The sequence below is a fragment of the Dipodomys spectabilis genome, unplaced genomic scaffold, assembly GCF_019054845.1.
Source record: "Dipodomys spectabilis isolate Male_0828 unplaced genomic scaffold, ASM1905484v1 ptg000043l, whole genome shotgun sequence".
In the NCBI taxonomy this organism is placed as follows: Eukaryota; Metazoa; Chordata; class Mammalia; order Rodentia; family Heteromyidae; genus Dipodomys; species Dipodomys spectabilis.
In genome coordinates this window covers 28,597,512-28,669,600 of record NW_024870720.1, presented here as the reverse complement: position 1 = coordinate 28,669,600, position 72,089 = coordinate 28,597,512, and the positions used below count along the sequence as shown (strand labels likewise).

Here is a 72,089-nt window from a genome sequence, read left to right as displayed (position 1 = left end):
TCGAATGCTGCTTAGGGAAGTGTTTCCCTTGGTTGGCCATTCAGGCAGCCAGGAACAGCTTAAAGCCATGATCCTAGAGGGCCTAGCTACTGCTTGAGCTGCAGCAGATCTTGGCATTGAGCTCACATTGCTGACCATGCAGGAATTGACAGTGTAAGAGTTAGAAGAATGCCAGGGCCTCCATCAAGATTTCAAAAGAAGATACAAGGTTGAAGCTGAATCCAGGATGTTAATGAATGGTATGAGCTGAAGGAAAAGAGCAAGCTCATAGGCTGCAGCTGGCAAGGTCTTGGAACAGAGCTGCCCCGAACCTTTGCACTTTGCAACTTACATGGCTCTACCACAGACTCTGGATTGTAGACAGGCTGCTATGGTATTTAATGCTTGCATAATGCTGCTATGTTTTCAGTTTTGTTGTCATCCCATTCTTCCTATAACATAACTCTCCACTATGGGGAAGGTAATTTTTTTTATTATGAGCATTTGTATATTGTAGTATATAATTTACTTTTGGTTCTATGGAACATCACAACTAGGAATCTGCCTTGAATCTCAGAAGACATATATATTGGACTTGAACTTTTGTGGAATATGGATCTGTGAAACTGTATGGACTCTTGGTTATGAACAGAATACACTCTGCATTGCAATAACCATGAGCTTTTGGGGAACCAGGTGTCAAATGTCTCCTCGGGTTAAATGACATGTGTTTGGATGCACAACTGCCAAGAGGAGGGTTGTTGTGGTAAAGCTAGCTAAATTGATTAGATTGAGAAGCAGCTAGGTTAGGGAAAGCATACCTCTCCGGGTTGTCTAAGAGGTCATTTCCAATGAGGATTAACACAGTGAGGAAAACCTGTCCCAGTGAGGCTGGCACTATCCCATGGGCCAGGGCCCAACTGAAATAAAAGGGGGAAAGGAAGAGTTTTCCCTGTGTCTGCCTTCCTCTTGCCTCCTTCCCTCTTTTTCCCTTCTTTTTCTCTGTCTCTCTCCCTTCTTCCCTCTCCTTTTCTCTTCTTTGTCATCCCCTCTTTGACTTACGAATACATAGGACTGGGGAACCCTATCCTGGCAGTATGAACCAAGGTTTCATGAATACTTCTGGTATGGGAAAGTATAATCAACTTCATGGCTCCCAGAAATTGTGAGGAAAAACTTCAAATAATATTTCCTGAAGTTTTTATTTGGTAAGATGTTAAGCACAGTCTAGTAAGATTCTGGACACTTCAGCTAGAGTCGATGTTAAATAGCTGAAGTTATCATAATGAAAAACTTCAAAGTGATGATCTGTGACATAAATTTTCCATTATCTGCAAATCCAAAGGCTTCCTTATAGAGGGATTTTTGCATGTGTCTCTTCTAGTTCTTAGTTCTTGCTGTCTTTCAAATGGTTCTGTGCGGTGGCTTAGAGCATTTTCTTTTGGGTATTGATTGTTATGCTAATATCAGTTTTTCAGGTTTCTCCCTTTTTTTTGTTGTTGTTATAATTTTGTTTATCCTTCAATTTCTACTAGGGGTGTTCTATTCAGCTTTTGGGTAGAAAAACCGGCTTGTGTGTCTTCTGTTGTTTTTCCTTATCTGTTATTACATGGAAGTCTTTATAAGGATCTGCCTTGACAAACCCAAGTGGTTTCTGTTTCTTAGGTCTTAGTTGGTTGTCTCTCAGGTGCATTGTGTCTAGTTCATTCACTTTTTTTTGTAAAATCTTTCTCTGTTGAATAAATTCACTAGACACATTCCACATTTTAGCAGCTTTGTGTTTATTGGGTTTCTTCTTCTCAGACTCCTGTATGTCTATAGCTGGTAGGTCTGTTAGCTGAAAAGTATGAGGAGGTTTTGATAACTTATTTCTTACATCTAGTTCTAACTTTTTATAATTTTTTAAGTGTTGTTCTTTAAAATCTGTACTTAGCTTCCTGTGGCCAGATGTAGAGTCCTTTCTCTTTTTTTCGATCATTTCATATTCTTCAAAAACATCTTTTGGTGGTTCTGCAGATTTCTTTCTATATGGCTCATTACTTGTGACGGAATGTTCCAGAAAAGATGTGTTATGGCCCTTAACAAACAAAGGTTCTTCATGTAGCTGCTTCCTGTTTTGTTGGATTCTATTTCTTTTCCCTTGCGTAGATATCCTTGGTGACTCCCTCATTTTCCCTTTTAAGTAATCATTCAATTTGTTCAGTTTCTTTTGTTCAAACACTTTCATGTTTGGTGATAGTGTACAGCTTCTGGGAAACTCATTAATTATGTCCTTATAATCCTCATGTTCACTACCTGGGCTGACTGCTAAGGCATGTGAACTGGAGTGAGGGGTTGGACATGGACCCTCACTGCGTCCAGATCTAGTTAGCTGTTGTAGTTTATCCATTTGGAGATGAGTACGACTGAGATTGATGCCTGTAATTCCAAGATCACGCATGACCACGTTCTCACTGGTGGCAGCCTTTTGCTGTGTTAATTCTTCTGGATTAACCGTGGTAGGCAGAAGTGTAACACGACCAAGGTGCAGGGTTTGGCACACTAATTTTGTTGTTGAGTCATCCTCAAATGGTTTAGCTTCTTTGGTTTTCAAATTACTCCTGGCATCCAAATCTCCAGTGTCTGGGTCCTGGAGGTTTATAGTGAGATATACATTTTTAGTGGCTATTAAGGGCCTGGCATACTTAGCCTCTGGGGAGGAATTAGGCCTAGTATGTAGGACTCCAATGGGTTGGCCCACTACTTTGGGGGGACTAACAGCTTGATCTGTGATCTTGATGCTCTCAGTGGCCTCATCCACTGTAGTGACCTCTGCTGTTGATGTAGTTCCAGCAGCCTGCATGTCAACGGCTGTGGCCTCCACAGATTGGGGTCTCTCAATGGCTTCATCCACTTTAACTTCCTCAGCTGTTGAATTTGTTCTAACAGCCTGGATGTCAACTGCTGTGAGCTTAGCTGCTTGAGGACCCTTAGCGTTGGCAGTCTGGGGGCTAGTGGTTTTTCCCTTTTCTCTTTGGAGGTTTGAGGTTTTGTTTACAAGATCCATGGGAGAGTCAGCCTTGTACCATTGAAGGTCCTTGATTGCCTCTGTAACAGCCAGATGTTTTGTGGTCAGGTCCTCTACTCTTTTGAGACTCATGCTCAACTTTGGCCCCTTAGTGATCTTTGAGGAGGACCTGCCTAATTTGACATCATCTATTGAAGAACTCCCTCTTGTAGTGATGCTTCTAGCAAATCTGCCATTAACTGTTTGAGAGCTTTTTGCTTTTCTGGTCAGTAAGATATGTAAAAGTTTAAAACCTTGTGCCTCCAGTAGTTGTGTATCCAAAGTTGAGGACGCCTTGTGCTGTTTGGTCTGGTTGTCATTACCGTTCATCCTAGCTCTGAATTCATCATAGTTGTCCATGAATGGGCAGCTCTTTGCTTTCTTCCCCTTCTTGATATTTGTGGTGGCCTGGAATGGTTGTGTGTCCTCTGCTGTCGGCTTATCCCTGGCAGCTGGAAGTACCGTATCTTTTGTGAGCCTCAAGTCAAATCGCACGTTCTTGCTGAGCCCCGATGGGGCCTTGCCCCTGCCTGGTATAGTCTCGCTGTCTGCCGACCATTTCCAGGCAGCCCAGTTTGTCATGGATCTGTCCCGAATAAATTGGCCACAGAAGGTGTTTGAGCCACTCTTGGAAATGGAGGAAGGCCAGTGTAATTTAACTTTGTGGCCACCAGATTTGGCCCTGGTAGACTGGAATCCAACAGTTGGGCCCTCTAGTAAGGACTTCATGGCTGTTTCAGAGATCCCAGGGCTTTTGGCATCTCTTGGGGTGCTCACAGTAACCTGTTTGCTTTTCGTTGAGGCGGCTCTTCGGGGTTTACCCTGCTCGGTGGTGGTTGTAGTCTCCACACCCTGGAGAGCATCTGCTTGGCCCTGAAGGACTTCACATTTTACGGTCAGAAGGGGGAGGTTGGTCATTGCCAGGGCTCGGTGCACATCTCTCTCCTTTAACAAAGAGGTAAGAGTCCCAGAACTTGTCTGTGTGGGGGCTGCTGCATCAACGGCTTGAAGGTTTGCGGTGGTCAGCGTATTGCTGTTAGAAATCATATCGGAGAGTCTGCTCAGATTGTCAGCAATAGGAGCCCCAAGTGGTGACAGGCGCGGAGACACCCCCGCGGCTGGACCCTCCTCTTCTTTGATCATTGCTGGAGGTGTGTGCCGACTGTGCCCCTCTTCAAAGGGGGGGTGGGTGTTGGGTCTGACCTCTACTATAAAGGGGTGCACTAAATTCTGAGTTTTACGGTGGTCAGAAACCCAGGAGGATCTTTTCTGATTTCCATCTTCTGGGGCCAGCACAGAAACTGCGGCAGATGATTTCCGGCGGGCTCTTTCCTCCACTATCTGGGGGCTGATGGTGACCGGGTATTTGTCTGTGTTGGTAAGCCAGGAGGGTCTGTGCATATTCCCATCCTTTGTGGCAAAAACAAGTGCCCCGGTGGATGTTCTTCTGGGCGTTCCATTCTCCCCTGTATGGGAGCCCATGCTGGTTGAATACCTGCCGATGGTGGTAAACCAGGAGGCTCTGCGCAGATTTTGCTCTTCTAAGGCAAAAATGGGAGCCCCGGTCGATGATTTTCTGTGGGCTCCATAATGTACTATATGGGGACATTTCCCAGAGTCCATCTGCCAAGAGGATCTGCGCACAGTACGATCTTCCGTGGCAAAAATAGGAGCCCCGGTAGATGTTCTTCTGGGAACTCCATCCTCCCCTACATGGGGACACAAGGACATTGGGTATTTGCCAATGTCATAAAGCCACGAGGGTCTGCTTAAATAGTCCTCCCTCATGAGGGACATGGGATCATTGACAGTGGATGGTCTTTGGAGCCTTTCCTCCACTTGGGGGCCCCTAGTATTCGAGGACTTGCCATAGCTGGCTACCGAAGAGGCCCTGCGTTGGTTCACTTCCTGAATGTCGATTGAAGTCGCCCCTCCAGATGGCTGGCTGGTGGTGAATTGATCTTCTGTTCTCTGTCCTTTGGTCTCCATTGCCCTCGCACCCCTTTGGGTATTAGCATTTTACTAAGAACTACACAAAAGAGTTCAAAATAAGCAGCATCGAGAAATGCTAGGACTGAGCTGGGGCACGGGCCAGGGGGTTCTCACTCTTGAATCTGAAACCATGTGAATTGTGTCAACAATCTGAGTCTAGATTGTGACCACCAAGCCATGACTCTCTAGCTCTGCAGCAGCTCTATGATGCGATAGGCCGGGGCTGGCTGAAAGATGATGTCACAAGTGAGTGGGGGCTGAGCCATGTGTTCCTGGGTCCATGTGTTCTGTTGGTCCCCTGTGTGTCAGAATAACAACACTGGAGGAAACAAATGACTTACAAGACGTAAGTCTTATCCTATAAAGGTCATGAGGTTGTCTGGCAGAAGGGCCCACAGAAACTGAAGTGTGGTCAGTCTTTGGGCATTTAGAGGGTTCAGTCTTTGGGAGACTTGTCATCAACTCGATTTTCATCCTTCAGATCCTAGCCTGGGTCAGCTGGGCTATGTTCTGTGCCTCAGTGCCAGAGACAGCTGAGCATCCTCTTGGACTAAAGGGGATCAGGAGAATGAAGAGCTGTAGATGAGATGGTGGGGTAAGCATGTGGGTTTTCCAAAGAAAACCTTTCTTATATGCTTATCATGTTCAAAGAACTGGAAGTTGAAAAGTTCCTATTTTCTTTAAGTTGATGTTTTAGTACACATATCAAGCCAACGTGTGTAAAGAGGCTCCGAGGAGCAGCAGAGAAGAGGTATGTGTGTGAATTCTGTCACAGTTCTGCCAACCTGACATAAATAAGGAAGCAAAGTGTCATTCAGACACAGTTTCTGGTGTTTCTGTCCATGTCCCTAGAGAGTATGTGACAGGACAGTAGGTCACAGTGTAGCAGCAAGGATGCCGAGAGAGAAAATGCCTGTGCTCTTAGCACATTTTTTGTAATCTTAGCATCTACATATTTGTTGGCATTCACTGACACAAACTCTTAAGCTATACTAATTGGTTTCACCATCTTTATCTTCATTCAGTATCTTTTAAGACAGCTTTACTTCTACTAGCAATAACTTGAGCAAGCAGATTCGTCCTTAAGCTAAACTTTTTCAGTTTCTAATTTATACTTTACATTCAATATACCCTTGTTCCCCTTTTTGATTCTTAATACATTCCTTAACTTTAATTACTGATTATAATATCTTTTCATGTTAGAGTTTTGCCGATGCTCTTTTTTTAAAATCAGTGACTTGCTCTTGCAGAACTAGATGTACCATAAACTTGTTTGATCTTTTCCCTTTGCATTCAAAGTTCAGTTTCTCTAAATGTTATTCTGTACTCTTGCAGAAATCGTGCTTCTTGTTTCTTCTGATCTTCGTGCTGGGACCTCTACAATTTCTTCCATGTACAGAGACCATGATAATATCCATATAAATGGGCCTTCAAATCACATGTTAGGAGTTGTAAAGGGGAAAAGTTTATCTACCAGCTCCCATCCTGTGACACCAGGAGTCAAACTACCTCTCATTTCTGGATGTCACTATGTCAGAGGGGCTCCAGAACATAAGGCAAGAATCACCTAGATGGGCACAGTGGCTCAGGCCTGCAACTCAAGCAGATTAGGAAGATCACAGTTTAGGACTAGCCCAGGCAAAAGTTTAGCAAGATCCTGTTTCAACCAATTAGCTGGTCTGGTGGTTCACATCTGTACTCTCAGCTACCTGGGGAGTATGAATAAGAGGATCATGGCCCAGGCTAACCTGAGCAAAATAATGTGAGATTTCATCTGAAAAAGTTAAAGCAAATAGCATAAGAGATATTGTTCAAGTGACAGAGTGCCATCTTAACACAGTAAGATCTTGAGTTCAAACCTTAGTTCTACGGAAAAAAAAAAATCATGGAGTATAGATAGCTAAACCTATGTGCTGTCTGGTCATAAAAACACAGGGCTGGGTAGCAGGTATGCCCAGGGGATAATTCAAAGCCCTGTAAAATAAAATAATTAGAGCTATTTTAAGTGATATACAACCTACAACCCATTTGGGATGCTTTCCTTGTAAAGAAAAAGAAAGTGAGTATCTGCCGGAATTTTTCTGAAGCAAATGCAATGTGTTTGTTTCACTATAGAACATATGCAGGGAAATAGGGTAAACAGAGAGATGGCTGATTTCCTTCAGCCTCATGTCTTCTCTGGCTTTCCTCATATCCACTTCTGGATATCTTTGCACAGTGACATTTGGTCTTAGTTTGTTAATCCCTAAAATATGACCACATGAAGCAGAATGTGGTTTATTATAAGATTCCTTAGGCTTCTAATTTGATAGCTCTCATTGAGTCAATAGATGGTCATTGTGGGGTCTTAGGTCATACATTTGCTGTTGCAATAGATCACAGCTGCATGATCCTTGGTTGGTTTTGTTCAGTGCCTGGATTGCTTCATGGCTGACAGCAAAGGGAAGGGCAACTAAGTTATACCATAAAGCACTGGATAACATTTCTAATGGCAGGAAGGTATAAAAATCCATTGTACATGGACATGGACATGTTGAATCAAAATACCTTTGTGCAACTATTTAAGGATAAGAATAAAAATAAATTTTAAAAGCAGATGGAAAGGAATGGTAGGGAAAAAATAAAGGAGGGTATAACAATGCTCCATAGGAAATGGACTCACTACCTTGCTCATATAACTGTAACTCTTCTGTACAGTATCTTTACAATAAAAATATATATTAAAAACAGAGAAGGAAGATTTTTCTCTGCCCCCTTGGAAGCTAAGAAGTAAACACAGAGAGGTTGGCTGGAGTTGTGATCATACTGTGTTAAGCAGGGAGAAAGAAGGCAGAATACGTGGTAAATTGAATATCCAATGGAAGCCTGAATAGATTATGTTTATCATAGCTTTGGATTTGAATACAATGACAGGTATGCTGATTATTCTTTTTAGGTAGCCTACAAGTCATGCCTTTTAGTCCTTGGGGTTTTAACAGTACTGATATTGGGCAAAAGTGAATTACACGAGAGAGCATGTGTTATCTTCAGTGATGATAATGATACCAGAGACTGTGATTTGTGTCTGAGAGTGGGTGAACTGAAGAATAAGGCAGAATAACTGCAAAATAAGGCAGACTTACCTACCCAGTACCCAGCAGGGTTGGAAAAATGGAGTCATCTCCTGTGGATTAGGCTAGTTTCATTCTCAACAGAGGAGAATAGATGGTTTGCTACTAGTGGATGATGGTTCTATGAGCAAGGTAAAAGGGAGATGTGTCTCATGAGCAAACACATTATGAAGAGATATAAGTGAGTTTATAAAGGAAAACACCTGTCTTCTGGAGTAGTCCACAGTTCAACCTGCACGACCTGAATGGGTTACTATGCCTGGTTCTAGGTCTTCAACATCCCTGTTCCCAGTTGTTCTGTTACATTCATTCTGTTCTAGCACATTTTGGATCCCATCAGTTAGTATTGAGATTGGTAAAAGAAGAATGATAAACTAACAAAAATTATTTTTGTTACCTTGTGTTATTATTTTTATCTTGTGTTTTCAAGGTATAAAATTGGAGCTTTGACTTAAAGAGAAGCTTCTCTGAAGAAGAAAGAAGGATGGCCAATAGACACATGAAGAAATGTTCAACATCCCTAGCCATAAAAGAAATGCAAATCAAAACAACATTGAGATATCACCTCACTCCAGTTAGAACAGCAAAAATCAAGAACTCTAACAACAACAGATGCTGGAGGGGATGTGGACAGAAAGGAACCTTACTTCATTGTTGGTGGGAATGTAAACTTGTTCAACCACTTTGGAAAGCAGTATGGAGGTTCCTCAAAAGACTCCACATAGAGCTCCCCAACGACCCAGCAATCCCACTTTTGGGCATTTACCCAAATGATCACAAACAAGGCCACACTAAAGCTACCAGCACAACTATGTTTATTGCAGCATTATTTACCATAGCTAAGACATGGAACCAACCCAGATGCCCCTCAGTAGATGAATGGATCAAGAAGATGTGGTATATATACACAATGGAATTCTATGCCTCCATCAGAAAGAATGACATTTCCCCATTTGTTAGGAAATGGAAAGGCTTGGAAAAAATTATATTAAGTGAAGTAAGCCAGGCCCAAAGAAACATAGGTCCCATGGTTTCCCTTATTTGCAATATCTAGTATAGGTATGAGTCAAGCGGAAAAAGTCAGATAATGTGATGTTAGGAAAACGAACCCTCAAATATGTATTTTAATGTTTTTGTTTCTTTCATGCATGTGTTTCTAACGCATTTATAAGATTATTTCTTTGTTGCTTTGTATGTCCCTCCCCCACAGTGTAACCCCCGCTTTCACTATATTTGATGTCAGTATAACATGTGGAGGAGATGGGGACAAACAAGTCGTTTAAGGATTCAGGTGGACCTGTTGCAACAATGAGAAGTACAAAATGTCATGTCAAAACCAGCTTTACAATGTCGGTGGGGGGGGCGAGGGGGGGTATGATTGGGTGGGAGGGAGGGGGGAGGCTGGGAAGGGAGGTGAAGGGTAAACAAAGGAGGAGGCTGCAATGCTTGGCAAGAAATGTATGCATTATCCTGCCCATGTAATTGTAACCCCTCTGTACAGTATGTTCTCAAATAAAATAAAATTAAAAAAAATGAAAAAAAAAAAATTGGAGCTTTGAAGATGTAAAGACAAACAATTATATTTCAGTGATTCTAAATAAACATGATATCTTTTGCAAAAATCCTGAAGTCATGATGATATGATTCATAGCTGATGAGTAGCATGGAGCATATGGCTAATTTTTTTGTTTTATCATTTTGTTAAACTATTTTTTTTCTTTTTCTTAATGGTATATGAAGTAATGATGGTATTTTATAATCTGTGCTTTTTTAGCCTCAAGAAGTGGTTCATAAAAAACAAGACTATATTTATGCATGTATAGTTCCAACCTTTCCATTATTTTGTAGCAAGAATAATTTTGACTTGAAATATCCAAGCAATTAAAGCAACATAAGTTTTGCATATTATGAAAATTATTTCCTTCTTTCCTCACATGATTTCATTTTTTGGTCTGTTGTTTGGAGTTTTGTATCTTTGCTTGACCACATCTGTATAGAACTATGCTCTTTGGGAGAAAATTCCTTCTTTTCCTGTAAATTGTTGATATTTAATGTGTTTGATGAGGTGGGCTGAGGACACATGTTTATAATCCTAATTTGAACAAGTAGTCATGGGATGGTCCAACAGCTGGGCTTTGTTGGAAAAAGAACAAATTGAGGCCACTCACATTTCTTTATACAAACTCCACTTAAGAAGATGCAAGAGAAAAAGGCTTGGCAACTTTCTTATTGCTCAAGACTATTCCTTGTTAGCAATTGAGAAATATGGGAAATAACTGAACTATTTTTCTTAATAGGTTCTCAAGTTACGTTTTTCTGGAGTTTTTAAAAATTTTGTTCAAAGTAAGAACTAGATGCTTCAAAGAAGTCACCTGCCACTGGGAGTCCAGCTTAATCAGGAGATCACTGTATCACCTTAGGACATTTGCACAGGAAGCCAGCCAAGGTCAAAAGGCAACATATAATTTTGAAGGAGAGCTTAAGTATATCTATGGCAATCATATATTTTGTGGAAGCAATAGCAGAACTAAATTTTGGAAAACTTTTCTTTTTGAAATATTATCTTTAAGTAGTTGAACAAAGAGTCATCATTTGATCAAGAAAATGTGGTATATTACATGCAATGGAATGCTAATGCCTCCATCAGAAAGAATGACATTGGCCCATTTGTTAGGAAATGGAAAAACTTGGGAAAAAAATTTACAAATGAAGTAAACCAGGCCCAAAGAAACATAGGTCCCATCGTTTTCCTTATTTACAATAACTAGTATATGTCTAGGACAAGCAGAAAAGGTCAAAAGCTATGTACCTATGACCATATAAGATGACGCTAAGCAAAATGAACCCCAAGATATGGACACAAGAGGTGTTATCTTCGTTGCTGTTGTTTTTAATGTACGTATAACGTACTATGTGATTTTTTTTGTTTCTTTTGTATGTTCTTCCCCCATGGTATAACCCCTGCTTTCACTGTATTTGATTTCAGTGCCCTGCATCTTCTATATATTTTTCTAATTTGGGGAGAAGTAGGGAAATAACAAATGTGAAATAATGAGATGTACAAGACACTATGTTGAAAATGAACTTTACAACTTCGGGGGGGGCGGGGTAAAGAGAAGGGAGGAGTTGGAGAGGTAGGGAGGGAAGGGATGGTAGGGGAAAAACAAAGAGGGGGTAAAAATGCTTGATAGGAAATGTACTCATTACTTTACTCATGTAACTGTAACCCCTCTGTACAGTATCTTTACAATAAAATTTATATTAAAAAAGGAGTCACCATTTAACAAGGCAGTTTATGAATACAGTGCATCTTGATAGATGTCACCCCTTTCAACATTCTCATTCATCCTTCCCAACCCATTCCTTTCCTCGTTTTTCTTAATTTGTAGGACATGTATTAAAATGTTGATTTTATTCTTTCTCCTTTCTCTTCATTGGTGTAACCCCACCCCCATCCCTTATCCCTATGCCAGCCTGTCCAAGTATCAGTTTCCTGGAGTTTATTTTGTTGAACTTTGACTTTGCCTTTCTAAGGAATTACACTGAGTTCTTCCTTGAATCTACTATATTTAAGTTAATACATTTGTATACACTTTCATATCACCCCATGTGTTTACCTACAGATTTATAAACTATTTATCCATTCCACATATGAGAGAAAAATGGGAAACTTTTGTCTTTATGGGCCTCACATATTTCACTTACCATACTTTTTTCAAGGTCCTTCCTTTTCTTTGCAAATGATACAAAATCATTATTTCTAATGGATGAATAAAATTTCATTGTGTTATATATACCAAATTTTCTTGATCCATTTGTGCATCGAAGAGTATCTGGACTGATTCCATATTTCAGCTATGGTACATAGTGCTACAATGATATAAAATTGTTCATAATTAAAGACAATTGATATTTTGAGTTATATTCTCACTCTCAAAAAATTAAAAATAATAGATACCATTTCTTTAAAAATTTGTCAATAAGTTGAGTAGCTGAAAAGTATTGGCTAAACAATGATTTAAAGACCAGAAATTCAGATTTTAAAAAATGAGATACTCATCCCCCAAATTTGACTTTAATTTTGATCACACACATCTCCAGTGTAACAGAAGATGATCTTCAGTAAACTGATAATCCAGGATGCTACAGTTTATATCTGCAAGCCCAACAAAAAGTAACCCCCTTACCATGTTTCATATAAAATAGTCTAGGTAATGCTGGACTTGAAATGTTAAGGTTTAGCATGCTCTTTCATAGGTATCAGTCTGAAGTACAAATTAACTTGGAGAAAGACAATAAGCAGCATATAAACACTAGTCCTTGTTGGTTTCAATATACTTTATTTGTAGTCATTAGGTACAAGATATTCCTGCTAGAACAGGAATAAAGATAAAAGGATATGCCCCCCCACAATGATCTGTGTGAATTTGTCATTTTCTCAAAGTAATGAAACATGCATATTTAAAATAAAAAGTTGTAGTTCAAGATTTTACTAGTTCATCCATGTTTTGGGTCATGAAATAATTTCTAATATGTTCTATATTAAGCCATTCTAAAGAATTTCTGCCTTCAAAATACACTAATCATGGCACATCCATTCAGAACTTCTTAGAAAGGCAACAAATTTTTCAGAAAGCATCGGGGAAGTTTTCCACAATTATTTGAACAATTGTGAAGTGCCACCTATCTGATGCATTTATTAAATCATATGAAACACAATATAAAATCCTAAGTTTTTGTTTTTCTTTATGGATCATTTTGAACTTCGACCTTCAAATGCTGGGATGTGCTTATCTTTATTTTATTTTTGTCTTTTTGTCTATCGTGGGGCTTGAACTCTGGGCTTGGGCACTGTCCCTGCGCTCTTTAACTCAAGGCGAACGCTCTACCGCTTGAGCCGCAACGCCACTTCCAGTTTTTTTTCTAGTAGTTTATTGGAGATAAGAGTCTCACAGACTTTCCTGCCCTGGCTGGCTTTGAACTGCGATCCTCAGATCTCATCCTCCTGAGTAGCTAGGATTACAGGCGTGAGCCACCGGTGCCCGGCTGTGACTTCTCAACCTTGACTACAACCAAGACCTAGCTAACTACTGAAAGACCTATGGTTTGAATTGCTAGCTATATACTAATGATGTTTCTATTGATAGCTCTCATTTTTCCCCTGAACATCAGTTTCAAATATGAAGTTCTTCAACATGTGCATTTAGATGTGCAACAGGCATTTCAAATATTGCCTACCTTAAAAAAGAAAAAAAAGAACTTATTCATCCCTCAACACCAATCTACGATTCTTAGTCTTTATGTAGTAACCCTCACCATTCATTCAGTTGCTAAGTCCAAAACCATGATATCTCTCTGGACCCTTCACCATTGTTCCCACCCCAAACCCATTCACGAATGGGTTTCCCATTGGCTCTATCTTCAGCATACATCTTTTGGATCCTTCTCATTTCCCCCATCATTGCCCTCCTCATCCCAAGCTGCCACTTTATCTGACATGAACACTGTAAGCCACACACCTGTCTCCCCACCCTCATTGTCTACTTTATTCTCGGCACAATGGCCAAAATAGTATTTTTAGATGAAGCAAAAATGTTTCATTGCCCTGTTCTCAGTTCATATATGGCTTCCTATCTCATCCGAATGAAGTCCCAAATCCCTCCCATGGCTGCAGTGACGGTTAGCATCGAGGTCCTAGCTCTCCAGCTCCCTTGTAGACTTCCTCCTATTTGCGTTATTTCAAGTTAGAACTTTCTCCACACAGCCTTATTTGGTGACGCCCGGAATGTGCATCTGCCAAATGTTTACATGACTTTTTTCCTCACATTTTTGTTTGGCTTTCTGCTTAAGTTTCCCCAGGGGGAGAAACAATATCTTCATGGGAGACATCCTCACAATTTCATCAACCAGCTATTTTGTTTATCACTTTATATAAGTAGCAACATTATTCAAATAGAATCTGATATTATGTGATATATTTATTTGCTCACTTGTTATTGTCTTCCCAATGTGATATATCTGCTCTTTCACCATGAACATAAAATTTTGTTCTTTCTAGAAAGAGGTTCAAAAGGTATGTACTTAACATATATTGGATTGTTAAATGAGTGAATGAGTGAGAATGGGTGTATGAATCCCTAGGGTTCCAATGAATGGCCTCAAGCTGACTTCAACTCAAAAAGCAAAATATTTTATCTCCTTTTACATTTTCTTGCCTGGGAAACTAGTTAAACTTGAATAGTAACATTTTTATTCTATATATGAATCTAGATATCTATTGTACTATTGCTTATGGATATAATAGTATCAGCTTTGTAAGACTGTTGTAAATTGAATAAGTTCCTATAAATAAAAATAACTTCAGATGATACCCAAGGTTGGGCATAGTGGTACATATCCGTAATTCCAGCTATTCAGGAGTCAGAGGAAGGAGGATTCTCAAGTTTTAGGCCAGCCTAGTGAAGGTAGGAAGACTTTATCTCAAAAGCAAAACAAAAACAAGAGGCTGGGGTTGATTCAAGTTTATAGCACTTTCCTATCCTGTGCAAACCTAAGGTTCAATCTCCAGTTTATAAATATGGCAAGCAGAAAGTAATCAATAAGTATTATTAAATACTATTAATATCATTGTAAAATTAATTTAAATTTAGAAATTATATAAATTTTTAGCTAGAAATAAGTTATTCCCACTCAATAGCTGAATTTTAAATTTTTCATCAGGACATGAAATGATCTCTTAGCCATGAATGCATAGGGAATGTAAGTTGTAAAACTAAAGTTTGTTTTAGACACTTTAGATTTAAACAGAATAAATGCTGAAAACAAAGACCTTTTATTTTTGGGAAAAAATGATCGAGAATAGTTTGAATAGCATTTTCTTTGACCCTTTAAATTTCTTTCTGTCTGTCTTTCCTTTCTTTCCTTCCTTCCTTCCTTTTCTTTTTTTCTTTCTTTCTTTCTTCCTCTTTTCTTTCCTTCCTTTTTCCTTCCTTTCTTCCTTTCTTTACCTGGAGTTGCTCCACTATGTAATCTTCACTCTTCTTGTTACAATTACTGCCATCATTGATCAACCATATGTTTGTCTTTCCCTAAGTCCCTCTGGCTGCATAAATAGGGTCTGTCCAGTGGCGGCAGCATAATCACTCCCGTGGCCAGCCCCTTCCTCTATATTTATATTTTGTGTAAAGATCTATTACTTTCAGTAGCTGTCTGAACTTCTCAGTCAATTCTCAACATTGGATGACCCTGATTTCTCAACTTACCATATTGGTTTATCACTGGGAGAATAGCTAAGTACCACAATTGTAATCCTTGTTGTCTGGCTATGAACCAAGTAATGGCTATAAAATGGCTATACAATAACACATCACATAAAGAAATGTCATTATTTGTCACTGTATTATTTGTTATTTTATGAGTTATTTAAAAGCTGAAAATCTAGAGGCCATTGGTTCTTTAATTACTCACATGACAATCACTTTGATAGCTGAAATCGGACCTATGTTGGGGGATTGACATTAGTTACTGAACAAGACTAACTGGAGGTTTTTAGTGGGACCAGAATATGAAACTAGAATCATGCAAATCAAGAACTGCTACATATGAGACTAGTATTCATTATTTCCTACTTTGCTAGGATTGTGGGCTAAAACATATTTCTATGCTATATTCACAACCTTCTTTATCATCTAGCTATCAAGATTGTTTTTGTAACTGCACAATAGTTCTTCTGTAGTGGTTTCTCTTTTGCTTTTAATGCAATTAAAACAGAACAATCTTCCATTGGAGTTTTTACAAGGTAAGAATTTATGCTTTTATTCTCTCTGAAACCTCTCTAGCACTCCATGAACACAGGGTAACAACTTCCAGAATGCCCAGCACTGGGATTTTGTGGAATGGTTAACAATTGTTGGAGAGTGGATATTGGGTATTGAATGCTTATGCTTTCAAGCAGTGTTTATCAATGCAGTTTTTTTGTTGGTAGTGATGGGATTTAGTTTTGTTGTTGTTGTTTGTTTTTGCTGATGCTGGAGCTTGAACTCAGAGCAGGAATGCTGTCTCTAAGTTTCTTTGCTCAAGGTTAGCACTCTACCATTTGAGCCATAGCTCCACTCCCATCTTTTTTCGTAGTTAGAGATAAGAGTCTCATGAATCTTTCTGCCTGAGCTTGCTTTAAGCCACAATCCTCTGAACTCAGCCTCCTGAGTAGCTAGGATTATAGGCGTGTGCTACTCATGCCGGCATATATTTTTTAAAATTATTATTATCCCATATACCTTCATAAAGAAATTAATTAAGCATATTTTCCTAGACAATCTTTACTTCCTCCTCTTATAGATATGCTGTATAGCTGCCTAAGTATTATGGCCCTGTAGCAGGCCACAGACCATTACAATATGTAGGATTATTTTACTTTGCAAGAATCAGTTGTCATTTGCCTCCATCTGTTATTTTTGAAAATGGATATCACAATGTAACACCAGGCTGCATATATGTTCTCATTAAATCTATGAATAAACTTTAGCAGAAAAAAATTCAGATGATTAAAGAGAGTTGCACAAAGACCATCCATATGGTCATATCATAAGTGATATGAAAGGCTTGTGCTTGTTCTTAGATTTAGCAGCATATTTTTGGTATGTATTCACTAAAAAATATAAAGTTCTTCCCATCTATCAGGCGATGTGTTGGATTAAGAACAGAATCTGCAGCATCAGATATTGAGATCTTCCCTAAAGAGAATTCAAAAAAAAAAATGCTAAGGCTTTTGGCCTAAGTAATTAGAAGGATGGGGGGTAAGGCCGGGTGTTTGATTTGATGCATGTTTACTTTGTGATGTCTGTTATATATCCAAATGGAAATGTTCTTAAGAACAAGTCTTGAATTCTAAGTGTGGAATTCAGGTGGTAGTTAAGATTTGAGTTACAGTGTGGGAATCATTGGCACATGGCTGAACCTACAGAGCCATAAGCCTAGATGAAATCTCCAAGATCTGTTCTTATTCTCTTTCTCTACTTTGAATCCTTCTTGTTCTTCCTGTTTATTTTCTAGAGAGATATAGAGAAAGAAGAAAAATTCTGTTTTACTCAGTTAATACTGCTTATGGTTCTTTCTTGGCTAACACTAGTTGGCCATGAGTTATTTTATAGAAGGCTATATGTTAGCTTTTGTGGACTTCTTGATTACTTCTCTAAATGCCCTTACACAGAACACTCTGTACCATTCTGTCTTTCTGATATGGGTAGGATGGATGCAGATACATGCTTCTTCAAAGTTTTGTCCTTCCAGATTTTTCCTGTGAGCTCTTCAGTTCCTTTCTGTTGGAAGGAAAGATACAACAAAGGTTTTCTTTATATAACATCTCTTTAAGATAACTGATGGGCATTGAACTTATAACATGAATAGTCAGGAAAAAATAGACTCAAAGATAACCCAAAATGATGACAGCAATTATGTTAATGTAGCCAGAACTGTATCATTACTTTGTTATCTGTTTTACAAATTATGATGGGATCTGGTTAGATTTATTTTTCAATGAAAAATTATATGTATGGATAAAAATACAAAGTATGTATCATGTGCAAGTATGTATTATACAGCAGTTTTTGTATAAAATAAAATATTTGGCACATACTTAAATATATGCTTGGTTTTAATTAATTATATTTGTATATTATATTTGCATGTATGCATACACCTACACACATCTGTTTTAAGTTTAAAGTTACCTTTATTGATAATGAGGGGTGAATATAATCAAAGTGAAATCTATACATTCATAGAAATGTCATAGTGAAACCTACAACTTTTTACAAGTAATGAATGTTAAATTAAAGTATCTAAAAAGTATTATCTTTATTATTCCTAGAAAATGACACTACCAAAATAAAATGGTTTCTAACTTACAATGGTTCAAGTTATGATATTTCAACTTAACATGAGATGGAAGTAATGTATATTTAATAGCTAGTGTTATAAGAGCACAATAGTCTTTGCAATGCTTGGTGGCAGCGGAAAGCAAGAGTTAATGTTAACCACAGGCTCACCTTTTGTACCTCTTCTGTGAGCTCTCTATTAGGCTGACTTGGCTCACTGTCTGCGGCTGACTTATTGTCACATAATGAAGGAAGTGCTTTTATAAGAATAGAGGCAATTATGTTTTACTTAGAAGTAGAGAAGTATGCCTAAATTATAATCTTGTTTTGATTTAACTTGTTTAGCTGGCTTGATTTCAACCAAAGCTAGCATCACACCTAATGGCAAAATATTCACATCCTATTAAAGGGATGAGTAAGAACAAGCATGCTTCCACTTACTTTAGAAGTTTTGTTGAAAAGCAGAGCATTCATTTTGTATTCATGAGTACATGAGTGAACATATGAAACAAGGGTACCTAAAGTGAATCTGAGTTATGGAAGACAGTCTCTGTTCTCTTACAACAAACACAGATGGGTTCTATATAATTAGATGATTGATCTAGGCTATGAACTTTGAAAGTTAAGAGTTATCAAGGCTGGCTGCAGGGCTGGGAAGTTGGCTCAGTGGTAGAGTGCTTGCCTTGTATGTCTGAGGCCCTGGGTTCGATTCCTCAGCACCACATAAGCAAAAAGAAAAAAGCCGGAAGTGGCGCTGTGGCTCAAGTGGTAGAGCGCTAGCCTTGAGCTGAAGAGCTGAGGGACAGCGCCCAGGCCCAGAGTTTAGGCCCCATGACCGGACCCAAAAAAAAAAAGGCTGGCTGCTGTCAATTAAATAGGGTGGCAAAAATGGTTAAAATATCTGAAGTTCAAAGATATGGACCAGGTATTATTGTGTTTTTCAATGAGAATACAAAGTCGAATGAAACACTTATGTGTTTCATATGTGTTTCATACTAATACAATGTGACATCATTATGGAATGCTACCAATTCAATCTAAGAAACAAACTGAAATCATAGAAAAGGCAAAATAATTGTTATGAGTTGCAGATGCCACAATTACATAGCCAGATAACTCGAAACAATGAGCCAAGTTAATCTCAATTTGACATGATTTATAAATGTAGTTAGTTATGGATATTAAATTAATACATAGTTTTTCCATAGCAAAGCAACTGCATACCAGAAATATAGCAGATTCCATTATCAGTCATAATAATTATAACAAAAGTTGCTTAGGAACTGAACAAGCAAGAAGTGCAGAAGTTTTAATAAGGAAAAATCTAAACTTCCATTAAGGCACATAGATACGGCCTTCCATACACAGGCAGGCACATGCACATGCACATTCATGAACAAAGAAAAAGATGCATCTTAATTTTAGACTCCATATTATAAAGATATCAGATGGTCATAAATTAACCCATAAGTATATAATTCCAAAGAAATTCAAGTAGGTTTAATTTCTTTGGAATGAGACAAGTGGATTCTTAAGTTCACACAGCAAAATAACATTTGAAATATAATGAATTTTTTTGTAAATAAATTTTTTTGTAAAGCTCCAAGAGGAGGGTTAGCACCGGGTCTTGAAGCACCTACAAGCAGAGTCATTTTTAACTTCTGATGTTGGCTGGTGAATACAGAACTGAGCAGGATAGGATGGAGAACTGGGAAGTCAATTCAGGTAGAAAGCGAATACATGCGGACAGAAGTGTATAGACCCCATGGAGTGACAGAGGAGGGCTAATGGAAAGTTGATAAAGGAAAGGAAATGACTGAGTTTATAGCCTCCTTTGATATAGACCCAAGGAGAGGAATGGTTTGTGACATAATAATGGCTGCGCTTCTTCCTCCTTTCCCATGGGCTTTCTGTCTCATGAGATTGAAACACTTGTTGTCAAATATGTGTATGTCCAGAGGGTACGGAGCAAGAAGTAGAAGAACAGTTCTTTTAATTATTTTTGTGTTTTTGTTTTTGTTTTTGTTTTTGGGTCTGGTCATGGAGCCTGAACTCTGGGCCTGGGCGCTGTCCCTGAGCTCTTCAGCTCAAGGCTAGCAAATCGAACCCAGGTCCTCTGGCATTGAACAAGGGTGGAGGAAAGAAACCAGTCCTGGTATAAACAATGAGTTCTGGAAGGATTTGGCTAAAAATTAAAAGAAGACAGAACAAGTCCAGACCCGAAGGACAGCACCTGATGATCTTGTGGCAGAGGCTGGCACAGCTGACAAGAAGCAGCTGTCAGAGTGGCTCACTTGGCCTGGGGAACTAATTGTTATGCCACAAGGGAAGAAATATTTCTCACCCAGCAATGCAAAGCAGGTCCCCTTTGATAAACCTTATCTCTTAGCATCCCACAGTGATTAGGTGTACCCAAGATGGAATTAAGGGATGTTCTTGGGCATAAAAATCAAAATTCCAGCAGTCTTGTTTTGGCTTTCTACTAACATGTTTTATAGTCTTTTGCAAGCCATTTACATATGTGTTGATTCAAAAGCTTTCTCCATGAAATGAGGTTTGATATGAAGCAACTGTAATTTCTGCAGTTTATGTAAATGAGGAACAGATACGCTGGACTTAACTTGAAGAGTGTGGGAAGACATCCCAGAGTTGCTAGTATACAAACTAATGTCATTCGTCAGAATTATAAATTTTAGGTCAGGATACAGGACAAAGGGAGCTCCTCTGAGCAGAGGAGATAGTAGGTTTAGAGAAACAAGAAATTTGGTTGACATCTAGGGTATACGTAGGTGAAAGACATTTGCTTCTTTATGTTTTTCCAGCCAACTTCAAATAAAGTAGATAGCTGTGGACGTTATTCAGAACAAGTCTGAAACTTGGAAGTTAGTTGCCCGGTTTTAACAATTAATTTTTACTTTTTAGTTATAAAATTACAAATTCATTCATTTCTTCCCCATTGGTAAATTGGTGGATGGATGAAATGCTATAAAAGACACAGATTTTTCCAATATACTCGGGTCATATTTGGAAAAAAAACCCTCTAAATATGGAAATAAAAATCACATGAAAACACAAAACATCTGTGAGCAGTTAAGTGTGTATTTTTTTTAACCACAGACATAAGAACTCAAGAAAAAATAGTAGTAAAATTAGTCAATAAACCAACACATTGCTAACATCATTGTCTTCTGTTTCCCTTAGAAACTATCTCATCTTTAGGTATAACTAACAAAACCAAATTTAATGACCTTAGTTCTTCATTATGGTCCTGATTTTTAAAATATTCTAGCAAAGTATGATTCTTCAACAAGTAATTTATTCAGAGCTACTCCATTTTAGAAAATTATTTCTCACCTTCTCTCAGTCTGAAATTCCTTCCAAGAGATGCTCACTCTAATTATTGCTATCTCTTCACTCCATATATATATATATATATATATATATATATATATATATATATATATATATATATATATATATATAAAATACACAGAGAGATATATAATTTCTGTTACATCCTATATTACCTCAGATCTTCTAAAAAGTCTTTCTCTAGCTTAAGAGTTAAAGAAGTATTCGATGAATGTGGTGGCATTGACCTGTCGAATTTTCAGCATTTGTGAGGCTAACACAGGGGGATAGCTAGAAAGGTTAAAGCCAGGCTGGACTACATAGTAAGACCTTGTCTCAAAAAATAAAAATCCTCAATAAATTGGGAGCTGCCTGCCTCCAGACTGTTTCTCCCATGGCTACTGTGATGGCCGTGTTGGCTGTGTGATGTGTCAGGGAACTCCAGGTTGCTAGGTGATCTCATTTCAGCTGCAGGTAGGATGGACTATTGTTGCCTTAACCGTTCTGGGTACAAACATCCAGAACAGGTATTGCTCTGTCTCTCACACTGGGCCTTGCTTAGCTAAGTAGCTGCTATTTAGTTCCCGTTTTACCAAAACCCAGGTAAACAAATTTCCCTGAGTCCCATAGCTAAGTCACTGAGCACAGAGGCGGATTTACTCTGTGTGAAATCACACAAAATCCCTGCGCCTCTCCACTCAAGTGTAGAGACCTTGCCTCAGAACACCATGGAGCTTGCTTGTCAATGCTTGTCAAAGAGGGAAAGCTTGAATGAGAGGTTTAAAGAAGGCAGTGATGTCTACACTCACCGAATGAAGGTCTGACACTACTGCATCTAGAAAATGCTGGAAATAGTCCTGGCAGTAGAGAAGATTGGAAACCTTGATGTTAATTTACATGCTAAAATAACCATCACGATCAGTAGTTCTGCAGCCAACCCTGAGTTTCCCTGAGAGAATTTTCAGGACACAGAGGCCAGTACTGGGACATGGGAATGCAGTCACATACACATAGAACACGCAACTCACTTTTCCTGCATTTTGGGAATACTTTCCATAACCATGGGCACTCCAGGAGCAGGGCAAAGTTCCCATCCATTCTTGTGAGTGGCTCTTCAGAGAGAAAGAGAACCAGCATGAGGAAGAGTGGGGTTGGAGGTAGGATTGGGGTGATGGAAAGGGTCTAAGTGACTCAAATCATAGCAGAAGAGCAAAGGGAGGGACTTACATGACTTGGGCACAGTCAGGTCCTGGAGGTGTCATCTTCAAATTTCAGATGTCCTTGGGGTGAATGGCTCCTGTGGTGTGCAGGCACTGGCAGCAGTTCTGTGGCCAAGGGCATCCCTGTGGAGAGAAGAGACCGAGACGAGGCTACAGTCCCCTGGGCTGGAGACTTACTGAGCCTTATTCTTCCAGGAGACTAGTTACTAGGTCACTAATCCCACCTGCTAAATGATGACCAGTGGCCAGCAGGAGCAGCAGCAGCAGCAGCGTGAGACCCGAGGAGTTGCAAAAGGCAACAGGACGGACGGAGGCAACCTAGCCAATGGTGCTGAGCAGGAAGGTGTTGGCAGAGCCTGGAGGCTGGAGAGCTGGCAGGGAGCTGCTGGGATCGAGGATCTGTGGAGACATCCTTTTATTTATGGTTGGTGGGAAATGCTTGAGGTGCCCCTCTTCCCTTCGTCCCCACCTAGGCAGTTCTTGGAGAGGCAGATGTCTGAGTTGGGAAGGAACACACTGTCCTCACCTTTTGGGGTTCATTAGATTACTGAACACAAGATGCTGCCTTGAATGGCCTGACCACCTCCCACAGAATGGGATTCTGAGATGGTTTTTCTGCCTCACCCCTACCCCCTACATGGCAAGAAGGAGTGTGTGGCCTGCTCAGCTGCAGGGGATGATGGACACCCAATGGGATGAGAGGCAGGACAAGAGCTGAGGAGTGGACTGAACTGGAGAGGCTCACTACAGGGCCACGGGAGGGCTTTAAAGGAAGAGTTAAACCTCCTTACTCATCATTGCAGGTAGCCTTCCAGAAAGGCAGGGAAAGGATTCTAGATCTAGAAGAGAGCTCTGTAAATCCTCTGAGTCTGTTCTGTTTTGTTTTTAATTTTACATATGCCATGTACACACGAAACTAATTCTATCAAAAATTCAACCAACAGTTTTCAGTGAACATGCCACATGTTCTTCACGTCCAATCACATTTAGAGAACGTTATAAACTTGCCATTGGGTGGAAACAGAGATCAAGTTGAACTCTGTTAAAGTGACAAGATCTCCCCTACCTCCCCACATAACTTCCTTTTTCCCTCTACAATGTTGGAGCCCCACCCCACCTCAATCTCCCAGGAATCTCCTTTTCCTTGTCTAAGGAATTCCAGTTTGAGTTTGGCTCTATCAGACAGGAGGCCACTCTCAAGCTTATGGAAGGACACATGGAACAGCAGGTAAAACAGTCTCACTGAGTTCATTTTCTCTGATCTGTTGGTGGACAGATAAAGCACTTCCAAGTCTTTTAACCTACTTTTTCTCCATATGAAGGTTTTAGAACTTTGCTTCATCATTAGCTCAGAGACTTTAGATAGGTTGAGAATGAAAAGAGAAGGAAAGAATGACCCTACCCAAATCTCCTGGACAGGGCTCCACACAGCTCAGCTTCTTCCTGGTGAGTTGGTGTCTCTGCCAACCACAGGGCCAGTTGCTCTCCCTGCATCTGGTTGCTCAGTATCACCCTGATTTGCAAAAGCTCTCGGTGGCTATCCCAAGGTGATTGTGAGAAATGACTCAACATTCATCAAGAGCTAGCACAGATTAAGTGCTTCATAAATGCTTGTTAAAGAAATAAAATGGATTAGTTTCTTCTAACTTGCCTAAACAAAAACCCTGTTGTACAGCTTCTGACAAAGGGAAAAACAAATCAAATGGAAATGTTCATTCCACCATTTTTCTCTTCACAGTTTAATTTGTCTCTGTTAGTTACTGCCTTTCAAGCGTATTGGTATCAGCACCATGCAGAAAAGCAGTGTATCTTTAAGAAATCAAGGCAGATCCTAGAAGAATGTTTATATCAACACCTCAATGTCAGGGTCCAAAATGGTCTTAGGGGCACAGGTGCACAGGTAACAGCACCACCATTGCAATATCATTGGCCAAGAGTGGACATATGGGACAGAGCATTTGTTCCAGTCCTTTCCAATAATTCCTCTTCTCACTTCTCCATGATGACTCAAATTCCTTGACAGAAAGGATGCCATAAGATCACTGACCATTTATGGAGACAGACAAATGTCTGTTTCCAATGTCTTCAGCTATTTCAAGTCATAGTAAATGCTGAAACTTTTAAATTAAAAAAGTAACCCATGATTTGTTAAAATAATAAAACATGCCAGGTGCCAGTGGCTTACGCCTATAATCTTAGCCACTCAGGAGGCTGAGACCTGAGGATCACAGTTCAAAGCCAGCCCAGGCAGCAAAGTTCATGAGACTCTTATCTCCAATAAACCACTCAGAAAACTGGAAGTGGTGCTGTGGCTCAAGTGGTAGAGCACTAGCCTTGAGCTGAAGAGCTCAGGGACAGTGACCAGGCCCAGAGTTCAAGCCCCACACCCGACAAAAATATAAAATAAAATAAAATTAAAACATAAAATGCTTTGTTTCAGGCTTTTTGAGAGGAAGGCCCATGTGTTTGCCATTAAGTCAATTTTTTTTTACTGTTGTGATGAATAATTGATTCATTATTTTGTCAACTCATATTTCCTTTGTTTTTTGCTTGCTGCAAGGCTGAGGTTGTCTTTGTCATTTCATTTTCAATCATTTTGTCTATAAAAAGAAAGCTTCAATAATGAATTTCTCATCTTTTTATCGGAAAAGATGTGGAAGGAGTCACTAACATTAAAAATATTTTTATGTACCAGTATGATTTGAAAAGCCAGGAAGATTAAAGGACGATGACACTTATACTAGGGACAGGAAATGAAAAATACTCTAAAGGATATAAACTCATGAATATTGAAACATTTTTGAGTTTACTCCTCTTTTTTATCATTCTGTCTCTGGGGTTTGATGGAAAGCTAGCCAGAAATATGCACATCATTAAAACTTGAGCAAGGTATTGTTTTTCCAACTTGAGTCTTAGTACAAGCTTTTCATTTACAAAATTTAAATCAGAAAAAACATGAAGAATTTTTTTTTCTCCGGTCTCTCCTAATTGTTGTCTCTGAGACACATTTGAATATTTATTTCTTCAACGAATATAGCAGTTCTGTGATAAGACCTTACAGAATTCTGGGTAAAGAGTAAATGGGCTGTGTTCCTTCTTTATTTGCCACTCATTGTGGGCAAATTACTAAGCCACTATACCCACCCTAAGGTGCAGAACATCTGCCCTTCTAAACATTTTACAAATATTGGCACAGTTAAGCTTCTAAACAGCCCCATAAGGCAGATAGTATTATTATCTTCACAGAACTTTCAAGTTACAAGTAAAGGAACTGAAAAACAAAGAGGGTAAGTAATTATGTCAAATGTCATGTGTCGTTAAGCCTAGGAGTCAAATCCAGAGAAACATGGCTTAGCCATTCTGCTGTGATCTAAAACAAAAAGACTCAGTACCACGCTAGAGAGCAGTCTGGAGGTTCCTCAAAAGACTAAGCTTAGATCTTCCCTACAACCCAGCCATTCCATGACTGAGCATCTACCCAGAACATCACAAGCCAGGATACCATGAAGACATTTGAACATCCATATTCATGCTGCACTATTCACAATAGCCAAGTTATGGAAACAGCCCAGATGCCCTACAATAATGGAGTAGCTCCAAAAATATGTGGTACCTATATACATTGGGATTTTACACAACCATTAGAAAGATTAATACTATGTCATTTGTAGGATGGATCTAGAACAAATCATGGACATGAGGTAAGCTGAGCTCAGAGAGACAAACAGTGTATGTTTTCTGTCATATGCAGAAGCTAGATCTAAAATGCACTGGGGTATAATAAGTTATACAGGATTCTAGGCATTCACACACAATGAGACCAAAGGAAGATATTCTTAGGAGAGGAACACAAAGACACAATGCCTATGAGCCTCTGGTCATGTAATATTTGTCAAAATCAACTCCAGGAAGTGGAAACAAGAGTTTATCTTTGTTGTGGTTTTTGTTTTCTTTCCTTTTTGTCTTTATTCACTTATCTGTCTATGAGAGGATAAGGCCAAGCACAGAGACAAAGGGTAAACAGCAATAGTAGTACTCACCAGACATTATGTTGAAAATGAACTATATAACTTGTGGCTGGGGACAGGAGAGAAAAACTGGGAAAAAGCAAGGGAAGAGGTACATTGTCCAAGAAGAAATGTATTCTTTACCTGATTTATGTAACTATAACCTTTCTGTATACCACCTTCAAAAAAACAATATAATATAATATATATAAGATTATAATATATGCTAAATATATTTCAAAAGAAGATTGATTTTGAACCTCTGTTCAAGACACTTCAGATTTATTTAATTTTAAAATTCAACATAGTTTTGTCTCAGTAAGAGCGTAACTCCCTCCTGTAGTATTGTTATAGTTTATTATAGTTTTTTTAAGTGTCAAATTTTGTAAAACTCTTTATTTTTCCCATGGAGAAATGTGTCACAGCATCCCTCTGCCAAGCAATAGTGAACACTGCTGTAGAAGGCCATGATACCACATGAGAAGAACACTCTTTGGTATTTCTCCTGAAATTTCAAACCAAAGTCTCACCACAAAAAATGTTCTTCAAATCCATGTTGAATGGAATATTAACTATTTGAGCAGCCTTGTTCAAAACTATCAAGGTCATGCAAAGTAGGAAAAGACGGAGGAACTGTGACAGTTCAGAAGAAACTATGGAGACGTGAAAATTAACTGCAATACACTGCCTTGGATTCGTACCTGGGCTTGAGAGTTAACATTTAAATACTGTCTGTAATGCCATTAAAAGTAGTGTGGGCACAAATATGGTATATAACATGTGAACACTGTTATATATTACAGACTGTGGTAGACAATTTGCTCCAGGGAAGTTAGAATGAACTTGTGACTTTGAAATTATGTAATCATTTAATCACAATCAAAAAAAAAAAAAAAAAGAACCTCGGGGAAGGGAGGGAGGGAGGGGATGGTAGGGGGAAAACAATGGAGGGGGTAACAATGTTCAAGAGGAAGTGTACTCATAACCTCACTCATGTAACTGTAACCCTCTGTATAGTAGCTTTACAATAAAAAAAAAAAAGAAAAAAAAAAGTAGTGTGGGCATATTTGTTCCTTGGTTATGATAAGACTATCCAAATAAATGGAGTTGTGGTATGTGTGGTATTATGAAATATGCAAGAATGTGAGGCACTGATTTCAAGCCCCAGTACCCCAGCACACAGAGAGAGAGAGAGACAGAGACAGAGAGACAGAGACAGAGAGAGAGAGACAGAGAGAGAGAAGAATATCCCCAAGTAAACCAAGTTTAAATTTTTTCTCTAAGTCCATTTAGAATAGCATATAATGAAATTGAGGGCTATTGAAAGTTTTACCTGCTGGCTTTGTAGAAAGGAAATTTGATATTGTTGTTGTTGTTGTTGAGAACATACTTATTCAAACATGAAAATTTAAAATATCTGCTGCCTCAATCTTAACACTTCATATTGTTTCATCGGAGTTAATAAGCTGTCCAGCGTTGATCACACTATCTGAACCTGTCTTCTATTTCAGGTAACTGAGGAGAAATGGAAAGTGTTTGCTGTAATTCATCAGAGCTGACAAAAAGGAGAGTATGGATATGGAAGGAGAGTAGTCAGTCATGTTTACCTCAGGAGCTGCCAGAGGAATGAGCCACGTAGAGACACAGCTAGCATTTGTAGATTATGCACAATCCAACTTCTGGGAATAACATAATCAAAAGCACATGGTTCTGGTAAAAAAAAAAAAAAAAAAAAGGAAAGGCCTTTGTTGTCATGATTATTTTTTCCCTTCACATGCCACTCAAATCCATGAAATCTGTATAGATGAAAACTAAAAAAATGGTAAGCACAGTAATACCATAACCTAGGATGATAAACTCACTCTTACTTGATTGAATGTGTTTCTCCAAGTCTCATACATTTTAAGAACTGAGTGCTACACTTGTTCACCATTTTTTAACCCTATGCCAGCTGCCATCTTTCAAAATGGAAGTTTTGGTTGTTTAATTCCATTTTTCCTGTTACTGTCACAGACTTATTCAGGATCGATAAACAGTAAAATCCAGGGAACTCCTCTCTTGTAGATCCACTGTTTTCTTCCTTAGGGTACTGCTATAGTAATATGTGGAGAAAGCTGGAGAGGGAGAAGGAGAAAAAAAGAGACAAAAAGAGAGAGAAAGAGAGCAAGAGGTATCATATGGTACATCAGGAAACAAATGTAGTTGGAGAGTCCTGGGCTTGTTTTTTTTTTATAACACCCCACCCCCTTGAATGAAATAACACAAGGGTCTTCTGAGAACTATCTTCTCCTTTTGAAGGAAATCTCCAATGATGTACATGGCACCCAATAGGCCCTACCTCTCAGAGATCTGACATCTCTTAGTCACACCAGAGACCAAGATCCTAGCATGTGGACTCAGGAGGCCCACTACATCTAAACCACAGCAATTCTTGGAGAGTGAAATGGCCCAGAGAAAAGCACAGGCAATACATGAAATGAGATATACTCTCACCGTGGAGAAAATTGTTTGAACATATCTTCTCCAGCTGGCTCTAATTTATTCAAGGACTTTTGAGTTCTGAGGGGCAATAGATTTTCTTCGTTTTGTTGTAAGATGGGTTCGTTGTGATGCTCATCTCTTCACAGTGAAATAGTCTTGCCAATACTACCCATCTTCAGTACTTGAGCTGTACACAACTTTCTTCTACAAGTTCTCTGTGTACTTCATTGTTCTTCTAGCTCTCAATTCATCTGCCTAGCATTGATCTATCATTTCTAAGTAGTGAGTTCAAGTAAGCTTTGCATGAGGTTACTAACAGAAGAAAGCTAGACTCTGCCATGACTAAACCGTTTGTGGATATGGAGCTGTGTGGAGGCTCATGATAGTCTGCAAAGATTGGAGCTTTTGGCACTCATAGAAACTACCAGAGAAAACTTGGAATTTGGTGCAGCTCAAGGTGAGGCAGTACATGACTCACATAAGAAACGGGGCCAAGTAAGGGAAGGAGCCTGGTTATCTAAATTAGAATTTGGTCCCAAGGTAGGGAATGATATTAGAAGAAGCAGAAAGATAAGTCACTGGAGTCTCCTACTTGATACCAAGGGGCCATTTTTAATGCCTGGTCCATCCAAAAGCTCATAATTCCCAAAAATTATCCTTTCCCTTTAGTACAGATCCCTTCACACACAATGTCATGTGGAAGGGTGGATACCAAGAAGGGACACAATGAAACTGCTATAACACATTACAGCAGCCTCAGATTCCTTTACTTTCCTTTGTTCATTTTGCCCACTTGGGGCCTGCATAAAATCCCCTGAGCTAAGTGAATGTAAAGACAGTTGGGCTAAAGCTAGAGTTTGAGTTCTAGAGGGAGAAGTAAAGAAGAGCATCCTACCTAATATATAGCCAGTCTGAACAGAAATCCTTAGAAAGTGCTGTGGTCCACGGATGCCAACAAGTCAAATGAACTTGCAAATGCATTCATTAATAAGCAACCCAGGTCTGAAACAGAGTAGAAGCAGAATCAGGATTATAGCAAGGGAGGTCTTGGCGGATTGCTGCAGATGGAGCTGGGGTGTAAGTCTTCAGAATCATCTGCCTCATGTCAAGTAGGAGGATCCAGCTAATTAATTAGACATGCATGGTCTAGACAGAAAACAAGTGAATTATAGCTATTCATCTTATGCATTTATAGCCATCGGTGCTTATAAGGCACAGTCATAGGTTTAGAAGAAGTACATTGGATAAAGTTCAACTTCTCAGGTAAAATGCTTCATTTAGTTTTTCTTCTACAAAGCTAGTTCATTGATTGTTTTCTGATATTGCATGAGAGCCTTCTGATATGTCCATTGTCAAATACTTAAAACCATTTAGTCAACATTGAGAAAGGTTCCATACATTAGTTTTTCACAGATTTGTACGGGGAGAGGGGGTGATTTGGGAGTTTTGTGCTTGTTTGGATGTTCTAGTGGGCAGCACTGCTACTTGTATCACAAGGAAGGACCCTCTTCTCTGAGTGGACAATTGGGTGATAGATGGACATAAATCACTTAAAGAGGGAGGGGCAACTGCTTAGGCAGCCAGATCTGCTGAGTGAACCCACAGAATTGATGAGGTAGCAGAAGTTACAGCCAGATCACCTAACATCCAAGCAATAGTTTGTTTGCTTTAAAGATTTTATAGATTGCTTTACATCCTAATTTTCTAAGATTGTTTCCTGAACTATCTGGAAATGGTGTTCACTAAGTAAATTTCATCATGATTACACAGTGTAAAAAGAAGAATAAACAATGGCTAAATTACAAAAGAAAGGTAATGAGAAATTTTATATTGGGAAACATTAGAAATATCTGTTAAAGATGAAAATGTGGTAATTTTTATTGTATTTATTTCGTGTGTGTGTGTGTGTGTGTGTGTGTGTGTGTGTGTGTGTGTGTGTGTGTGTGTGCTGATACTGAGGCTTGAACTCAGGGATTTATGCTACCACTTGGGTTTTTCTTTCATACTGGCACTCTACCACTTGAACCAGATCTCTACTTCTTTTTTGTTTTTGCTGGTTAACTAGAAAATTAGTGTCCTCATAAATTTTCTATTCAGGCTAACTTCAAACCAGATCCTTAGATCTCACCTTTCCCAGTAGCTATCATTACAGGCACGTTTGTTTCTTTGTGTTTAAAGAAGTAAAATTTAGGAAGTTGCAAGAACAATGTATTCAACCACAGATGAAAATATTATAAATAGCTTAAAGACACCATTTTCCACTAGGAAAATTACAAATTATAAAAATCTTCATTTTAAATGCATTTTCACCAATATTTTTAATACTCTTTATCCAAAAACAATTTTGTTAGAACTGTCTTAGATTTCCCCCTGCCCTATTCTGTCCATATAGCAAGGCAAGTTTTGAGGGAGATATTTTCAAAGGATTGCTACTGCTAATGTGTGATTGAGCTAGTTCCTTGATCAACATTCCTAAATAAAGACACTAAAGAAATACAAGATCCAGTTACATAAGGTGGAAATTTGGGTGGAAGTGGAGAAATAAATGGTTGGATTCCATGTACCTTATGTATGCACGTTAGTCATGAAATGTCTACAACAAAGTAATGTTTAAAGAGCTTCTATTATAGCATTGGAAGATGTGGATAGAGAGAAAATGCTTTCTAAAGGTCTGCTAGTTACAACTGTGACCCTAATGGAAACATCCAGGATATCATTATTGGTGTCAAGGGTGAGTATTGCAATTTTTTAAATGTTTTTTTTTATTGTGAAAATACCATAAAGAGGGGTTACAATTACATGAGCAAGGTAATGACTACATTTCTTATCAAGCATTGTTGCCTCCTCCTTTGTTTCCCCTTCCATCCCTGCCCTCCTATCTCACTACCCTCACCCCTCCCCGCCCCCGCAAAGTTGTAAAGTTCATGTTTGGACATAGCGTCTTGAACATCTCATTGTTGCAATGAGTCCACCTGTATCCCTATTTAAACAATTTGTTTTTTCCCTTCCCCTCCCCAAACTATACCAACATCAAATACAGTGAAAACAGGGGTTATACCGTGGGGGAGGGACATACAAAGTAACAAAAAAAATCACCTTATAAATACATTAGAAACAATAGTATGCTCTGGAGACAACTCTGAGCCTAAAAAGGTTAAGATCTGGAAAAACAGTAGTTGTAATGTTCAGTTAACTTTCTGGTGGCTAGATGTCTTCTGTGTGCTAGGTCATCAGCATTAACTACATTAGTATTCCTCTGGTGTATGACAAAGACTTACACAGCTTTGCTCTTCATCTTTGCTCTTCCCAGCATTTATTGTGAATCAGAAAAAACATAGGAGGGAATAGTTTTGACCCTATATCCTGATTTAATATAGAAAAACAGATAAATAGCCATCATAATGCCTCTTACCACCTATTCTGAGGATAAAAACACTTGCATTTTGTTTTATTTCCCAACATCCCCTATAATTGTCTCAAGAAGTACTGAAGAAAGAAGACTGCTGAGAATCACGAGCTTTGTTTTTAGATTTTTATTGCCTTTCAACACACATGCTAGAAAGTAGTATAATCCTGTTATATCTGTGTTTTATATCTGACTGCGAAAAGAAATACGTCTCTGGCAGAGTTTTACTTTGACACTATTTGAATGCATGCCTCAAATTCATGTGTTAGAAACTTACTTCCCAGTGAACCAATGTTGAAAGATGGGTACAGTAAGAAGTGGTTATAGATAGCATGGCTTTCCTCCTTTGTGTTACCTAGAATGTGCCTATAAATCAACAAGTAACTACACTAGGGAAGAAGCAAATGGTTACAAATGAATTAACTGAAGGGTAATAGACTCTATGAAGAGCCCAAATAGTGTAATTCTTTAAAAAAAAAACAAGAGTAAGTCAAAGGTCAACAAAATAAGTACAGGGAAATGGGTACTTGTAAGAGGGTAGGGCCAAGGAGGTAGAGGTAGAAGAATGAAGGGGAAATGGGGAAGGAATGCAGACAAGAATTCATTGTATATACCACAGAACTGAGAATATAGGGATGGGATGGGTCGAGGGGGAAGGAAGATGTTGAAGTGGCAGCACAGATCAAGATGTGTTGTACACATGGGCTGCTTTGATAAATGGCAAAAAGTCAAGTACGTAAACTAAAATGAAGATAGGAGAAGGAATAGAAGGGGTGTGTGAGTGTTGAAAAGGGTGATGGAGATGTATGCATCATCTGCTTTGGTGAATGACAACGCCTTTGTACAACTACTTAAAGATAATAAACATATTCAAAAAATTCAGACATAGGTTAGTGTTGTTATCATAGGGGTGGGTTTATCAAAGCCAAAGTGGATGTGAATTCCTTACAGAAAAGCATTGGGACTCCCTACTACCTCCTTCCCTTTTTCCCTCCCATCTCTTTCTCCCTCCTTCCCTGTCTCCCTCTCTGTCTCTCTCGTTCACTACACGATGCCTTCTAACAAGTTGCAATTCAGCAAGATGCAGCCCTCAGTACTGAACTTCCACATCTCCAGAGCCACGAGCCAGATAAATTTCTGTTCATTGAACGTTATTCAATCTGTAGTATTTTGTTATTATACTGGACTCAAACTGTTACATCAAAGGATTTATTTCTTTTCTTTGCTAGAAATACAGTTAAGCCAGGTCCTCAATCACCAGATATCTTGTATATTTTTATAATCTGTGGGCATACTGGTAGATAAACACTGTGGCTTTATTATTTGATTTATTTGAGTTGTTCCCAAGTGTGGAAAATACAAGTGGTATATTTCTGATTAAAATTTTGTTCTGACTGGTTGTTTGTACCCAAGCTTCCTGCTTTAATTCTGTTTGAGGAAGTCCAGGCTTGTTGGCTTTGTTCTTAATAGGTTCCTTATGATCTCAAGGATTGTGGTTCTCCCTGAATGGGTGTGATATGTGCTCCAGGGGCAAAGCTCCAAGGAAGAAAGGGGGAGAACAGGAATATTTACTCAGTTGATTCTGAGTCTAAAGGCGTGCTGGGTTCTCTTACAAGTGTCACTTATTCCTTTAGGAAGCCCTGTGAGGTGGGCAGTATTCCTCTTGCTTTACAAATGAGGAAACTAAGGAGACCATGGCCACAAAGAGTCAAAGATGAGTTACAAAGGTGTTGCTTACTCTGTTTTGTGTTGCTGTAAGACAGGGCTGTGGAACCTGTGCTCCACAAGTTCATACAAAGCCCTCAAAATCATTTGATCTGGCTCTGCCCTGGCAGAGGGCCCTGTCCTGCCTCCTACTGTATGCAGGAGGCAGAGATCTGAGGATCATGGTTTGAAGCTGACCTGGACAGGAAGGTCTATGGACTACCAAAAAGCTGGAAGTGGACATGTGGCTCAAATGGTTGAGCAGTAATCTGGAGCGAAAAAAGGGCAATGATGGTGCTCAGGCCCCAGGACTGCCCCCACACACATACACAAATAAGAATTGAACGTGTATGGAATTAAAACCAGGAAGATTCCTGTTTTATAGGCTATTTATTCCAAAAATAATACTGTGTACAATTAGAATCTTTTTTTAGTCGGTTGTGGGACTTGAACTCAGGACCTGGGCACTGTGCCTGAGCTCTTTTTGCTCAAGGCTAGCACTCTACCATGTTGAACATCAGCTCCACTTCTGGTTTTTGAGTGGTTAAATGGAGATAAGAGTCTCACTGGGACTTTTCTGCCCCAGCTGGCTTTGAACTGTATCTGCAGATCTCAGCCTACTGAGTAGCTAGGATTACAGGAATAAGCCACCAATGCCAGGCCCTAAAAAGTTTTATAGTAATAATTAAAAACTTTTTCTCTTAAAAGAAAGAGTCACGCTTTTAAACTAGGAGCTGTATCAGACAATGGGTTATACAATTACTTTGTAGGGCTGTGGTTGACTTTTTTAAAAAGTAGAATATAGTGGGATAGAATGGGATGGGATATGAAATATCAGAACACATAGTATAAAGCAAGTTTAAAGATTGTATTGTTAACTTTATGTTAACAATGTATGAGTGTGTACAAATACATATGCATGTGTGTGGAAATACACATATGTAGAAACAAGATGATTACATATAACAAACCTCCAAACATACATGTGTGTATATGTGTGTATGATGTATGTATCAATGCTAAATCACATGGGAGTGCCATTCATTCTCTGATCAAAAAAAACTCATTCTATTATTCAAGGACTTGGTTTTTGTAACTGTTAAAATGAATAAGAATGTTCCCTAATTACTTTTTATGTGTGGATGCTGGTCATGAGGCTTGAACTCAGGATTTGGACACTGTCCTTAATTGTTTTGCTCAGGGCTAGTGCTCAAGCCATAGCTCCATTTCCAGACTTTTGGTAGTTAACTGGAAATAAAAGTCTCATGGACTTTCCTGCTTGACCTGCTTTGAACTGCAACCCTCAGATCTCAGCCTCCTGAATAGCTAGGATTATAGGCATTAGCCACCAGTGCTTAGCTCCCTTACTCCTTTCAATGTATTCAGTAATTTTTAAATGCTTTCTTTATGAATGTGTGCACACAAATGAAACTTTGTTGAACATTAACAATTGACCTTGTTGCTATATCAAATGACTTATGTTTGAAAAAGGAAAAGAAAAATTTTAAGTGGTGAAAATACAGGTTTAAATTTTTTGCCTCTATATTTTCTACTTCCTAATGAACATGTCTTCTATAATGACAAAAATATGCCCATATCTTCAAAACACTCAATGTTCTGTGCAATGCACAGGAATTGTTATTGTTTCCCCCACAAAGTCCTGTAAGGGGAAAAAAAGCCAAGATTACAAAAGTCTGGAACAAATTCTAAGAGCAAAATATACTCAGATGGTTTTATTTTGTTAACAGGAGCCATGACTAGGCAGTAAGTGCCAAGTATGAAGACATTTTCTGCTGTTTTCCAACCACAAATGCAGTTGCAGAGATGGGGGTGGAGGGAGTATAAGTACACCCAAGTTCTATCACACCATAAACGTTCAAACAAAAGGGCATTTCCCTGTATCATGGGCCTTTTCCTGGCAGGAAGAGACTCTCTAAATGCCCTTGCTGATAAAGGCAAGTATGCTTTTATAAGCATTCTCAGAATAGTAGATGAAGTTATTTTGGAAGCAGATCCAAGAGGCCCTAGCATTCCAGTGCTAATTGACCCTGCAAAATTGGTTTGTTCCTTTAACCTTTTGAGTTAAGTCTACTAGTTACTAGATATAACTGTGTTGTTTGAAACAAGCAATAAAAGAGAAATGAACAAAAACATCCTGACACCTCTATATCCTTTTTTATTATTTCCCCCATCAAAGTTTATTTGGATAGAAGATTTATAGTGATATTGCAATCTTTCTTGCTAGTTATCACTGAAAACTACTCTGTTAGTTAATGACTTAAGCACTCAGAACTGACTGGGATCATACATGGGGAGTAATATTGATAGCAATAGTAAAATTAATACATGTTGTTTTAAAGCCCAGTCTATATATAAGGTACTACACCAAATGTTTTGCATATGTCACTTATTTCAGCCCTTCCAATAATCTGTGAAGTGTTCATCGGTAATCTAATACTTCCATTTCACAGATAAGAAAACAGTGCACAAAAGGGAACTGAGTATGGCAGAGCCTTGGGTGCCCTGCTAAGGACTTTTGACTTTGAATATTTTATAAAAGGACATGATATGCTAATATTGATATTTGGGGGAGATAATTGGGCAACTGTGCGTCAGTTACTATGAGGAGATCCTTGCTTACTGCCCTCCTCAGCCCCCCCCCCCCGTCTTCCCCCTCCCCGCTGAGTCTCTGGCCCTGCATAACTATGAACTACAGTCCAAACATGTAGAGAACCTGATGAGCTTATGTCTTTCTATCTCTTTTGCATCTTGTGACAGTTCCAGTCTTCCTTTTGTTCCCCTAGAAAATTCCTAATTCACCTCCAAGAGCTACTAGCTTGTAGGATAGTCTTTGGCTGTAGAATAAGCTACTATGTTACTTGCCTGTGTGTCAGGTAATACAACACAAATGCTAGAACAAAGAACTAGAGGTGTGGTCTTCCCCAGACTGCTGCCTCATCCCTGTAACTGAAATAGCTAACCTGCAGTATACATGCGATGGTATTCTGCAACGCTTTTTCTTTCTCTCCACAGTGCAGTATGAAGGAGAGTACTCTCATTAGTGTACTCTAATGAGTATGTTATTCTACGTGTGTTCAGTCTCCAAGACACTCAATTATATCATACTCTATTTTGTCTTAGGTGTGTAACTACCACTACACAAATACTGTTATGTAGAGTTGAAATTTCATTGGCTAGTGAGAAAGGTCTGTAGCTTCATAGTGCCTCAAGCAGATTTTACCTTCTCACTCATGGTGTTAGGGTAAATGATGTTCCTACTCGCAAGATCTCCAAAATATATTTCTGCACATATATTGCCTTCAATGGCAAACATGACTTTCATAGATGGTAAAAACAGACTGCTCTAGATTAGCTAGCATAGCCCAATATATTCATGAAGCTCATGAAGGTCCTTATGAGAGTCCGAAAGAGCAGAGGAGAGGAAGAAGTTGGAGGTGATACAGTTGGAAGATGAAGGAAGAGACCATGAGACAAGGAATGAAGGCTGCCTCTAGAAGATAAGAAAGACCAGGAGAAGGAATCTCCTTTCAGAAGGAAATTCTAACTTCAGAAGGAACCCAGCCCTGACAGCCTATTAAAACTCACTTTGGATTTGAGATGCCTTAAACTATAAAGTAATGAATTGGTGTTGTTCAAGCCACTGCATTTGAGATCATGTTACAGGAGCAATAGATAACTACTATATCCATATTGCAACACCTTTCTTTCTCCCCAAAGTGTAGTCGTGTCTTTCACAGCATGAATGAAAGTACTATACAACACCACTCCAGGTTTCCACAGCTGTTTGACATATTTTTGATCTCTCTGGCATGCAATTTTCAGGGAAGGGTGCATTGGATAATAGGGAGTTGCAAGTTTCCCTGTACCTGAGGATACTGGGGAAAAACGTATCCAAGATATGTGCATGACAACTTGGAATAGCGGGTCACATCTGTTATCCCAGTACTCTGTGAGGCGTAGGCAGAGGACTGCAAATTTAAAGCCCTGGGCTGCACATAGTGAGACCCTGTCTCACTATGCCTAGCATGCACTTGCCTAGCATGCTCAGATTCTGGGTTGCTTAGAGCAACATTATGAATATACAACACACACACACACACACACACACACACACACACACACACACACACACACACACACACACCCCAGAATGCAGTCAAAACAAACTCAGCATGTGTTCCCAAATGCCAAATTTATTGCAGTCATTAATGTGACAAGAACTGTTTGTAATAGATCATCTCATGAATGGCAAAATTTTCAAAACACCAACAAAGAAAAAATATTTTCATATAATTTCCTGTATCAGTATATTAATAATCATCCTGGTTTCACTTGTATTTCTTTTCACAGTAATACTCTAATAGAGTGCAAATAATATTAACATACATACGTAGCTATGAAGTAATATAACTTAGTAAATAGGCAAATAATTATCAGCCAACAGAAAACCATCTCGAGCAAATCCAGCTATTTTTATACCTTCAAAATCCTTTTTGCTTAACATGCTGGAGTTGTTTTGTTAAATGAAAGTTGTGGCATCAACATTACTTTTGTTCTACTATGACGAAATACTTTGGTTATACTACAACCTGGTTGATTTTATTTATTTCAGATTTGATGACAGGTAAACATCAGAAGCTTATTTGTCAGTGAGATTGAAAGTGGAGAAAACCTACACCTGCTCTATAGAATGAGGTAACTAGGAATACTTAACTCCTCATGAATTTCTTCATTACTCTTTCCGTACCTGGGAACCTGTGGCTCAAGGCACAATTTCTTTCCATTCTTCAGCAAAAAGAGAAAAAGACACACACCTTTCAGTCCCTAAGTCTATGGGGTTGAAATCAACCAAGTACGGCTTTGATGGAGCAGAGAAAGCTGGGTGGTGAGGCAGAGGGGTGCGCTGTCTGTGCATCTCTAGGCTGGAAGTGCACTTGAGATCGGCTCAGGAGGTGATTTTCACACACTCCCCATTCATCCATGCTCCCTTTTTTTTTTCCAAGTTCAGCTGGGGGATGGGGCAGGAGGGAAGGAAGGGATGTAGGGAAGCGCAGTAGGTGTGCTGACTTCCTGTAGGACCACAGTACCTTAGCCAACAGATCACAAGTCCCATTCCTCAGCAAGGAGGTGTATTCAGTAGGCGAAAACCTGCAAGTGCAGAGTTTGGCACAATGCAGGCACACGTGGCAAGCCAATAGAGTGTGGCTAGTATTAGCGATAAGAACTCCCCAGTGCAGGGTGTGGGGTGGGGGGAGAAGGTTCCAGACTCTCTCCCCACCCCTCACCTTCCACCCTACCCCAGCTTGCTTAGGCTTTTACTTCTGGCTAAGGTGACCACAGACGACAGGAGCTGCAGATTGGGCCAGGGTAGCGGCGGCACCTGATGTCGGAGGTGGGGGGGCTCAAGTCGCTAAGGCTCCCAGCAGGGGTCTAGCAAGCAAGGACAAGACTTGCCCAAGCTAGTGGCTTCAAGATCTTTTATATGGATTATGGGTCCGGCATCTGGAATGAGGAACTGGGATGAGGAAGCAAAGACACTTTGTGGGGGGAAAAAAGAGTTGGTTCTGGCCAGTCAAAATTAAAACACAACAGAAGGAAAGAAAGTCTGGGGTCAACTGCCTTGGCTGGGGACTGGCAGCAGGATGGACATCTCCAACTTGTCCTTACATACCCGCACGTCTATGGAGTTAGAAACTGCAGCACCTGAGTTTTACCAAGTGCATGTAGCATAATAACAGGGCTCTCTATGTCACCAGTCAATGTGCACAGCACACACCGCCAGCACTCAGATCCCTCGTTTCCTTCCCTTTGGTAATTATATTACCAAAGACTGCCAATTCCTCCTTCCCATTCTTGTTGCTTGCTAATGAGTTTGACTACTGTGTGGTTAAGGATGTGGTGTTGGCCACTGTTTTCTGCTACCAGAATTTGGTTTCTAGGCAGTGACTGGATTTCACAGCAACATAGAAAAGCCTTCCCAGCCTCTTGTATGGTGTTTCCCTGGCTCCATTCACCAGCATCCAATCTAGGATAGGAAGCAAGGTCTAATGTCCTCATTACTCTTTTAGAAATAGCACATTTTTCTAAAGTAGTATGTGAATGCATTGTTATTTTAAAAACTTAATATCTCAGATGTTTCTCCATTCTGGTCCCTGCTGGATAATTGCTCCCAGTGCCTGTTGTTCCCTGAACCAGTACCAGCGACTGGGTGAACCAGCTGTGCTGTGTTGTACAATGGAATATCATACAAGAAAGACAACAAGACCAACGTGAACTGGGAACCCCTCCTTGAGCAGAACAGAAATAAGCTGACTCTCAGAAATAAGTATACTCTCATCTCAAGGCCAAAAGCTGTTGTAAAAATTAGGAATGATGACTAGTTCCCACTTCTCTGAATTACTAGACATCCTCAAGCTCAATAGGATGAAATTCCTTCAGGAGGATGCAACTTAACTCCACGCTCCTGGGGTCTGGAAGTCTTTGTTCTCCATCTTCCCATCACTCACTCTTTAGTAGGCTAAATCCTATTCCTATTTCTCGTGTCAGCTTAAAGGTCACTTCCTCAGAAGAGCCTTCTCTGAAAACTATATCTCTTATGTTCCCTTTGTCATTCTATCTTATAGCACCTATACTCTGTTTCTCACAAATAACACACATACACACATGTAAGATACACTATAGGCACATTTACATGTGTGTTTATGTGTCTGTGTAAAAGTGGTTTATTTCCCTAAATTTTTAGAGGTCATAACATTTATCACTTTTAGCCCCTTAGTAAGGACTCAATAAAAAGTAGCCACATTAGTGACAGCAGTGAGTGTTGAAAATGATGATAAAGCTTTGACTTGGTCATAGGTTTGTTTCTAAGGGCAATTGGAGATTTACATGTGTTACATGTGGCTGTGGTTAGCTGTCCAGCTGTCTCCCACATGGACAGTGAGATCTTCAAGGGCAATTTATTGTGACATAAATAATTGACCACTCAGCATCTGATACAGTGGCTGCTGCAACACATATTTTAATTCACGTGTTTGTAGAACTGAAACTTGAGACACCTTCTAGGTTAACAACACAGGGAAGGCGGGGAGATGGTTTTGGATGAGAATGAACAATATACTAGATATATACAGCCATTCCCCCTGACCTCAATATTTGTAGGACAAATGATCCAGGTAAGAGTGAGGGATAATCAAATCACTTTTTCTGTACATATAAACAAAATAATTCAGAGTGTGCACATTATAATAGGACACTCACATCTTCAGAAGTATAAGCATAGCACAAACAAAATGGCATGTCTCAAGAGCCTGGCTCTCACAGCTTTCAGTGGGAAACCATCACAGCTAGATTAAAATGCCTGAGCTATCTTTAATTATTGGAGAAATCTAATGAAAACACCTGTAATCCCCATTTACTGCTTTGTTACATATTTGTGGCTAGCTTTGGCTAATTCTTACTGAATAAATGTGTTTATCTTGTAGATAAAAGAGTTTAAGGCATTGAGCCTCTGATGTGAGAGAAATACTAAGAAGAGTCTTTAATAACACAAAGTTGTGCACTGCATACTTTCCAAAGTCCATGCAGGGATTGAAATAGGTGAATATATTTCTTCTATAACCAGTATAGTATATACAATATGATATTTATGTATTGAATCCTGTGTTGTGTGTCAATAACACTATGTAATATCTAGCAGAAGCTTGTCAGAAGAGAAGGAATCCAAGAGAGTAGTATGATACAGTGGTTCTTGCTGTACCACTGAGTTCCATCCTAAGTGAGCTCAAAGCAAGTTTATTTAATCAGTGGAACTGTAGTAGTTTTCTCTGTGATACTGGAGATACTAATATTACTATTGTTAACCTCTTACTAATATTGTATGGCATGGAGTACTTAAAGTATTTTGAACTTACGTCTAATTTTCACATATATACAACAGGTATTAAGTGATCTCTCATCCAGAGCTAAGGTACTGTGAGTTAAAGAGTGTGACCAAATTTAAATGACTAATGAGTAGGGAAGCTAGGTTGTACCAACTCAGAAGCAGATTATAGTTATCTTCAGAATTATTTAATTCATGCATGGAAAACACTTAAAATATCTGGCATTTTAAAATTTACTAATACACTTTGACTAACAGTACAATGAAATGGCACACATAATCAACTTAGTGACATTTTTGGCAATATTGTGGAATGCTGGTTTGTAAAAAAATCAAGAGAATTAAAGCTGTTTCTCCAACAAGTCTTTGGAAATTGACAATATATGACAATAAACTAATAACTACTTTTAGTTCCGTGCTAGTATTTTTATAGGAAATATACAGGTGTAAATTTTCTGGATTGGAAAGAATAGAGTTGTGGTTGATTAAAGAAGCCTAATTAGCAGGCTAAATATGTAGTCACATGCTGTAATCCCACCTACTAGGGAGGTGGGGGTAGAGATAAAGGAGAATGATGGTACAAAAATATGAATGTTTGTCTGAAAAAATAGCGAAAGTTAAAAAATGCTGAGGAAATGACTCAAGTAGAGTGCTCGCCTAGTCACCTTGAAGCCCTGAGTTCAAAACCCAGTACCACCATTAAAAAAAAAAAAAAACATAATAGTACTAGTTGATATCCTAGGAAAATATATTTATCTTTTTTGTACTTATTTTCAAGACCAGTTCTAATAGTAAACTTGTAATCAGGCAGATATTAAGTGCAAATATATTCAAACCTTCTACACAAAACATTTATTATCAAATGAAATCTATTGTGTCCATCCTTTTTTGCAAAAAAAAATAGAACTTAAAATATATCTATTCGTGCTTTCTTCCATCATGTATTTTTTCTCTACAAGTGTTAGATACATACACTCTAAAGCCAATAACCACTGCTTGCAAGACTTAATTTCTACATTTTTATTATGTTTAATATTTGAAGTTTAAAATAAACTGTTAAGAGAATTCTCTAAAGCAAGACATTCTACTACTAAGTTACTGAAAAACCTCTAAGTGCCTAAATGCATGAAACACATTTATAAGCAAGTATTCTATGCCACAGTCTCTGCCATTCCTATTGCTGCTAAACCACTGAAACCTGTTAATCAGCCTGGGCATATCCAGCCCAAAAATAAAGTACAGAACAAAACTTGTCACAAACATGTTTAGAAAGACACTTTCAAATAAAGAAATACAAAATAGTACAATGTTAAGACAAGAATTATGGAGCAAACCATAAATTACATGTTACAACTAAGCATGTTTTCATCTTTTCTGTCATCACTTAAGTAGCCGTCTTAAAACAAAATGAGATTTTTGAGACAGAATAGAAAAATAGATCTAAGTTTGCATACAATAAAAACAGGTGTCAAGGATAAATAAACACACTAGAAAAGGCATGACTTCCAAATTCTGCTCTTAAGATCAGAAAGTAAGCAAATTTAAACAGCTGATTTATGACCACTCAACATGTTTTGCAGCATTTTCTTGTTTGTAAGAACTTTTGGGTCCAGACAGAATTTCCTCCCATCCTTCAGAGTAGCTCTGCAGAAAAGAACAGAATCATCCCATTAGACTAGCAGAACAGATCTGTGAAGCTGGAGAAGATCATGTAGAAGGGATGGAGGTAAATGGCAATGAGTCCATAATACAGAATCAGGGACTTACATCACTTGAATCTTGTCACAGTGGGGTCCTGGCTGGATCACCTCCACAGACTGGATCTTACTGGGATGAATTCCAGAGATGGTTTTCACACAGATGCAGCGCAGTTCAATGTATTCTTCAATGTCACCTATGGCAGAACGTATTAGTGACTGTGATCATTTTTCTGTTTCCTTATTTACAAGTCAGGAGTAATTATTCCTCTCCCATACATCTGTTAGGGATGTAACTGGCAAATCTTTAGTAACATGCCTAGCAGATTACCCAGCACATGTGAACAAACCACTAAACATAGCTTAGAGTTATTCTTGTAATGACTCCAGTTTCAGAAGCACTACGACCGCCTCCCCCACCCCTCCAAATCCTCTCCACACATTTGCAGGTAGGCAGGGTTTTTGTTACCTTCATCGTATCCAAAGGTAGCGGGAACCAGCATGCTCAAGAAGACAGAAAGCAGCAGCAACACCTGAATGAGTTGAAGTGGGCTGGCACTGGGACAGGAGGCCCTGGTGTCAACTCTGTGTGACATGATGGAGAACACTGAGCTAGTGTTGTTCCCAGAGCCAGAAGAACCTCAACGTGAGGGTGGCTGCTGTGTAGAAGTGTGAAGTAAGTGGCTTTATATACTCTGCAGACGTATTTGATATCCTTGCTCTTCAACAGTAAGGAGGAAGAGGTAGGGATGGAGGAAGTGAGACTATGTGGTGATATATCCCCTACAGAGTAGTCAATGTGTGCCCAACCCAGATAAACCAGAGAGATCAAAATTCCTGCTAAATTAGTTGTAAAATTTGTGCATCATTCCTACTCTCCCTTTTTCAATACTCATAGCTCTTACTGGTGTATAGCCACTCTACCTAGGGAGCGAGGGATTATATTGAAATGATATAACCTGTACTATCTTTGTATAACCAAGTATTAATATCAAATTATGGGCTTCTTTCTGTCTTCCAAATGAATTGTCTTTTGTAATTTCATCCAGAAAGCAGAAACAAACTTATCTTTCTTTTTTCTCTCTCTTTTTTCTTTTATTCTTTCTCTTTCTGTCCTGAGGATTGAACCCAGGGTTTTGTGCTTATTGGACAAGTTCCTTAGCATCTTCTTTTTTTTCATCTTCTTAGATTATTATACTATTTTGTTGGTACGAGGAAACAAGGAGAGCATATACTCAGTCATTTTTTATTTTTTATTTTTGTGATAGGGACTCATTCTGTAGCTTGATCTAGCCTCTAACTCAATTTTGCCACCACCCCTCAAGTACTGGATTTGTAAGTAAGTACTCTCACAATTCCAGTATTATTTAAAAAAACTGCATCTTGTCACAAAAAAAGTCATTAGCAAGATTCAGTGGAAGTTCTATTAAGTTTCCTTTTGTTAAAATGTCCTAAGCCTCTTAGTCAGCATTGACATCAAACATATTTTTGCTCATTTCTATTTAGTCAAGTAATATGAATTGAGTATTATGTGCCAGACATTATAGCATTCTTCTGTGACTTACTCATTTAACTATTTCTTTTTCAAAAGCAAGAACTAAAATATTTAGCCAAAGCAATGATATATAAATGACTATTACTATTAACTTGTATTTCTGTCATTTGCATAATTTTCTTCTACTTTCATAATAAAAAAGCACAGATGACACTACACAAAAATAGGTAAATTACTACTTTAAAATCAGTCATTCCATTAAATTTAGTTACCTTATGCAAAATAGTGGCTTCAATAAAAGCTGAAAGTAGAAGAAACAAATGTAAAAGGTTCTTCGGTTTAAAAATAACTTGACATCATTTCTTTTGAATCTTCTATTTTCATCCTTTATTGTGGTAAATTAGTTTAATCTCTTTTTCCCTCTTTAAGTTGCCTTATAAAATACTTGAGTCATTCCGGAAACAAGTAAGTTTTCCTAAGACCTCAGATAGAACATATCTGTTAGCTCTTTAAAATAAAATATTAGAGACGTCGGAGGGTCATTATCCATTAAAATTAAGACCTATATAAATGCTGCATTAGAGTATTTTGAAGTGGTATTTTTCATGTCCATCCTCTAAATATAGGACATAAGCATTTTGAACAGAAGTTGCTAGGGTAAGTAACATTTGGGCTTTGTTAGTTAAAGGATCTTGGTGAATAAATTGCAACAGTAGGCAACAAAAGAGTTTTATAAGTACTGAAACAAAATTGGTTTCCTGCATAGCTCTGAGCTGGTAAGAATTGTTTCTGACCCCAATCCCTCTATTTTAGGTAATATAATTTGTCGAACACCATATGCATGAATGTTACCACATTTTACAATATTGTCCTCTGAGAAAATTCAAATACAACGGTGTTCCAGAGCTTACAAATTGTTAACAAGTACCACTGACCCTGTTTGTCTCTGTAACAAGTCAGCCCTGAATATAGTGGCTTAAAAGATCAATGTATTATTTCTGATAATGATTTACATTCATGAGAGCTTCTTCTATTGTCCTCCTCTTCCCCATGCTCACCATGAGCCTGGTCAGGAAGTGCAGAAGTGGCTGAACATCAAAATGTCTTCCTTCTTACAGGAGGGGGTGGATTGCTGTTGTCTACTGGGACATCTGTTGCTATTCCCTGAAGTGGCATCATGTAACTTCTCAACAACAAACACAGTGGAGGGAAGGGAGAGAGCAAGAGGGAAAGGAAAAGCGAAGGGAAAGGGGAAGGAAAGAGAAAAAAGGGGGAAACAAAAGAACTACAATCCCTTCCACTCCCTTACTTCTCTTCTCTTGTATCTCTTCTCTCCTGTCTTATTCCTTCCTTCCTTCCTTTTCCTTCCCTCCAAGCCTTTATTTCCCCTTTTGAGAAAATCAGCATTTCACAGGAAAATAATACAAACAGTATCAGGGCTTAACTCAGTATGAAAGCTCCCATTGTCATTATTTCCAAATCATAAGGATCCTTCACAGACTCTGGTATAAAATGAGATAACCAATAAGTATCAGCAAGTTATCAGTGAGATATCATTATTATACTAGTATATAGATGGGAGAAGTGAAGAAGTGGAGATCTTAAATAGGGAATGTTACATAGCTAGAAGTACTCAACACAATATTTAAATAGTGCCTGCTCTGATTTTGCACTGTTCCTCACACTATGAAGAAGAATAACACTCTGGGCACTGGCAGATCATTCCTGCAATTCTAGCTACTCAGGAGATTGAGATCTGAGAACTGCAATTCAAAGCAACACAGACAGAAAAGTCCATAAGGCTCTAATCTCCAATTAACCACCAAAAGCCAGAAGTGAAGCTATGACCCAATTGGTCAAAGGCTAGGCTTGAAGAAAGAAAAGGAAAGAGAAAAAGTGAAAGGACAGGACCCAAGCCCTGAGTTCAAGCCTCAGAAATGGCATACACACACAAAAAAAGAAAAGAAAAGGAAAGAAGAAAGGGAAGAGAAGGGAAGGGGAGGGGAGGGAAAGGAGGGGAGGGAAAGGAGGGGAGGGAAGGGAAGGAAAGAAAGAAGGAAGGAAGGAAAGAGGAAAGGAAGAAAGGAAGAAAGAAAGAAAGAAAGAAAGAAAGAAAGAAAGAAAGAAAGAAAGAAAGAAAGAAAGAAAGAAAGAAAGAAAGAAAGAAAGAAAGAAAGAAAGAAAGAAAGAAAGAAAGAAAGAAAGAGAAAGAGAGAGAAAGGGAGGGAAGGAGGGAGGGAGGGAGGAAGAGGGAAGGGAGGGATGGAGGGAAGCAGGAAAGAGAAAGAAAAAGAAAATAAAAAAGAAAGAAGAGAGTGAGAAAGAAGAAAAGAGAAGAAAGGAAAACTCATTAAGAAGGTGGTTTACCAGAGTAGGGGTTGGGGTTGGCGGTGGATTTTTTTTTCAGTTTCTCTATATTTAATTAACAGGACTCTGTAATATTGTGAAATTAAATTTTAGATCCCAACTGTAGATCTTTTGTATCCTTATCTTTCTCTGCATAAAGTATGAATAGTCATTCCTGTTCAGGCATATAATATTAATTCAGCTGACTTAAGAGTGAACCAGGCCTGTCAGCTAATATCAGAAACTGGCTATACTTTGCTTCTCTTCCTTGATTTAGTCATGAAGGCAGAAATCCCCAGGTGCCTCTTCTATGTGGTAAATTTCTCATTTTATGGCATCCAGGAAGGGGTTTTGAAGTTGTATATGTGAGAGTTACCCACAATAATGCTTTTCCTTATGCAGGGATTTGAAAAGGATGATAGAAAAACAAAGCCACTAGTCACATTTTATCATAAGCCTTGTCATACCTTCAAGAATTGGGATGTGTCACACCCAGAGACCTGTGAAAATGGTCTGGATTAATGCAATTACAAAGACTGGATTCTGGCTGATCAGTTGTTTAATTCCAAGTGATTTCATACATGAGAAAGAGAGAGACTTTCAGGTGGATAAGACTGAAAATCGTTTTTGGGGTGACTACTAGGAAACTATGACATAGGTAATATACATTAATTTTCTCTAGATATGTCAGACCTTGCATTTGTGATTAACTAGTAATTGCAGAAATGGCAGACAGTAGCTTTTTTGAGTTGGCCTTTGATTATACATTATTACCTATATTTTCATTTTAGAATGGCCATAGACTAGGAACAACAATAAGAATTGCAAAAATATTTCAAATGATACCTGATTCTTTTTTCTATAAACCAACTAAACTTTTAAGTCTTGCTTCTGGAAAAACACCAAAGATCTTGAAGGATAATAAAACACAAAGTAACCAGGAATCATTATTTGATAAAATTGTGTTTCATTATCCAAACAGTTAAAATACCTTTATTATAATCATGTATGTATTCAGTAAGTATTTAGGACTTACATAATAAATCAGGGACTGTTCAAAACTTTGAAAAAGTGGAGTTTAAACATTCACAGTAATTTGGTTTATTGTTTTAGTGCTTCAATCATATACAAGGTATAAAAGAAATATTGCTTGAGAAAGTAAAGAGCAACTATATAAATTTAATAATTATTAGAGTTTAGAGGTAATTTTGCTTTTCTATAATGCTAAAATCTTTGTCAGTAAATCCACATCCTTGAATAGCTCTAAGTTTTCAATATGTTAGTATTCTCTTTTGTTCTATCCTCCGGATACAATGTACAGTAGTAAAAAATATATTAATTAAATTGATATTTCATATATAATGGGACAAGAAGCCTTATGTTCGATATAGGTATGAACATAATATATCAGTATTTTGCACTAATCTATACCAATGTAAGCATATATAAAGTATTAACCCAATTGCTTGTGTGTGTGTGTGTGAGAAAGAGAGAGAGAGTGTTACTCTATTTCCTTTTCTTGCTTTTCCCTTGAGAGGGCTGTTCATATGAATTTCTATTGTAATATGAGAGGTACAGAAGAGCAGGTCTTCTTTTGACTATATTACCATTTATTTAAATACCTCCTTTGTGCTGGTTATTGTCTTTGGGAGTAAGATGCACATGACAAACATGATCTCTGCCCTTATGGAGATTACAGTGAAATTGGAATAGATCCGTATTTTTTAAAAAATGGCTCCTTGTATATAATCTATAACTTCTATATATGGTAAGAAAATGATACAAAGGAAGAGTACGAAGTACTATGGCAGGATAAAAAAAAAAGGAGCTTAAATGTGGTCAGACAGATTACCTTAAAGTGAGAGAATGGAAGTTGGCCAAGTGAAAGTAAAAGGTAGATATTGTATTCAAAGAGTGGAGAGACTGAATATGTTGGTGTCTTGTTGGATTTTACACGTATGCAAGAGGGAGAAAAGAGTTCGGTTAACCTTATTATGAGTGAAATTGCTGATTTTCATACACTATCTGCCTCAATTAGGCTGATTTACTAATTCACCAATTCATTCTACACCACACATCAGGAAGTGGAGACAGAAAAATTATGATAGATGTTCTAGAAGAGTTCTTAGTAGACTAAAATTATATGTGTTATAACTCCAATATCCAGCATCTAGAAAATTCAATGGAAATATCATAAGAGAAAGCACACACTCTGCTGGGAGTGGACGAGAATTTCATGAAGTTATGGCTTGAGCTGAGTTCTCAAGGATGAGTAATTCTCCTCTTATTGGCAAAATACAGCAACTTCCTTCCAGGTACCGGCATAGCAAATGCAAAACACAGAGCCCGGAAAGATCCTGAATGATTAAGGAATTAGAATCCTTATTGCAAAAAAGTATAACAGAGACCTGAAGTTGAAGTAATAATGTAGTGAGATGACACAGAACCTGTGCTTAGTGACTTTTATTTCATATCTGACACAAGAAGTGTCTCAGTCAGCTGTGTATTAACTGTAACAAATACCTGAGACAAACAACTTAAAAAAGAAGAAAGGTTTGTTTTGGCTCATAGTTTTGGAGGTTTCAATCCATGCCCCATTGACCCTTTGGGCCTGAGGCATCACAGGACATCACATAAGAGGAACACATGGTATAAGAGGCCTGCTTACTTTATGACTGAGTGTAAAGGAAAGAAGAAAAGGAGGGTCACTGTATTTCCCTTCAGGTATATGCCCCTGATGACCTAATACTTTCTACTAGGCCCACCTCCTAGCAGCATGTAGCCTTTAATCTATGAGCTCCAAGAGATAGAGATTCAAGATTAGAATTATCCTCTCTGTGCTTTCTAAAGAGTGCAGGGTCCATTGAGGCTGCAGAGCCGGGACTGGAAGGAGAGTGAGTTTTGAGATAGATAGCTAGAGCTGATGTGAGGGCTAAAGAAGCAAGGGTCATCTCCACGAGGTAGGAAAAACAGACGAATAGTGAATGATATATAGGATGAAACATAAATAAAACCCATTGCAACAGTACAAGAAAGTAGAAACAGAACATTGAAAAAGTTGACATGGATCAAGAGGCACTGTATTCATAAACTACTTTGCCCAGCTGCTTAAAGATAAGACAATAATAATAAAGAAGAAACAACATAAGTGAACTTTAGAAATATTTTATTTTTTCTAAAAAATCTAATATATGTATAATATAAAACGTGTAGTTTTTATAGAATGGATATGATATGGGTAATTACCGCCTTAGAACAAAGTGGTCAAAAACCTTTCAAAGACACACTATTGGAACTCATTTGACAATGCTGTACATTAGATAATTGAAGACTAGACTAGAATGTTGAAGACTAGATAATGAATTCATACTTAAATATGTGTATGTTTTCAAAACTTTCACGTATTGATCATTGTTGAAAAAAATTAAATTCATCTCTACAAAAGTTAGAAGCCAGGAATTTATCTATTTCTTGTTCATCTACCCAAAACACACATTTAGTGACCTGAGTAATAGTATTTCTAATAAAATAATAAATACCATGTACAATAAAAGTTTAATGAGTAAGTAATGACATTATGCCATACTAAGAAGACATCAAATGTCTAAAGTTATATGAAAAGGATATATTAGTCCTTATAGAACTAAACATTTAGAAATTCTAAATAAGGAAATATATCCTTCACAAATTACTGTATGACATAATAGATTTCTAACACAATAAACTTAAATATCATACCATAGTCAAGAGTGAAACAGTCTGTACCTCACTATCCAGAAAACAAGAACTGAAGATTTTCTCTTTCATAAGACGATACAAGTGTTCCACCCTAACAACTTTCTAGCAAAACATCATTCATCCACTAAATCTTTAGCCTTTTCAGTAACATTATTAGGAGTCTGGTCTAGAAATACAATAATCATCTTCATTTCAAAACACTTTGAAAGATTTACAGTCAATGACTTTTTGTTGTTGTTGTTGGTTGTGGGACTTGAACTCTGGGCTTGGGTGTTGTCCCTCAGCTCTTCAGCTCAAGATGAGTGCTCTACTGCTTGAGCCACAGCGCCACTTCCGGTTTTCTAGTGGTTTATTGTAGAAAAGAGTCCTATGGACTTTCCTGCCCAGGTTGGCTTTGAACCTGGATCTTCAGATCTCAGCCTCCTGAGTAGCTAGGATTACAGGCGTGAGCCACTGGCACCCGGCTTAGTCAGTCAGTGACTCTTGACCAGCCAATCTAATCAAATTGCCCAAGAATCGAATGGTAACAGGGGGAAAAATGATAACAAACAGCAGAAGACACTAGCTAAATGCTTCACTAACTGAGAAGAAATCTTTAGGGGTAAACTCCTTCCCCCCACCCACCCACCCACTCTTCAAAGTATGGAATTCACAAAGAAAAATGTTGGGAGGAGGAAATAAAGAACCTTCCTTCTTGTCTTCAATAGGTTCAGAGGTTTCTTCCCCAAAACCACTCCAATGAAGACCGGGAAAAATGTCCAAATGGATGATCATTTCCTTTTATCGCCTTTCTTATTTCCACTGTTGAGAAAGAGTTGTATCAGTTAACTCCAATTTCCACACTTCGGTCCACTCCACTCTGCATTCAAAGCACAGTGCTTAAAATAGTAATGAAGAAGAGGTGAATAGGCTGGCAGTATTGTCAACCTCATGCATTTCATTAGCACGGCTCATTTACATGTAAAATTGACCATAAGGGTTTTCCCAGGACCATGTAAACCATGTCTGCTTCTTATCAACCTTTTTATGCTAAGCCGTGGAGAACAACCAAATCCTGACTGGGAAGAGATGAAATAACCATCAAGCTCAGAGCTCAGTACCTGTCCAACATTTTCTCTAAGGCTTTCTTTATCCAGGGGGCTTCTGGATCCAGGCAGACTGTGTTCCCGTTCTTCAGGGAGGCTCTGCAGACCATCAGAGAATATCCGCATGAGCCACGCAGGACTAAAGACCCAACAGGTGGGGGGGGGGGGGGCTTCCCTCTAGCCAAGGTCACCGTGCACAGCACACAGAACTTACATCACTTCCACCTTGGAGCACTGCGGGCCTGCGGGGGTCACCTGCAGTCTCGTGATCGTTTTGGGGTGCACCTTCAAGAAGGTGTTTAAACAGGTGCAACGCAGCTCCCTCACCACCACCACCTCACTGGCACTGACGGGACCAGCTGGGAAAGAGAGACGTGGTTTGCAGAGGATGTTGAGAAAGCCCTTCCCTCCAGCCCTGGATGCAGCAGCCCCGCAGAGGGAGGGGTCTGCAGCCCTGCCAAGGGCTTCCCGGGGTTTCTACCTTCCACCAGAGGCCGGGACCACGTCAGCAGCAGCAGCAGCAGCAGCAGCAGCAGGACGCTCGGCGCGCACCGGGAGTCGCGGGCACAGGCGGAGCTGCTGGACAGGAGGCTCATAGCGGAAATAGCTCTGGCACGGGCGCAGGTCCTGGGGAGAGGCTGGAGGAGGCGTGGAGATTGGAGGCTCGGGAGCACTGTTGCTTCCAGCCTTCTTTGCACGCCTTTTATCCGCCTTTTGCAGGAAGCCCAAGCTTGAAGATGCTGGGGAATTCCCTACGCTTAGGGGTGGGAGGTGGTGGAGGGAGCTGGGCATTGAGGGTTGGGGAAAAGGGTGTCTGGGAGGGGTAGCCTGCACCCCTGTACCTGAAGAGAACTTTCCAGCTCCAGCGCTGATGGCGGCAGAAGCTGCCTCTGCTAGACCCAGACTGGAGGAGCGATCCGGTGGGGACATCATCCCTGGGCTGCTTCACCAGGAGAGAGTGCGCTGGGAAAGGCGACCCGTGTCTACATAGAGACCAGAGGACTGGAACCGAAGTAGCGAGGTTTGACTTGAGAAAAACTTCCTTAGGTCTTCAGTTACCATAGACATCGAATCCATAACTAGCATTGCTCTTCATTTGAAAGACCTTCCTCTCCTTGCCTTTATTCTAAATTTCTCAGATTACCTAGTGATTATTTCTCAGATTTATCTAGTGATTATCAGCCAGCTTTAGAAGAAATGATGATGAACGTGCCTACCTTTAAGTTGCTGTATAAATGGATTATGAGTACAATGCATCTCTTTTTTATTTCGTTTCTCAAAGCTAGAACTCTACTGATTGAGCCATAGCTCCACTTCTGGGGGGGAGGTTGCTGGTTAATTGGAGATAAAAGTCGCACAGACTTTGCTGCCCAGGTTAGCTTCAAAGTGCAATCCTCAGATCTCAACCTCCTGAGTAGACAGGATTACTAGTGGGAGCCATCAGTGAGCAGCTTCACATCTTCCCCCCCCCCTTTATTCAAACATTAAATTTGATTGCTAAGTAGTACCAAGAGGTTACAGTTCCCTAAGTCAGGTTATGAGTACAACACAGTGTGATCAATGTGACCCCTTCCATGCTCCTCCCCCACCTCTGTCCCCACCAGATTGATAGGTCAATCTCTCCAGTTCCATTTTCCATATATACACTGAATATTATGACTGCATTTGCCCACCCTTCCTCTCTCTATCTGTCTGTCCTTTCCCCTTCACATCACCTCCTGGGACATAACACATGTCCCAGAATCCTGATATTCCTTTTGTTCAATGATAATTCATTGTTCAAAGGAGTTCCATCAATGGAATCCCCCCATGCAGATGCCATACTTGAGTTAATATGGTTGTGTCCGAATTGTAAATATATAGGAATAGACTTGGAAATCAAGTCTGCTTACTAGAAATTCTAGATCTGTAGTTTAGTGAGTACAGTCATTTGTTGGGGGTGGTTTAAGAAACAAAAATGTCACACCCGGCAAATTACTCTGAAAGATAGTACCTTGCTACTGACAATTCCATACACTATTGAATTAGATGAAGTTTGTGTCTTTGGGAGGTAGAGAGGGGTATGAGGTAGTGTAGCTGACTAAGAGGGTGGTTTACATCTATAATCATAGCTACTCAGAAGTGGAGCTGTGGCTCAAGGGCTAGCCTTGGGAGGTTGGGGAACGACCTCAGGGCAGTACCCAAACACTAAATTCAAGCCCTAGAACCAGCATACGTGCACATGCACACACACACACACACAAACATACACACACACACACACACACACACACACACACACACACACACACTGCAGTTACAGAGAGCCTATGCCTAGTGCTATTCCTGGGGTTCTCCAGCCATATGTGGATTTGACAGAATTCAGAGAAGCTAGGGGGGGAAGCTGATACATTTGAGAAGCTCATCTGGAGATCTGATCTAAGGGTGTGAATGAACTTTAATTCCTCTCAACAACTTCATGAGGTAGGGAGAGGTTCCAGACTTCTGGAGCCTTCCAGTTTCATTATTCATGCTTAAAACTATTTCCAAAATCTTCTCTAGAGCCCAGCAGTCTCCCCTCACCCCCGCCTTCAAACTGAAGGGCAACGGCTTCCAGAACTGAGGTTTTTATGTTGAAATCATGGCTAAGGTTAAAGTTTTTATGTTGAAGTCACGGCTAGGATTAAAGTTTTTATGTTAAAGTCATGGCTAGGATTGAGTAGCATGGGTTTTTTTCTTCATAGAAATCTAACTAGATACTTTAGTAGATTGTCATCAAGACCTTTGACCTCTAATGAGCCAGTAAATGATGGTACACATGATGGTAGTCAGAAGCTAGTCATGAAATGAAACTCTTTTCCTTGTCCTTTGTGACTCTGGGGAATTTGATAAAATCCCCCCAACCCATTCCTCTTGGAATAGAATCATCTCCATTCCTGAGCAAGATGGGATCTTAGACCTTAAGACTTTTATTCTGGAAGGAAAATTAAAGTCTGACTGAGGAAAGCTGGGAGGTTTGGCTGTTGCTTCTAAAAGGGAAGTTCTATGTCCTGCACAACTTCCTGATACCATTAGCATCATACCTGACTCAGCGAATGTAATCCTCCAGCCTTCTAAGAAGCCCTAATCTAGAGAAAGCTGCTCCAGAGACATCACGTTGCCTTTTTTGAGATTACAATCTAGCTTCACCAACATGGATGAGACAAAACTTGAAATGTGACTAAAGAGCTTGTCCCATTAAATTCAACTTAATCACAAGGAAGAAGTCACACTATAATAAGACTTTGTGGAAAAGAGTTGAATGACATAGGTTGGATGTGTGTGTGTGTGTGTGTATACCTGTGCACATGCACACATGTCCACATCACACAGACACTCTTAGGTTAGTTCCAAATATAATACTTTAAACACAAGTGACCATATGAGTTAGTCTTGGCATCAGAGTATAAGACCAGATAAGGGTTATAAGATCAGAGTCTCAGTTTCAACTGACAGTTTCATACATGTACATACCTCACCTGCTTTTCACTCTGAATCAATTTGCCATGGATTATTTGCAGAATATAAGGGGGGAAAAACAGTGTTTCTAACTGGCAAGCAGGTTGTAGAAATTCCCTGCAATGGAAGTGGGCTGCTGTGTTGCTCAACCTCATCAGGAAGCTGTCTCTAACCTCACCTGGCTTTTCATTAAACTTGTTCTGGCCTACTGCCATATCTGGCTCCTTAGTCTAGGCACCTCTGGTGCTGGCCTTGTACAAAAACAAATAGGAATGTGCATGTACCACAGATTTTGCTAATTTAAGAATGACAGCTCCAATAATGAGTAGTGACAGAGTACTTTAACAGCAATTACTTCTTTATTGCCAATTTAAAAAGAAGGCATTCGTCTTCCTTGTACTATGTCCAGGTGGTAGAAAAAAATTCTGTTATTTGTTTTCCCCAGCACTAGTGAAACTACTCACAAATGACATTTATCCTGATAGCTTGATTTATTGTCTGTCAGAAGCAAAAAAAAAATTAGTTATAGTATCAGTTATGTAATATGAAGACAGTCTCTATGATTTCAGCTCTCAACACCTGCTCATTGTTTCTTGAGTTTCCCACTGATTCTTTTTGTTTGTACATTTTTTATTTTATTTTATTTTTTTATTATAACTGTGATGTATAGAGGGGTTACAGTTACATAAGTAAGGAAATGAGTACAGTTCTTGACGAACAATGATACTGCTCTCTCATTTTCTCCCACTAACCGTCCCCCCAATTCTCCTTCCCCCCAAGTTGTAAAGTTCATTTCCAACATAGTGTCTTGTGAGTATCATTGTTGCATTTGTTCATCCTTTGTCCTATGTCTCAACATTTCTGTGATTCTCCTTCCCATCCCCCAAAAGATAGATTTCTATATAATACAAAGGATGAGACAAATAAGATAAGTACTCTTTCTCTTTACCAACTACAGGCCAGAGAAATAATTAAGAAGTAGAAAATTCACTGAGTGCTGGTGGCTCATACCTGTAAACCTAGCAACAGAAGGCTGAGATCTGAGGATCATGGTTCAAAGGCAGCCCAGGCAGCAAAGTCCACGAGACTCTTATCTCCAATAAACCACCAGAAAACCACTGTGGCTCAAGTGGTAGAGTGCTCACCTTTAGCTGAAGAGCTGAGGTGCTGTAAAAAAATTCAGGATTGGAAACTGGGCACTAAGGAACCAGCTACAACACACACACACAAACACACACACACACACACACACGTACATATACACACACACACACACACACACACACGTTTACAAATTATATATTTATATATATTCTAGATTATAAACCATGGTTTTCACAGTCACTTTCGAGCGTCCTTCCAGTGTTTTCCACAATCTTGTTAAATACTGTATCATACTGACCAAGGATCATGTTTTTGAACTATAGAACTCTTTGGTTTATTTGTGCTTGTCTTCAGGGCTGCAGTAATACCAGGTTCCAAGAGACTTCTGGATCACAGACTCTGAAGGTATCTTTTACTTTCTATGTCCTTCACTTTCTTCAAGACAAACAAAAAATCCCATCAGCTTTTCTCACAAGACCATTGGAGATGAATATATCTTACCTTTGGTCTTTGAACATCAAATGCACATACCCTAACTACATACTGAGGCATGGGTGGATTGAACAAGGTTCTAAATATTCAATACAGGGCTGTCCCTCACCAACTGCTGGACAGAAGAGATCACGAATTACTTTCATTTAGCTGTACAAGCCTAATTTGGTTATTGTTGTGGTTGTTGCCAATGTTAGATAACATATAGAGAAAAGAAAAACAGATGAGGTTTAAATTTTTAATATTTCCAGAAGCCCAGGACTTCTCAGAAATAAGAAGTAGTTATTGCTTCCTTCAGAAATTTTGATCTGGGCTAAGCAAAAGCAAATAAGAGAAAGAAATCCTTTTTTGTGATAACTACTTTAAATAATTTAAGAAAGCATTTGTATAGTACTACAAAGGTCCTTCACAGAAGTTAGGCTTAGAACACTGTGCCTAATAATGGCAGTGTGTTCGATTGTTCTCTTCTGGCAACCATTGCCTTGCATTTGTTTTATTTTATTTTTACTTTTTTGTAGAACATTCACTTCTGCACACTAACACGATATAGCCTTTCCATTTGATGTATTGTAAACCTTTGATATGTAATGTATTTGACATATAATGAGCTTTTAGCAATACTGCCTTAGTAGGAAAAATTGGGATGTAGTTACAGGTGTGTTTTATGTGCTTCTTAGACAGTCAAAACCATATGTTTCTCTTATCACTGACTGAAAAACAAGCCAAGATCTGATATTTGACAGGTATCCAAGACAAGGTCTATAACCATATAAGAGAAAACACAATCTCTAGATGATATTTTACCACTAATCCCTTGTAAAATACCATGATGAATTCTCAGTGAATAACTACTTCCATGAGCATTTAAGGTATTTTTACAAGAATGTGGAATTAGGAAATTGTTCCTTCTGACATAAGTTGTGCTGAAGTGCCAACCCCCAAATCATGAAATCCTAGAAATTATGGCTAATGCTAAACTAAGAGTTCCTTTTGGACTACCAGGGAGATTATAAAGTATGGCTCCTCATGAAAAATAGGTTGACCAAATTTCTCTAACAAAGTATTTTATGTTGAGTCATTTTGGTTTCCAAAAATTCAGTATTAGTAAATCAGACTGCAAATCATTTTCTTTGGAACAGAATATTCCTTGGAAATAGTTTCTTTTTTGTAATTTAAATTTAAGACCAGACTGTTTATGTTAGAAAAGAGAAATGGTTGATGTATGAGAAATAGAATACAGGGCTGGGAAGGTGGCTCAGTGGTAGAGCACTTGCCTTGCATGCCTGAGGCCCTGGGTTCGATTCCTCAGCACCACATAAGCAAAAAGAAAAAAAGCGGGAAGTGGTGCTGTGGCTCAGGTGGTAGAGCACTAGCCTTGAGCTGAAGAGCTGAGGGATAGTGCCCAGGCCCAGAGTTCAGGCCCCACGACCGGACCGCCCCCCTCAAAAAAAAATAGAATACAAACTGTTATCTGTTAATTGGCTTTGTCCAAGAAGATTTTTGTTTTGTTATTTTTTTAGTCCTGGTTCAGGGCCTTGAATTCAGGACCTAGACACTATCCCTGAGCTTTTTTTCTCAAGGCTAGCACTCTACTGTGTAAGCCATGGCTCCATTTGAGGTATTTTTGGTGGTTGGTTGGAGACATGAGTGTCATAGACTTTCCTGCCTGGGGGTGGCTTCAGATCCTAGCCACCTGAGTAGCTAAAATTCAGGCATGAGCCACCAGCACCCAGCACCCAGCTCCAAGATTTTGGGTGTTTGGTTTTTTAATGTAATATAAATGAATGAAATTTATGAAAGTTTTATATCAAAGTATGATACCAGCTCTCTGTGATTATTGAGAAATAAAAGCGTTATTCATATTTCTATATTAGAAATTTCCTTAGCCATGAATACTTGTCTTACTGGATTCTAGACATTCCTATGTCATAAACTTTCTGTATGGTCCTGAACTTTAAAAAATAATAAATACCAACCTCCTAAAACTATATTGAGAAGAACAAAATAGGATAGCCATGAAAACTTTTTACATGTTTTGTTTTTATGCCTTCATTGAAGTTAAATAGACATAGTGAAAAGTACAAATTAAGCTATTCTGTTTGATCTTCATGTATATAGCATATTTAACAAGGTCTAAATTAAATCCCTCCTAACTTTTATTCAGTGGACAGTCTGAGATACACAATGGAGGTCTTCAGTCATGTTTGGACAAATCAACTCATCAGTCAAATTTAGACTTTTACTAACTTTAAAATTCTTTCCTCCCATGTAATTGTAACCCCTCTGTTCAATATTCTCACAATAAAAAAAGAATAAAATACAGTAAAAACAGGGGTTATTCCATGAGGGAAAATCATACAAAAGAAACCAAAAAAATCACACAGTACATTATAAGTACGTTAAAAAGAACAGCAAGAAAGATTTAAAAAATTCTTTCCTTTTCCCTGGCTTATCAAATAGTAAAGTAACATTGTTAAAACATGAGGTAATACTTCTGGGATCAAGACAATTCTACTTCGTCCATATAAAATTATACCCTTCCTACTAAACTAAGTTTTATCTTTAAAAGTGCCTTTTCTCTAATTGTCTTCCACATTTGTCCTTGGTTTTGTTTTTTGTTTGTTTGTTTGTTTTTCAAATACTCCGATGGGCTCTTTATTTCAATGGGGGATTATTTGGTATTCTTATACTGGGGCATGCTCACTTGGCTTTTTCACTCAAAGCTAGTGCTCTACTACATGGTTCAACTATTTTTTAATGTGAAAATACTTTTCAAAAATGAAATATGCTATTTATTCTTTTTAAAGTATTTTACCACCCTCCTTCGTTTGAGAGTAGCCTGGGCCGATCTGGAACGAACAGTCCTCCTGTCAGCTATCTGAGTGTTGCCATTACAGTTCTATGCTACCATTCCTGGCTTAATCATGACAATTCCAAGCCTGCAAGGGTTCCACAAGGAACCCATTTTAGACACCATACCATACATGGAATTAGGTTATCTTGCCACCAATGAATTTATTCTATGTGTGATTGCTGATGTTCATTACATTTGCCTTTTTGTGACCAAGTTATGTCATTTTTTGATGACTATGTGGAAGCCTTCTTTTCCTTCAGAAGTTTGCCAGCATCTCTTTGCCATCATCTGATTTACAGGACAGACTGAAGGTACCATCTGGATGGCTATCTCTTCCAACTGTGATCTTGCTTCTGGTGTAACACAGGCAAGAGAGGAAGTTGCTAGCTCATACTTGCAGAGTTATCCTGTGCATACTCTTTCGGATTGATTATATGGTTGGCTCTCCTCAGAGCAAGGAATTCTGATATGTCAGATCTTGAGTGAATGCATTTTTAAATTTTTTTATTGTGAAAATACCAAACAGAGGGTTTACAATTACATGGGCAAGATAATGAGTACATTTCTTATCAAGCATTGTTGCCTCCTCCTTTGTTTCCCCTGCCCATGCCTTCCCATCTCCTATCCCCCCCATTCCACCCCCCCCCCCCCGCCAAAGTTTTAAAGTTCGTTTTTTTGACATAACTACTTGTACATCTCATTATTGCAATGGGTCCACCTATATCCCTATTTAAACAATTTGTTTTTGCCCTTCCCCTCCACACAGTATACCAACATCAAATACAGTGAAAGCAGGGGTTACACCATGGGAGAGGGACATACAAAGCAACAAAAAAATCACGTTATAAATATGTTAGAAACAATCACATGAGGGGGGAGGATGGGATGGGAAGGGGAAACAAAGGAGGAGGCTACAATGCTTGATAAGAAATGTACTCATTATCTTGCCCATGTAATTATAACCCCTCTGTACAGTATTTTCACAATAAAAAAATTTTCAATAATGTGCCAAAAAAAAAGAAAGAAACAATCGCATGAAAAAAAAAAAAACATTTGAAAACTTATCTTGGGGTTATTTCACTTAACATCAACTTATTGGACCTTTTCTGCTTGTCTCAGACATATACTAGTTATTGCAAATAAGGCAAACCATGGGACCTATGTTTCTTTGGGCCTGGCTTACTTCATTTAATATAATTTTTTAATCTTGGAGTCAAAGCAGACACTCTGAAAACATTACAGGATGGAATAGGAGAAACCCTAGGTCTCCCTAGCACAGGCCAGAATTTTCTTGATAGAGACCCAGAAACACAACAAATCAAAGAAAGGTTGGACAAATGGGATTGCATGAAATTGCAGAGCTTCTGTATGGCAAAGGACATAGCTAGCAAGATCAATAGAAAGCCTACAGATTAGGAGAAGATCTTCACTAGCCATACAACAGGCAAGGGTCTCATATCTAAAATATACCTGGAACTCAAAAAATTAAATCCCCCAACAATAAATCCTCAAAGAAACAACTGCCCAATAAATAAATTGGCTAAAGACTTAAAGAGAAACTTCTCTGAAGAGGAAAGAAGGATGGCCAATAGACACATGAAGAAATGCTCAACCTCTCTAGCCATAAAAGAAATGCAAATCAAAACAACATTGAGATACCACCTCACCCCAGTTAGAATGGCTAGAATCAAGAACTCTAATAACAACAGATCCTGGAGGGGATGTGGCCAGAAGGGAACCTTACTGCATTGCATTGTTGGTGGGAGTGTAAACTTGTTCAACCACTTTGGAAAGTAGTGTGGAGGTTCCTCAAAAGACTCCACATAGAGCTCCCCTATGACCCAGCAATCCCACTTTTGGGCATTTATCCAAATGATCACAAACAAGACCATACTGAAGCTACCAGCACAACTATGTTTATTGCAGCATTATTTACCATAGATATGGAACCAACCCAGATGCCCATCAGTAGATGAATGGATCAAGAAAATGTGGTATCTATACACAATGGAATTCTATGCCTCCATCAGAAAGAATGACATTGCCCCATTTGTTAGGAAATGGAAAAACTTGCATTTTTAAATTCTTAAACTCATTCTTCTTCATCCTCATATATGAAATTTTATAAACCCTTAAAATTGATTTTATTATGTAAACCAAAATAATAGCAAGATCAGCTACTAACAATAGTCTAAAATCTCTTTTTAAATCAAGTATACCTCCACTCCTTAAATTTTTGTCTCCTTCTTCTAATTCCACAGAGTTTGAGAAATTAAATTAGGTACCTGACAGCCTGATCTTAAAATCTATCTAGCAGTGATCAAGATGCATTTTATTCATAAACTGCCTTGTTGGATGGCAATTCCCTTGTACAAATGCCTAGCGATACTTTTTTAAGTTCAGTAAGAAAGACAAAAAAAATCGTCTAAAAATGTAAGATCCAAAATAGTGAAAATAATCTTTCAAAAGAAGAATGATTTGATAAAATTACCCCTCCAGATTTCAAAACACACTAGAACGCTATAGTAATTAATGTTGCGCCATACTGGCACGAGGAAAGATGTGTAAACTGAGTCAGTAGAATTGAGAGGCCAGAAATAAACCCCTACACTTACAATCAAGCAGATATCAATAATGGTGCAAAGATAATTAAATGGGGAAAGAATGCTTTTTCAATAAATGATGCTGAACAAGTGCATATCCATGGACTAAAGAGTGAAGTTGGATCTCCCTTTCACACCATGTAAAACATCAGTGCAAAATTAATAAGCTAAATATAAATGCTGAACTAAACTCTTAGAATAAAACATATCTATTTGTCTTTATGGTCTTAGATTAGACAATGATCATTTAGATGTTTATACAAAAGAAAAAAAATGTTTATGTTTTGAAGAATATTGCCAAAAATGTAAAAATGATAGCCTAAGGAATATGAACACATATATTCAAATCTATGATAAGCATCTAGTATTCAGAACATATAAAGAGCTCCTCAGTGCAGTAATAAAGAAATGACTCAATAAGAAACAAGAACTAGAAAAGCTCTTGGGCAGAGGCTCATGCCTATAATCGCAACTATGTGGAGCCACAGATTTGGAGGATTTTATCTGTAGTCCAGGCCAGGAAAAAAGCTTGGCGTGTTGGCACACATCTGTTAACCCAGCCAAGCAGGAAAGCATAGATGCCAAAGATCAGTGAAGGCTAGCTAGCCCTAGGAAAATAAAAACCTATAAAATAAGTATCTGAAAACAACCTATAGCAAAATAGAGTTAGAGGCATGGCTTAAGTAGACCTTAGTAGAGCACTTGGAATAGTAACTTTGAGATCAAACCCCAGTATCACAATAAAAGGGAAAATCCTAAATCATCAAAATGTAGTTCAAGTGGCAGAGCACCTGCCTACTAAGCATGAAACCTTAAGTTCACAACCTAGCCATAATTAATTAATTAGCTAATTAATTTATTAATTAAAATAGAAGACAAAGCAGGGATTTGAGGGAGAAGGAAAGTGGGAGAAAAATGAGGGAGGGGGTGACAAGTTCAACAATTACTTAGGTAACTGTAACTCCTCTGTACGTCACCTTGACAGTAAAATTTAAATAATTTAAAATAAAATAGAAGTCAAACATAGCCAGGCACTGGTGACTCACACCTATAATCCTTTCTACTCAGGTTGCTGAAAATGGAGGATCATGAATCAAAGTCAGCCCAAGCAAGAAAGTCTATGAGATGCTTTACCTTAATTAAACAACCTCACCCCCAAAAGTCACAAGTGTGGCTCAAGTGGTAGAATTCAGTAAGATATACCTTAATAGAAGGACCCATATTAGTTTCTAGGTTTGATTCCCATGACCAAAAGAGAAGAGATAAAAAGAGAGAAAGAGAAACAGAGAGGGAAGATGTCTGTCATTAATAATCAATAAGCACAAAAATGTTTATCATTGTTTCTAAGCTCACAGAGATAGCATTTATACCCACTTGAATTGGTATAATAAAAGCATTAAGACCTTGACAATAAAATTATTTTTTAAAGCATTAGGACATGTTCACCTTCATACATTAAGTATAGGAATATAAATGGTGCAGAAGATTTGGGTAATAGTTTAACAGTACCTGAAAATGTTAAACACACAATTGTCATATGATCCAGTAATTTTGATCTTAGATACAAAAACAAAGAGGATTGAAAATTCATCTGGGCACAAAAATGTGCCCCATTATTTGTAATAGTCAAATGGGCAAGCTAAGTGTCCATCAATTGCTGAATGACTAAACAAAATGTTAGAATGTCCATTCAATGGAATAAGGAATCAACCAAGAAAGTCCTGATATGTGCTACAACATGGATCAACCTGGAAAAGCCTATGCTAGACACAAAAAGCTATGTATTAGATGACTCTGCTTATGTTCCATGACAGAAAAGGCAAGTCTATGGGACAGAGAAACTATTGGTGGCCAAAAGCTTAGCAAGGGAGGAATAAGGGGTACCCAATGGATATGAGTTTGAGGAATGAGGAAAGCATTCTGGAACTGAGCAGTGATGAGAGTTGTACAGCTTTATGACTCTGTTAAAAACACAGTTGAGTACTTTCAAAGGGAATGTGAACTGGAACTCCAATGGGGAAAAATGAATATATTTCCTGAGCTCTACCCCAGATCAACCACTAAATCAGGAGTGGGTGGAGTGACTGAAAATCCCCTTAACAAGTTTTTGAGTAGATTCTTACACACACACACACACACACACACACACACACACACACACACACACACACACACACACACGGATGCTTCTTTACAGTATTAACAAGGGAAGAAAGACTATCTACATGATATTTAAAATACTTTTTCTGGACTACTTTCTCATCAAGATTTCAGAATATACGTTTTCAGAGCTTTATAATAATGCCTTCCATAAGTATATAATAATAGTAATAACAACAATATAATGGTCACCACATATGCTAGTAAATTTTAAAACAATCATAAAACCAGTCAGATCCCAGTACCATATATTCTTCTATTTCTTTGTGGAGACCCAATATGACATAAAGACTTTTATTTGTTCTCAGTCAGCAATTCCTCTTGTTCCCTTCAGCAACAATTTAACTTTTCCCTGAACTAGTCTCTTCAAGATTCTCTCTCCCCACTCTCCCTCTTCCCTTCTTCCTGTTTTCTCTCCCATCATCCCCTCTCCTCCTCCTCCTCCTCCTCCTCCTCCTCCTCCTCCTCCTCCTCCTCCTCCTCCTCCTCCTCCTCCTCCTCCTCCTCCTCCTCCTCCTCCTCCTCCTCCTCCTCCTCCTCCTCCTCCTCCTCCTCCTCCTCCTCCTCCTCCTCTTCCTACTCCTCCTCTTCCTCCTCTTTCTCCCCACTCACTCTGTCTCACTTCTGCAAATTTCAATGTCTGTCTTCAGACTCTTCAATATTTGTACCTGTCTTTATGCTTTATTCCTTCCAGCATTCAATTGGTATTAATTGGGATTCTTTATACTAAAAGCTTGCGATTCAGTGGTTCTTGGGGATGTCAAGGACTTTTTCTTCATACAACTTATATTCTTACAGGAGAGGTAAAAAAAAAAAAAAAAACAAGGAAATCATTCTGACAGATGGCATGAAAAAGTCAGTGATTCAATAACTCAGCTAAAGGTATATGGGCTGGAAATGCTCATTAGAACAGCAATGATATTTTAAACTGACATTAGAATGATAAAAGTGATACAGGCTTGGAAAAAGCCTATAGCAGAAGGTTTCAGGTAGAAGGAGCAGAAGTCAGAAGGAGTAAAATGTTCATTGTGTCTGAATGAAATGTGGGCTCATACCGGCTGGAGCTGGAACAGAAAGGAGAGAGTAGTATGACTGAGATTAGACAGGTAGGCAAGAAGCAGGCCACTCAGAAATTTCTAGACCAAGAGACAGAGCTCAAGTTTTATTTTATGTGCAAAAAAATAAAACCTTTTGTGAAGATTTTATGTCATAAGAAGATATGATTTAAAAATTCTCTAAATTCTGTAAGGAAATAGAGTGGTATAAAATTTACATTCAGTAACTCAAGTGAAAAGAAGCTTTACAAAGTATCAGGGTATAAAATTAACCGTCAAAAATCAATGGCTTTTCTGTATGTCAACAATGAGAAAAGCATGGCTGAAATCAGGAAAGCAACTTCATTCGTAATAGCCCCACAAAAAATAAAATACCTAGGAATTAACCAAAGAAGTGAACGACCTCAATAATGAAAACTTTTAAAACCTGAAAAAGGAAATCAAAACAGAACTTAGAAAGTGGAAAAAACCTCCCATGCTCCTGGATAGGAAAGATCAACATCTTGAAAACGGCAATACTTCCCAAGGCTATCTACAAATTCAATGCCTATCAATATTCCAACTTCATTCTTCAAGGAAATAGAACAGGCAATCCAAAAATTCACATGGATTTGCATTTCTTTTATGGCTGGGGAGGTTGAGCATTTCTTCGTGTGTCTACTGGCCATCCTTCTTTCCTCTTCAAAAAAATTTCTCTTTAAGTCTTTAACGTACTTATTTATGGGGCAGTTGTTTCTTTGGGGATTTGTTGTTGGGGGATTTAATTGAGATTCCACCTCACCCCAGTTAGAATGGAAGAAAGACAGCCTCTTCAGTAAATGGTGCTGGCTAAATTGGTTAAACACTTGTAGAAAACTAAAACTAGATCCTTATATATCACCCTGCACAAGAATCAACTCCAAATGGATCAAAGACCTCAGAGTCAAAGCAGACACTCTGAAAACATTACAGGATGGAATAGGAGAAACCCTAGGTCTCCTTGGCACAGGCAGAAATTTTCTTAAAAGAGACCCAGAAACACAACAAATCAAAGAAAGTTTGAATAAATGAGATTGCATGAAATTGCAGAGCTTCTGCATGGCAAAGGACATAGCTAGCAAGATCAATAGAAAGCCCACAAATTGGGAGAAGATCACTAGCCATACAACAGACAAGGGTCTCATACCTGGAACTCAAAAAATTAAATCCCCCAACAAGAAATCCTCAAAAAACAATAAATAAGTGGGCTAAAGACTTAAAGAGAAACTTCTCTGAAGAGGAAAGAAGGATGGCCCATAGACACATGAAGAAATGCTCAACCTCTCTAGCCATAAAAGAAATGCAAATCAAAACAACATTGAAATACCACCTCACCCCAATTAGAATGGCTAGAATCAAGAACTCTAATAATAACAGATGCTGGAGGGGATGTGGACAGAAGGGAACCTTATTGCATTGTTGGTGGGAGTGTAAACTTATTCAACCACTTTGGAAAGCAGTATGGAGGTTCCTCAAAAGACTCCACATAGAGCTCCCCTATGACCCAGCAATCCCACTTTTGGGCTTTTACCCAAATGATCACAAACAAGACCATACTAAAGCTACCAGCACGACTATGTTTATTGCAGCATTATTTACCATAGCTAAGATATGGAACCAACCCAGATGCCCCTCAGTAGATGAATGGATCAAGAAAATGTGGTATATGGGGGAAGGGGGTGGGGGGGCGGGAGATGGGAAAGGATGAGAAGGGGAACAAAAGAGGAGGCTACAATGCTTGATAGGAAATGTACTCATTATCTTGCCCATGTAATTGTAACCCCTCTGTATATTATTTTCACAATTAAAAAAGACAGTTTTAGGTGAAGAGTTAGCAAATATCTGCCATGGGCCAGCCTAGTCTGCTACATTTGTGTCAATAGAGTTTTAGTAAAATACAGCTATAATAATTGACGTGCATTTTTCCTATGGCTACTTTCACATGACAGGATAATACTGAGGGGCTGTGGCAGAGTCTGGAAGGCTTGCCAAGTAAAAAGACTATCTGGTCCTTTACAGAGTTTTTTAATTCCTAGTTTGGCTGAAAACTTAAAATGGGTTGGGGTAGGATTATACCAGTACGAAGCAGCACTGTTGGGGGATTTCACTTTGAAATTACATCCTTCAAGATGTGCAGGTGGATTGGTCACAGGTTAAAAAAAAGGTTAAAAAATCATTCCACTTAATTGAAGAACATACTTGAGTATATGATGATGCCATTTACTGTGATGTAAAAGACCAGGAAGGAATATAATGAAATATAATGTAACTAAGAATCTCTTCTGGCCCAGCATAAGTGGCTATAATCCTAGTAACTCAGGAGTCTGAAGTCTTAGGATGGCAGTGTGATGGAGACCTGGGTCAGGAAAGTCCAGAAGACCCAACTTTAATTAACCACCTCAAATCTAGAACTGGAGCTGTGGCTCAAGTGGTAGATCTCTAGCCTTGAGCCAAAAAGTTCAGGGATAACGCCCAGGCCAAGTTCAAGCTCCAGAACTAGCACTAAACAAAAAGAAAAAAAAAAGAATTCTCTTCTAGATGTCAGAAATAGTTATTTTCCTCAGAACTCAGAGATTCAGGCATGTTGGGTCCATGGATCAACAGACTCCTATAATGTTCAGGTAGGAGAGACAGGTGACAGTTACAAAGGTCCTTAAAATACTCATTTACTCCTACTTCAGCTAATTTCCTGACAAAGGCTTATCAATTTTATAAATCAACTTCAGAACTTCTGAGCTTGACTTCTAATGAGATTGAAGCTCTTTATATTTGCATCCCTATCACTCTTCTCTCATTTTAATGGGCATTTTCTTGGTCTTAAATCATTTATTTTGTTTCTTTGGGTTGGTAAAAAAAAAAAAGTAGCAGAGACAAATAAAATACTAAATCTTGGCTTAATGTTATGTAGACTCTACTTGGGGATGGACATTTGGGCTACCTACACCTCTCCAAACTTTTAACAAAGGGGAGATGATCTCCACATGACCGCCTTAGTGGCTATAACCAAGATATACGCCAATTTCCAGCACCAAATTGGTGGTATTTTTCTTTCTCCTCACTACTTTAAATCTTTTAAATAGTTGTCTACCCTAAATCATTTTCCTCTCTGTAGTCTCTTTCAGATTCAATTATTGACAACAAAGATGAGGACAACAAAGATATGGTGGTAATTCAATATCCGCCTAACAGTCCAGAAGCCCATAGCTGCAGCGCACATCTACTCTCAGCTTCTAGGAGCAGCTGTTGAAACACCTTCTTTCTGCAGAAGGCTCTCCAACTAAGACATAATATTTGGAAGATAGCAAACCTAAATATTTTGTCATAGCTCTCCAAGGCAATAGGAGGAGAGACTAATTGTGATCTAGTCTGTAAGTCAGCAACTGTGATTGCCAAATGGTTGTTCTTGTCTTCGGTTGTTTGTTTGGGGGGGGGGTGTTCTGTTTACTAACAATAGTTCTCTTTCTTCCCTGAGTAAGCCTAATCTTCTAGAATCTGCTCCACCAGTCTGTCTCTGCTGCTCTCACGTATCTCCCCATCTTTACGTACTTATTTGAGAATTAACAGACATGTTTCTTCTTTCCCATTTATTAAGTTTCCCTCCTATCTCTTTTCCTCCTCTTCTTCACTCCCCTATAGCCATCCCAAAGTCTTAGAGGGCTGTACTCTTAGAAGTGTTGAGTCACTGAATAAACTTCCTAAGCAGGATCTTGCCAGCATCCTCCTCTTTCAACTTATCACTCATGTTTTCTTGCCGTAAGATTATGTCGTCTCCCCAGAAATGTATAGTTGTCTAATGCCAGTTGTGATTTTGATAAATTATAGATACTACTGTAGACACCGAGACCTGTCTGACCAGTTTTGAAGCTACAGCCCCACTTCCATAGAAGTTAGCTTAGAAAGCTAAGAAAAAACTAGACACAAATTCCAGCCAGACAAAACCCAGCCAGTTTATTTTCAAAACTGATTCTTAATGGTAGAGCACTTACCTAACATGTACAAGACCTTGGGTTGAATCCCTAACACCACAAAACTAAAACAAAAGCAGCAACAAAACCAAAAAATGAACACACACACATACAAAAAAAAACCATTAATGCATAGTTTGGTAGCTACGTAAAATATATCCCCAATGACACATTTGAGATAACACATTTGTGATAAGACTATTTTTTACTTATGTCTCCTTTATGGCTGAGACATCATGGGATCCTGATGCATAATGATTAAAAACCTAAACACACTGGCATTTTGCCAGGCTATAATTAGCAAAGTGGGCATTTGGCATATAAGATGTTATTAGGTGACCATGTCTAGTATTCCCTAGAAATGCCTTATAAATCTCTATTGCTCATTAAACTCTAGCCCATATCAGGTGCCTTAAGTTTCCAGGTAGTTAAAACCGAGTTGCCTCAGTCAAGTCTGTTTTCAGAACCCAGGACAACACATCCTAGAGATCACCTGCGAAGACAACGAGATCACATGATTGCTATCTACCTTGTCCTTCCATCACCAGTTGTGCTCAACTTCCAGACCAACACTGTCTCATGTTTACATTAAACAGCAACAAAGAAGTGTTCTCCAGGAAGATAAGACTTGCCAGGAAATTAATCCACTTAGGTGTAAGCATGGAGCATTGGTTGATGGTCCTTCAGTGTATATCACAGCTGGGCATCATAGCCCATTTAATCTGTGGATGGGCATGCTTAGAGGGAGCCTCCAAGATCTTCATTCTCCCCACCTTCACTTCCCATTCTTATCAGATTCCTTTCCCAAATGCTCCAATGCAGATGAAATTTAAACTATCAACACTTTTTAATTACAACATACTACTACTCCTGTTTCAATGTCTGCTTTAAGGGTTTATCTGTTATTGGTCAGCCAACTCATACTGTGCCTTACAGAAATCCACTGATACTTATCTGTTTAATAAGAGGCATAAAGACGCTGGAGTGCCAAATTCAATAATAAAACCAGCCCAATTGTGCAGTTTTGTGAGTGAGACTGCTAATCTGGTTTTGTTAATCATGTTGATACCCCAGTGTACACCTTCATATAAAACCATTTGGGTAAATACTAAAATTGTGCTTTGGTTCTAAATCCATTCAAGCATGCCAATTCCTAATGGCATGCTAATCCCAAGGGCATGATTCAATTTCAGCGAATTGACCACTCAAATGTATTCAGGCATATTCTTCATCCCAAATGTTGTGACTGAATATACAAACAGTTCTGCATCTATAAAATGCAGTCATTCATCCAACATGTCTCCCAGGACTTTTGTTTTCTTCCTCACTATTTGACGGTCATATTGATGAAAGCAGGAACCGGCTGTATCAGGAAATCACTGCTGATGTGAAGTAAAGTGTATCTGAACTACCCTGATATTGCTTGGACACATGATACTGGTCAATGGCCTACAAGAAAAACAGGATGTGGTTGGTGTAACATGACGCACTAAATCCTCTGCTGAATCAGGCTTTTATTTTTCTCAGCTGCTTTCCTCTTTCCATCTGACACTTGATCTAATTATGCCTTACCTCCATCTATGAAATAAAGAGGACTAAGTAGGTCAATACTAGAAAGATTGTGACAGCACCCCACACCTACAAATCCCTTACTTTAAACAAGCGTTTTAATAGGTAAGAATGATCTTCCTTATCTAAACATGCGTGGCTGACTAATCCCAGTGTTTTGTATCTAATCCTCTTCTTTTATCTTCTATTACTAGCTTCTTATTACTATCTAACCCCACTCTATCACATAATAATAAACACCAGCTAAAATTTGATGACAACTCCTTATGCCCCAAGTATTTATGGATTACCTTTATTTAGTCCTTCCACAAACTCTTTTGTCCCATGTTTGGATAAGGGCTTAGAGAGGTTAAGTGACTT

General features: G+C 38.7%; 2 protein-coding genes across 2 annotated transcripts; both read right to left on the bottom strand.

Annotated features, from left to right (window-relative positions):
- Positions 1 to 43,076: 43,076 nt before the first annotated feature.
- Positions 43,077 to 44,432, bottom strand: LOC122106703 (platelet basic protein-like). Its single transcript, XM_042678191.1, has 3 exons — positions 44,238 to 44,432; positions 43,839 to 43,965; positions 43,077 to 43,715 (listed from the first exon to the last, which is right to left on the bottom strand). The coding sequence occupies exons 1-3, from the start codon at positions 44,362 to 44,364 to the stop codon at positions 43,613 to 43,615; spliced, it is 357 nt and encodes a 118-aa protein (XP_042534125.1). The 5' UTR covers positions 44,365 to 44,432; the 3' UTR covers positions 43,077 to 43,612.
- A 7,557-nt stretch (positions 44,433 to 51,989) lies between these two features.
- Positions 51,990 to 53,110, bottom strand: LOC122106896 (alveolar macrophage chemotactic factor-like). Its single transcript, XM_042678443.1, has 4 exons — positions 52,914 to 53,110; positions 52,647 to 52,791; positions 52,448 to 52,531; positions 51,990 to 52,148 (listed from the first exon to the last, which is right to left on the bottom strand). The coding sequence occupies exons 1-4, from the start codon at positions 53,026 to 53,028 to the stop codon at positions 52,118 to 52,120; spliced, it is 375 nt and encodes a 124-aa protein (XP_042534377.1). The 5' UTR covers positions 53,029 to 53,110; the 3' UTR covers positions 51,990 to 52,117.
- Positions 53,111 to 72,089: the final 18,979 nt, after the last annotated feature.

Excerpts from the sequence above, each read along its gene's own strand:
- LOC122106703 (XM_042678191.1), bottom strand. The coding sequence starts at position 44,364 with ATGTCACACAGAGTTGACACCAGGGCCTCCTGTCCCAGTGCCAGCCCA. Across the intron at positions 43,966-44,237 it reads TACCTTTGGATACGATGAAG|GTGACATTGAAGAATACATT; the intron begins GTAACAAAAACC and ends GTTCTGCCATAG. Across the intron at positions 43,716-43,838 it reads TGTGACAAGATTCAAGTGAT|AGCTACTCTGAAGGATGGGA; the intron begins GTAAGTCCCTGA and ends TCTTTTCTGCAG.
- LOC122106896 (XM_042678443.1), bottom strand. The coding sequence starts at position 53,028 with ATGAGCCTCCTGTCCAGCAGCTCCGCCTGTGCCCGCGACTCCCGGTGC. Across the intron at positions 52,792-52,913 it reads GTCCCGGCCTCTGGTGGAAG|CTGGTCCCGTCAGTGCCAGT; the intron begins GTAGAAACCCCG and ends TCTCTTTCCCAG. Across the intron at positions 52,149-52,447 it reads TTAGAGAAAATGTTGGACAG|TGGAAATAAGAAAGGCGATA; the intron begins GTACTGAGCTCT and ends CTTTCTCAACAG.